The sequence below is a fragment of the Pinus tabuliformis genome, chromosome 4_1, assembly GCF_031772625.1.
Source record: "Pinus tabuliformis cultivar Carrire ecotype Pingquan chromosome 4_1, CPIR1, whole genome shotgun sequence".
Classification (NCBI taxonomy): domain Eukaryota; kingdom Viridiplantae; phylum Streptophyta; class Pinopsida; order Pinales; family Pinaceae; genus Pinus; species Pinus tabuliformis.
The window spans coordinates 719,005,413-719,077,501 of NC_142303.1; positions in this window are offsets into that span (position 1 = coordinate 719,005,413).

The following is a 72,089-nucleotide window of genomic DNA, read 5'->3' on the forward strand; positions in this document are numbered from 1 at the left end:
AGACACAATCTTTTCTCAAAGAGCAAAGAGCACACTGTAAATGCACTTTTCCTAAATCAAACCATACAAACTATCAATATGCAAATGCACAAATGCATGTATTTGTTTTCACTTTCTTAATATTGGTGCCTAAAAAGAAAGTTGATGTACAAATTTGAATTTGCTTTCAAGTGAAAAAACACAAACAAGCTTCTTTTCGAAATCAAAAAGGTAGAGAAGATTACGACACTTTATGATTTTGAAATAAACACTCGTTTCGACACTAGAAAGAGACAAATTCAAACCAAAGCAAAAGTAAAAAGTATAATCAACTGTCAACAGCAAAGGAACTTTCTCCTAAGATCAAAATCGACACTTACGACAGATCTAAATCTAAGGAAGACAGTATGACTATTTCACTTTTCAATGGAAAACTGTAAATGATGTAACAAATACACAAAGAACACCTACAGTATTTTTGTACAACTGAGGCGAAATTAAGGCAAAGAAAAGGGGTTTTCAGATAGGTACACACACTGATAACAGGCTGCAAAAATCAGAGATAAAACTGAACAAAATGAAGCAAAGAACCACAACTGCACTGGGCAAAGGCTGATCAGCGCACCTGTTGCACAGAGAAACTGAATTGCAGCGCAGGTAGCCCTCTCGGGACCTGCGTTGAAATGCAGAACCTCTTCACAGAGCCTGCGCTGAAGCAGAAACGAGAATTTTCTCTGGGTTCTGGGTCACGGTTTGCAGTTTAATCTATGGTTTTTGGCCGGATAAAAGCTATCAGTAAGGTACAATTAGAGGGATGATTTAAAGAAGGACTAAGAGCTATCACAAAGGGCAGTTAGAGCATTTGTGGATCAGCTGTTCAGATCATAAACAGGCCCAGTGAGTGGACTAGAGTGGCAGATCTCTACTTTGCAACAGTGCCTTAGCAACAAACAAGGAAAACTACTTGAGTATTCTTCTTTACGAAATGTAAACGAAGAGGAAGGATAAACTAACCTGTGTCTTGCGCTAGTTTGTTGATCCAATCACTCCTCTCTTCAATAGCTCCCAGCTCACTGCTCCCTTACCGGCCCAGCTTCACCAAATTCCTGCAAGATCACAGAAGAGAGAAACTACACGAAGATATAGATTTACATTCATAAAAAGCTTAGGATCAGATTAAGCTAAACATGCAAATATAACAAAACATCATTGATACACAGCATGTAGGAGAAACTCAAATAATTTTATTGATATGATAAGAAAGTCCAGGAGGAGATACAACCAAGTGAGTCCCGATCTAGCATCTACCTCCCAGCAAAGGAATCCCTTCCTCACCTCTAACAAAGCATAAATCACCCAATGCACTAATCTCAATCTCAAACCAACAACAATTCTCTGCAAAGTACAAAATTCCAGCCTCTGGATCTCTAGGATGAGGGATCCATATATAGATGTAAGCAGAGAGGATGAGTCAGCTTATGTTTTGACTTGTGGCTTCTCTCTGTCAGTTCTTGCTTCCACTTGGAGACTGAGAGCCTCTTACTCATCACTGGTCGAATTCAGTGAGGCAAGTGTCATTGGAGAAGATTCTGGAAGCTTCCATTGTCTCTCCACCTCGTTGAATGACTATGCAACTTGTCATTTCCCGCTCAACGCACCTGGGTAGTGCATTCAAGTGCGTTTCAACGCACCTAGCCAGTGTATTTGGGTGCTTTGCAATGCAGGCAGCTAGTGGAGCTTCTGAATTGATCCTGATTTGACTAGTTTTGAGCAGTTTCTGGTGGAGAACTTCTCGGAGAAGCTGTCATTGGTTGACCTTGTTCCTTTAGGGGCAGGAACAACACTTTTAGGGACTTTGGATCCCTTGGATTATGGACATTTCATGCTTAGAGCTGTAAGGCACAAAAATGTCTATAAAACTTTACATGGAACAACAAGAGAGGAGGGGAGTCTCAAGTAGCCTCAAAGTTAGACAGATTCATAATTTCAGAGGACCTTATGCTCACAGACAAGGAAGTGATAGTGAGAATTCTCCCCTTTGGTGGCTCGGACCATTAGCATGTTCAAATGGAGGTACAAGGTATTGGTACCCCCAAGAATAGACCTTTCAGATTTGAGAATATCTAGCTTACTCGCCCAGATTTCATCAGCAATATAGTAAGACGCTGGAAAGAAGATCTGCATATTCAGGGAACAAGAATGTTTCTACTCCACAAAAGACTAAAATACATCAAGCTTAGACTCAAAGACTGGAACAAGAATGAATTTGGCAATATTTTTGCAGCGAAAAAAGAGGTTGAAGATAAAATGCAGACACTCAATCAAACTCTTATTACAGAGGGCTTTGATAGAGGTAGAGATGAACAAGTCACCAAACTTCATCAAGACTGGGAGAACTTATGTAAACAAGAGGAAATATATTGGAGACAAAAATCTAGAGTTCAATGGCTAAAAGAAGGGGAACGAAACACTAGGATTTTCCACAAATCCACCATGGCGAACAGATCCCATAATAGGATCTCTTCAATCAAGGATGAGGGAGGTCATCTTCGCAATTCCCATGAAGAGATAGAAACTGTGTTAGTCCAACACTTTCAAGGTATAGCGAAGGAGACCACTGCAGACAGAGATCATTTTATCAGGTACTTAACAAGGCATATACCTAGACTAGTATCAAGAGAGGATAATTTCAATCTCAACAGGCTAGTGACTAAAGAGGAGGTCAGTGAGGCTGTTAAGGAGGTGCAGAATGGAAAAGTGCTAGGCCCTGATGGCTTCAATGTGGATTTATTTAAAGCCTGTTGGAGCATTTTTAAACAAGATATTATGAATGTAGTGGAGGATTCCAGGTTGAATAAAACCATTTTGAAGGCGCTCATTACTTCTTTCATCTCCTTGATCCCCAAATAGGATAATGCTTAGACTCCTTCTAGGTTCAGACCCATAGCTTTGTGCAATGTGGTGTATAGAATTATATCCAAAGTGGTTGCCAATAGACTTAAACCCCTTCTTCCTACTCTAGTTTCTGTGGAGCAATCAGGTTATGTGGAGGGTAGACAAATTCTCAACAACATCATTCAAGTGCATGAAGTGGTGCATTCATTGTTAAGCAATAGGAAGGCGGGAATGATTATGCAATTGGACCTTGCCAAAGCTTATGATAAGTTGAATTGGACCTATATTAGGAAGGTCCTTCTAGCCTTTGGCTTTGATCATAATTGGGTAAGATGGGTTATGGCACTAGTCACTTCTTCTAGCTTTTCAATTTTGGTCAATGGTTCTCCTTCCAAGACCTTTACTCCTTCAAGAGGTCTTAGACAGGGAGATCTGCTCTCTCCCTTTCTCTTTATCCTCATGATGGAAGGACTTGGGCGGTCTATCAAGCATGCGAAAGAAGGGGGTAACATCAAGGGTATCCAACTTTTTGAAACTGGAAAGGCTTTGTCCCATCAACAATTTGTTGATGACACTATGTTGCAGGGAGTCCCCATGGTAAAAGAAGCTCTTGCTTATAAACAAATCCTGCATGACTTTGCCATGGCCACAGGTATGGAGGTAAATCTGTCCAAATCTAATATTTTTTTCTTTAATACTAATATCGCTATTCAGAGAAATATCTCCAGAATTTTGGGCTTTCAAAGGGAGGTCCTTCCTTCCAAGTACTTGGGAGTTCCTCTAACTGATAAACCTTTGCACAAAAGCATCTGGGAGCCGATAATTAATAAGATGCAGGATAAAATCAGAAAATGGACTATTAGATCTTTAAACTTGGTGGGTCAGTTGGTGCTTACAAAAGCTGTTTTGCAATCAATCCCCATTTTCATGCTTTCAGCACTTCCAGCTCCAAAGGGAGTTTTACATCAATTTAGAACCATTCAAAGAGACTTTCTTTGGGGGAAGGGGGAGGAGAGAAAGAAATGGGCCTTGGTAGCCTGGGATAAGATATGAAAACCGAAAACCCATGGGGGTCTTGGATTGGATGATCCAGATGTACTCAACAAGGTTTTAGGGGCAAAATTATGGTGGCGTTGGGTGAAAGATCCAAAGGCTCAGTGGGCTAGTGTTTGGAAAGAAAAATATGCTAGCACTTGGCAAGATAATGATCACATAAGGATGACGGGAATCATAAAAGGATCCCACATTTGGAATAAGGCCTGGGAGAATAGAGGCTTAGTGCAGAAAAATAGTTTATGGGAAATCAGAGAAGGAGACCTTGCTCTGTTTTGGGAGAATAAATGGCAGCAAGAACCTACACTGTTAAGAGAGGAATTTCTGGTCCTTAAGCAAGAAACGGATACCAAAGAGCTTTTTAGGGTAAATGTTTTTGAGAACAAACCAGTATAGAAGACAAATGGAGAACCTGGAAGAATATAGAATTTGGGGATGACAACCCCTTGAAAGCAAAAGAAGATGCACTACTGACAATTTTGGACCAAAGGAAGATTCTTGTTTCAGAGGGGCATGACCAACTTAGATGGGGCAACAATAAAGAAGGTACCTTCAATATTAAGGAAGCCAAGAAGATATTCCTTGAGCTAGATTCCAATGTACCATACAGGGTTTGGCAGAACCTTTGGAGGCATCAAGGCTGGATGAAAATTAAACTCTTCATGTGGTTGGTACATCATAAGAAAATTATGACTTCGGAAAATATTAGGAAGAGGGGTGTTCTGGGACCTTCTAGATGCCAGCTCTGTGAAGCCCAAGAGGAGACAATGGAGCACCTTTTCAATGACTGCATCTTTACCTCTAGGTTGTGGGACACTTTTGCCACAATTTTCCAATAGGCAGACAGGGACAAAGAAAGCATTATCAACACCCTAAATAACTCGAGACGAAACTTCTTTGAGCATGAGTTTTTTTTTTCGCTTGGCTTGGGTTTTAATTCCAAGCTTCATAATTTGGAATGTTTGGAAAGAAAGGAACAATAGAATCTTCAAAAATGTACACAGTACCACCCATCACATTTTTGAGAAGATCTTAAGATAGCTCAAGGAGACGGTTGGCACTATTGTGAGAAACTCCCCAAAAAATCCACCTACAGAAAATGAGATGCAGATACTTCGTCAACTGGGTATGCAAGGGCTTATACCACAGGGAATGAATAGGAAGGTAGTGAATTCAACAAATAAGCTAGATTATTGGCATCCTCTCCCTTAGGGTTTTCTGAAATTCAACATTGATGGGGCCTCAAAAGGCAACCCAGGTCTTGCTGGTTTTGGAGGAGTGTTACAAGATGATAATGGCTGTATTCTCTCTATTTTCCACTGCCATCTGGGAAGAGCTACAAACAATATGGCTGAATTAATGGCTCTTGAACAGTGTTTAGATTTCCCGAAGCAGGATAATCTCCATAATATCATTATTGAAGCCGATTCTAAGTTGATCATTAACTTGGTTAAAAGAATATGTTGTGGAACAGATCGAGAAAAAGTCTCAAGTCATTGGAGGCTAATCCAGGTCTTTCAAATGATCCAATTTCACCTCCTCGACTTACGCACAGTGAGTTTCACTCATGTGTGAAAGAAGGCCAACAAATTGGCAGACATTCTGGTCAATCAAGGAGTGGTATGCACAAAAAACAGGGTCAAGCTGATTTGGTGAGAGATGTCTCAGAATAGATTAAGGGAGCAGTGTTTTAGTCAGGTGGAAGAGGACAATAAGGTATTCTGAAAAAGGGCCACAGAGACGGGATCTGGTTGACTTTTTTGCAGAGTTATGACACAAGTAAGGTTGCTTTTGGGAATGCAGGTCTATGACTGGCAACAATGAACCAGAAGTTTCAGGGGGATGGCTGGAAGAAGGGATCTTAATCTTTCTTTGGCCTAGGCATCGGAATCCAGTCTTTCGCGACAGCCGCAAAACCCCGCTTTATTTCTTGCGGTAGCTTTACCGCCCTCGAAGTGGTTTCTGGTGTATCGTACCCCCTTTAGGCAAGAAGCGGTTTTTCTCATTTGGAAGCGATTCCACTCACCACGCAACACATGGTTCAGAGTGGGGAGGAAATATCACCTTCATCACACAGTAATCATCGGTGAGTTAAGGCCATGTGATATGATTCGTAATCTTTGGATCAATCACGGTCAATCTACGACCAGGATTAATCGTGCTTGTTGGTGGGTTCGAATCAGAGGTTAAAGCTCGAGCTGACCTATCTGGAATCGTGCGCATATGACAGATTTCGGGAGGAGAAAATGAACGATGGTTATGTTAAAAATGGACCCGATAGAATTATCAATTATGATCTACTGAGTCCATCGGGTCCGATTTTCTTGTTAAACGGTGCGCTTGTTGGCCACCCGAAATGTCTCTCATCCGCTGGATCTTTAGCTCAGGATCTAATGGCTAGTTGTGGGTTAAGCCTTTTGTACACTATTTTTTTTTTTTTCAATTGAATAGAAGGATCCGCTTTTGCCTTAGCAAAAAAAAGATAGATCCAGTTAAGATAAATCTAGACTTGTTTAATTATTAATTTTATTTTTTTCGTTTAATTTTTTTAAATTTAATTAATTCAAAATGTTTTAATTAATAATTTTATTTTTATTTTTAATATGTAATATTACCGAGTCAAAATGTAAAATGGATCTTAACTTATTGTTGCTACTTATAAGCTATATATTTGAATGTAATATTTATATTATGATTTTCTTTTATCTAAAACATTGTTGGCAATTTTATTAATAAAATCAAATTACTATTAACAAATTGAATTTTATTATTTTTATTATTTTTAACTTCTTACCAACATCTCCCCAATATTGGACTCTATATTACTTTTTAAGTGAATCCTTTACTTATTATAAATTGGACATATTAATATAAATTCAACATATTGTAAAAAAAATTATAATATCTTTTGGTAAAAATCACATGACAAGATGAGGAACCAGATCGCATTGAGAAAAATAGATGTAGAGAGTTGATAACTAGCTTAGGGGTAACAACTAGTTTGACTAAGGGTACGAATTAAAAAAGGTTTTGACCAAAAAGGTTAAGGGAATAGAATTTTAAAATAATTTTGATAAAAAAATAATATAGAAAGTTATAATTTTGAAAAAATAATATTATATAAAAGGTTATAATATGTTAATAAAATAATTAATTAAAGTTTTTTATAACCCCTTATAAATATATTAATGAATATAATATTCTAAAAAAATATTAATGGCTTAATCCTAATCATATAATTATTAAATAATTTTAGGAGGCATAAATTAGATACTATTAATGAATATTATTATAAGTGTGAAACTAAAAAAATTGTCAAACTTTCTTACATTACACCTACACATCACTCCTATATTGGTATGTACAATTAAATATATTTATATCTTTTTTAAATGGTTAACCTAATACGGTAGAGATGTAATGTAATGTTTAATATTTTGACTAAATGGAATTGTATAAAATAAAATTTGAAAAGATAAATAAATAAAATATTTAATTGAAGGATAAAATGTTGATTAAAAAAAATCTATAAAATTGAAATAATAATAAAAAAAAAGGCCAATGGTATTGACCCATGGTATTCATGTGGAATGTAGTCCATTTAAAGGGGTAAATTAAACCAACATAGATCTATTGGATCTACCAACCACCAAGGGGGATATTTGCATATAAAGAAATTTGATCCTTCTCTGTGATTCAGATCTACTAAGCACCAAGTGGGCTATTTGCATATCAAGAGATTTGATCCCTCTCCGAGCTTAGTAGATCCTGAGTTAAGATGAATTTTAACTAGTTTATAATACAGGATATTTGCATATCAAGTGATTCAGATCTACTAAACACCAAGTGGGCTATTTGCATATCAAGAGATTTGATCCCTCTCCGCGCTTAGTAGATCCTGAGTTAAGATGAATTTTAACTAGTTTATAATACGGGGATATTTGCATATCAAGTGATTCAGATCTACTAAGCACCAAGTGGGTTATTTGCATATCAAGAGATTTGATCCCTCTCCACGCTTATTAGATCCTGAGTTAAGATGAATTTTAACTAGTTTATAATACGTGGATATTTGCATATCAAGCGATTTGATCCTTCTCCGTGATTGAGATCTACTAAGCACCAAGGGGGCTATTTGCATATCAAGAGATTTGATCCCTCTCCCAGCTTAGTAGATCCGGGGTTAAGATGAATTTTAACTAGTTTGTAATACATCAGATGGATCTAAACTGATTTATAATGCATCTCACATTTTGAAAGCTAACTTATTACTTTATTATTACAATTATAATAACAATAATAATTATTATAAATAACTTTACTATTATGATTAGCATAAAAAAAGAAGAAGTTAACATAATGTTTTGTTTAACATTTTTACTCAGTGAAATAAGTTTAATTATAGCTTTATTATAATAATTATAGTTATTATTGTTATTATAAATAATTTTATTAGTATGATTATTATAGAAAAAAGTTAATATATAAGTTAATGTAATGTTTTGTTTAACATATTTACTTAGTGAAATCATTTTATTTATAATTATAAGTGTCTGAGATCAAATCTCTTGAGATGCAAACATTTTTTAGAGTGAAAAGAGATTTAATTGTCAAATATTTTGACTAGGCCAAAATAAAACAAAATAAAATTAAAATAAAGAACACAAAATTCCTTAGCCCAATATGGAAGAGATGTTCTGATGTCATGTTTAACATTTTGACTTGGTTAAAATAAGATAAAAATAAAATAATTATATGTATATGTATATTTATATTTATAATTAATAATAAATCATCTTAGATCCATCTTAACTCCACATCTAGTAAGTGTTGGGAGAGATCAAATCTCTTGAGATGAAAATCTTTTTTAAATTGAAAAGAGATATGATCCCTACTTGGTAGATCCAGAATTAAGATGGATTTAGACTGGGTATTAAAAAAAATATATATATATATATATATATATATAACAAAATTCTTAATATGAAGATTCAACTCACTCTCTTATGGAGATTCTTAACCTGTAAATACACTGTTACAATATTATGGGGCAATACCAACCATAACTCATATTCATATGACATAGATTCATATGATTTTGTTTTTAATAAAGGATATAAAAGATATAGCTACTAAATTTCAATTTTTTATTTACTTATACTATTAAGAATATCTTTTAAACCCTATCTTTCATGTAATAATTATTAATAATTAAATTAAATTTTTAAAAACCTTATTTCAAAATAGACACATTATCAATATAGTCAACATAAATTTAAAAGAAATCCAAACTTTTTTCACATAAATTAAAGGTAAGTTCCTTTCCTCTTTTTTTTTATAGTTGTTTCACTTTGTCACATAAAAATGATTAGTTTAGTTGAGCTATATAATTTCAAGTAGGAATGTGAATTTTTGTTATTTAAAATATATTTTTAAATGCATAAATAGATTTAACTCTTTGAAAAATCTAAAAAAACTTATACAAAATTTTAATTAAAATTAACCAAAAAAATATCGTAAAAAATATCATTTCATCTTAGTACACCAAAATGATTAGTATGCAAGATGTGCTTAGGATTAGTGTGCAAGATAGCCCAAAGGATGCTATCTCCACCTCGAAAAAAAATGAATTAGTTACTCTAAGAAATGAATTAGTTTTTCTCCAACGTTTTTAGAGCACTTCCCTTGTTAGGGTAAATTATCCAAATAGCGAGTTAATTAAGTTACGAAATGGATTAATGCTACGTTGTTATGCACTGTGTGATTTAGTCGGAGAGTTTCTCCGTAGACTAAATTTCTTACCACTGAAAATTCTACGCTCCGATGGTGGAAATTCAATGACGAGGATATCTATGGAAGCTTCGGTCACGAATCATTCACGTGTATAAACATCGACTTGATGTTGAGGCTTGCCGGCGGTCGTCCTTAGGCATAGCTGCCCCGCCATCATCTTGTAGCAGGTGAAAACTCATAATGATTTGGCACCGTGAAGAGCAGTTGCGAAACTGTTTCTAAACTTTTTCATCCACAGTAGAAACAAACAATATGATTTTCTTTTTCAGACTAACCAGAGGTATGCCAAAAAGCCATGGGTGAGATACTTGCTGATTTAGGTCTTTTGGCAGCAAGTTTTCACATATGTGGGCAATGAGGCCGGATAGTTTAACTCTTCATTTCAGTTTTCCTAATGCAGAGTTCATTTTGCATTGCAGGTGGCTTTTGTTTTTGAAAATGTGCAGAATATTGCAAAAACTTGTGGGAGCTATAGCAGGTACAAAGGTTGGCAGTAATAAGCATCAAGACCGGGTGATCTGCATATCTCATAAGAAGTTCAAGTGAGGTGGCATTATCAAGAAGCAGTTGTACAGCTTAGTTGTACAGCTTAGCATATTGTATATATTGTGGTTAAGCACTTGACTATAGACTTTTATGTCCGGGTGTATATTATTGGATTTATAGTTTTTTTTTGGCGATACAACTAGCACAAAACATTTAATGTTTTTAATTGAGTATTGAATTATGTTTTTTTTCTGCATGACCCAATGTTATGTAATTTAATAAGATACCATTTAAATATATTAAATTGTTGTTATGATGGTAAATTTTAATGGTTAGAGTTATATAATTTAAACATGATAAGTTTTGAGAGTTAGTTCAATTGGTGGAGTTTTTTTTGTTAAAATGTCTTTATTATTGATTAGATTGCTTAAAGTGTGACCTATCATAAATTTCACCTTTACATGAAAGTTCCACATTAGTTGTTACTATGTAGTCTTGTTGTTGTTTTTATTATTTACATGTTGAGATTTGCTTGGAAATTATATGGTAACATTGTGGGTGGACTTTTTTAAACCTTAGCAAAGCCCCACATGGAGCGAGCCTTAAAGCACACTAAAAAAGTGATGCAAAACTGAATAGTAAAGAATTTATTAATCACGTCCACGATGCCAATGCTATAAACACTGAGAGGGGGGTGAATCTGTTATCACTCAGATTTTCCTTAGAAGTTATCAAAAGAAGGAAAAGATCCAAGGTAACTACAAACCAATCTTTTAAGTATAGATCCTAGCCAATCTACACTTAGAGAGGGCTCTCCCTTTATGATTTAGCTTTGTTTTGATTAAGATTTCAAGCTAGTTATTAATGCTCAAGGGATTTGTTGTGATTTGGTGGTGGAATTAAGAAAACAGATGGGCAGAGCAAGTATTTAGGCCATTGGGCTATGGAGTCAATCAAGAAAGGCTTAATTGGATTTGACTTATCGCTGAGGTAAGAGTTCACAGGGTAGCCTAACACAACAAGAACAAATATGAAAGTTTCAATGAATGGAAAGTCCCAACCACGGCCAAGGGCAATGAAAAATCCTTAATAGGGATTGGGATGAAGAAATGAAGGATGGCCAGTAGCAAAGGGCAATGAAGAATCCTGTACTATGGGCCAAAAGGGGGATAAACTACGGAAGTAAGGGGGCAATTAAGAATCCCCAGACCAAGGCAGTTCAGCAGAAAACATAAAATAAGCAAGCAGTTAACACAGAGAGCACTTAAGCTAATTCTGATGATATCATTCATGGTTTGCTTTTAAGATTTGATAAGAAACATATATGAATAATTCATGAAATAAAGAGAAGACAAGATTTAAACATGAGAAAATGATACTTATTTGTTCCAATCATGCACAAGAATCGAGTGAAATGTCCTCAACTTTATTTCATAATCCAACAAACCAGTCCAATATTGAGTACAATAGCTCCTTAGCTTACAACAAAATGTCTCCAGAAATGCTTTTCAATCCACCCTAATGATTTCAATTTCCGAAGTATTTATACAAAAATTACACAAAAATATCTCATAACCATATGAGATTTATTATAGGAAATACAAAATATCTTTTACATAAAGATAGACACAGATGGAAAACAGATTGTTGCTGTCCCTTTATTTATGAACGAGCTGGATGTTGGAACTCGGATTTGCCTCTTGCAGTTTCTTTTGTAATTGTGTGCTGGATCTTTTTCTTACATTCATGTGAGGATACTCTTTACCTATGTTCTGATACTCTTTACTTGTGTTATGATACTCTTTACCTGTGTTACCAGACCTTACCATAGTAAATATTTTATACTTTACAGATTTCCTACAGTAACTTATAATATCTATATCATATCAGTCCACCATTCATCATTTGGTATTTTTAGTCTGATCAATTTCCTGTACACTTCGTCAGCTTCAATATACTTTGCAAAGTTGGGCTGGACCATGAACAGATATTTTACTTCATGTTCAATATAAAAAAGATTTTCTAAACCATCATACAACACCTTTCCTGTAGGTAGTGCTTTTGATGTAGAAGAGTTGGCTTGACTTCTGGCTTGTTTGTGCAGTTTCTCAACGTAATCATCATGAGTCATTAACTTGTCATTTATGACCAGAGGGATTGGAAGGCCTTTGTCTCTTAGAATTCCATATTTTAACATAAAATCATCTATGTTCTCCTAAATGCTTTGACATATTTTTTCCAAATTAAGAATCAAGTTCTTTTTAGTAAGAAGTTTCTTAATTTCCAAGATGGTGGCAGTTCTATCCTCAATTTCCAATTGCTCCAATTGGTGCTTGTTTTGCTATTTAAAAAGTTAATCAATTGGGTTGCCTCTTCATGTTTCTCTTTCAATTCTTCTCTGGTTTTCTGTATGTCCTCCACAACTATTTTAACTAGCTCAGTCTGTTAAAAAATGATTTGGATAGAAGGCCAAATATCATTGATGGAATCAATGATATTGGTCCATAAGATATCTTTAATATCCCTTAAAGGTATTTCTAATGTTAAGTCATTTTCCAGGACTTTGATTTTTTCTTCCATCCTTCTGTTTTTCTTTTCTTCCTCTTTGTTCTGAATCTGTGCAATCTCATAATTGGTTTCTAAGCTTGAAATTTGTTCTTTAAGTCTCTTCAACTCAGTTGCTTGGATGCTCATTTGTTCCATGGCTTTGATCATTTCATCTGTCTTTTCTGATGCTGACTCCTTGTTGGCTGGTGTACCTGTAGTCGAAGTGGTCACTGTTATTGGCAGCGCTGTGATTGGTGGTAGTGCTGGTGCCAAGGCAGTTGCCAGAGTGGAAGGCACAATTGTAGAAACAATGGGAATAATAGTCTGAGAAGTGGTCGACTCACTTTTCTTGGACTATATTACTTTTTCCAATTCGTCCTTAGTTTCCTTTAGTTGGTCATTTAGCCTTAGGACCAGGTCCATAAGTTCTTCCTCCTTTTTTCTTTCTATAACTTCTGTAGTTTGGGGATGATAGAGTGGAGGGATCTTAAGTTGCTTTTTCAAGGCAACAATATCATCATTCTTCTTTTTAATTAACTGTTCAGCTACCTTCACATCTTTGAGATAATGTCCCAATTCTATTATCAGATCTTCTAAAGCTTTTATTCTCATGTCCTTAGCTTCAGAGGAAGCTTTCTCTAATTGCAGCTATGCAGAGGTGTTATGCAAAGAATTTTGTAGTTGATGGGCTGCAATGGCTTTGCTAGTTAAAGTAGAATAAACCATCTCACTGGTCTGCTTATGCAGTTCTATTTGGTCAATCAGATGGATGTCCTTAGCCAAAACTTCAAAATGAGTTTTCAAATAATCAGCCATTGACTTAGGCTGATATACAGTTCGTTTAAGAAAACTCATTTGCATTTTCCCTTATTTCATGTCAAAAGCTGACATAAGTCTAGTTTGGTTGGTTGGGGCCAGTTTGAGGTAATGGGCATAAGTTTGTGCTTTCAATTTCTCATTCCTCGCTTCTATTTATTTATACTTACTTTTTATATCTAGGCTCTGTTTAGAGGAAGCCTTGAAGGATGGCGCTTCTATGCTCTTCTTTCCAATACTTACATATGTGAAGTAGGTGGGGCCCACCTGTTGGGATAGTTTGCTTGCTCTCTGTCCTTTCTGCCATTGTGTTGGTTGTGGTCTCCTCAATGAACTCTTCTTATGTATAGGGATTCAACCTTTGCCTCTTAGCAAAGGTTTGATCAGTAGACCTGCTGGAAGGAGTGTCCTCTTCCCGGTCTCTTTTAGGATTCCTTTCTTCATTGAGAGGAGTTTGTAAAACTGGAGGGTTGCTCATGACTTGCTAAGGTTGAGCTAACTCCTTTGAAATTTCAGGCTGCTCTGACACTTCTTGTTGTCTTGAATGTCTTGCTTGGTCTGATGTATCTTGATGCTCTGATGGTTGACAGTTGGGTTCTTGTGACTTTTTTGGTGATGAAGTCTCTCTTGGCACCTTTACAAAGGAATTTTCATCAATTTTTCTTTCTGAATCTGCCCATACATTGTCAACTTCAACCTATGTGCTATCCCGGTCTATTAAAGTTACTTCCACACATTCAGATTGATTTTCATATTGCTCAATCTCTAGTATCCTATGATGGATGTAGGGCGATAGATTATGCTTTTTCCTTCTGTCATAGATGAAGCTATGAGGGTCATACGGCCAGATGAAGCTCTTTCTCAATCTCAATCTCTAAAGGATTTCCTCTGCCTCTTGCCTTGCTTTTATGTTGTTGCAAATAAATGGGCCTAAGTGATCCTTTATCCTTAGCTGAGCTTTCTTCTTAGTCTTTAGAAAGTGGATTTCATCAGAATTTATCATTTGCCTGTAGTACTATAGGGCAAATAATCACATGGGGAGATATTTGGATAGTTTATAGGGAGGCATCTCACACCCATAAATTCTGATCTCGGTATGGTTCTAGTACAAGTACCAATCCCCAACCTTGTACTGCTTGGATAACTGAAGAACTCTTTTAATATTTGCACTAATCTTGGGAGGAGGATTTCCCAATAACATAGTAGTTACTAGATGTACAAATAAGTCAATGAAATTTGTGTAAGGATGAGGAGAAGAGCTAGAATAGTGAAAAATTGAGGTCCAAAAGATAACAGACCTAGGATTCCCTTTGGTATCAAGCTTTTGCACAGGGAAAGGGAATTTATTAGTTTGGTAGTAGAGAAAAAGATGATATAAGACTAAAGAATATTTAAATACTCTCTCTTGCTCTAATCTCATGAATTGGTCATGCATCTTATCTGCAATGAATGTAGCATAGTCAAATTTGGCTGCAGGAGGTTGACCAGGGGTAAAAATAGACATGTAGGCTAAGGTCATCTCATCTACATACTCACTAGTAGTAAAACCCAAAATGCAAGCAATCATGGTGATGATATCCTTGCCCAGATTAGTAAAAAAAACTTGACATGTAAGGAGGGGGTTCCTTTGGCCTCTATTTTTCTTCCATGAAAGTCCGACAAATTTGGGTAATTTTGGAACTAGACAGCTTTGAAGATTTTTCAAGTAAATTAGAAATGGAAAGGGGAGTGAGGTCCTGACCAGGCTGCAACTGTAACATCTCATTTATGGATTCGGCTGTAATGGTGAATAGGATTTTTTGGTCTGGGGACATTACAACTCTCATATTAGGGTCGTAGTTTGCATGGCATTGGTGGACAATATCTGGAAAAATATGGATAGTGGGGAATTGATACTTAGGTAGGTTTGATTCCCAAAGACCTATTTTATCAACATGGTTCAGATAATTGTCTTGGTACTTACAGTATAACTTCAAGGGGGTTTCATCAAAAGTAAGGTCCTTTATTTGAAAATCTCTGTCGGCCAAGGGAAGGTGGTCCAAATCCCTGTGGGGAGTAGTAAGTGGCATGACATTTAGGGTGATGGGAACTTCCATCCTTGGTTCTTGTGTATTCAAGGATGTCAGGAGGGAAATTCAGGGATCTTATGGAGAACTAGGATGTTTTAGAGAGTATTCAGAGTATTGGACCTTTTAACTTTTGCTAAAAACACTCAATTTCTAAAGCAATTCAGTCCTGGTTTGATATAAACATAGGGTTTTCTAGTAGAAGTGGGTAAATACCTGGTTATGGTGTTACGGGAAATGTAATGGGATTGGTGTGTAGTCTGGATGGGGCGTACTGGTCTGCAACGACGACTGGAAGTTCAATGGCTTCTTTGAGTTGGTGGTTTGAACGCAAGGTGACAACATGAACATTCTTATGTGTGCATGGAGAACAGGAGGTTCTATTGTTTTTGTAAAACAAAAATAATGAGTATTTTTGTTTTTATTCACAAAGTCAAAATGTTTGGCGGGTATGGTGAAAGGGACAGATGGCACCAGTCCATGGATGGGACATTTTGTCGTTTAGCGATAGTGGTAAGCGGAAGCAGTAATGGTTTTCATCGCACAGTTTTTAAGTGCTAGCGGTATTTGGAGAGGTCCGCCCGATGCCATTCACCAGGTGACATGTAGTGGCGGGAAAATAGTGAAACCGCTTGTATCGGGCGGGCAAAGTTCAACATCAGAGGCCGCCCAATATGAGCGTTGACCGTCAGATTTGAAAGGGTTAGATCGTACGGTGATCGGGGCGTGGATTTGACCAAGAGTTAATGGAGGGGCCTGATGGGAACTCGAATTTAGGGGAATTAATAACATTAGGGGTGATGTGATTGGGAGAGGATAGATTATTAATTAACCACAGTTTTGTTAATTAATCTCTATCATTTGGCTGAAGTCTTAGGGTATTAATTAATAGAAAATCGATTGATTAATCCCTTATTTTAAATTATTTATTCTTAAGGCTTATGTTTCAAACCTCAGGGGCGGGATTATTAACATATGGGGGGTTTTAATAATAAAATATACGGGAAAGGGATGATTTTTGGGATTTAATACATAAGTAAAATCAGCTGTTAATATGAGATGAAAATAAAAGTGCGTTAAGTATAATGTGTCTAATATTAATTTGTTTTTCATATTAAAACATTATAACTTAGGTTAAGGGGATTTTGTGGGGTAATTACTTTTCTTTAGCAAATAGTGAATTTTCTTAGGGAAAAGGCTTTTTTAGAGGAAGTGAATAAATGATGAAGGGGTGAATGTTGATGAGGGGTTTTTAGCACCTTTGACCTTATAAGTTATTGGGCTGAGGGTCTGGTCCCTCCAAAAGTCAGAGAAATGCTCTGAGCCCCTTTAACTTAAGGTTTTTGGAACTTGTACTTGTACTTGAGGGGTAAAATGAATGAGGAAATTAATCATGTAACCTTGTAAATGTGTCTTTTTCATCCATGCTTTGCCAAAGTAATGTAATGATGAAAGAAAATGATTTTAGCTTTTAACTTAACCATTCATCATACATAATTTTGCAACCAATCATCTACTTACCCACCTACACATCCTACCGTATTTTCTTCTTTTATTAGGGTGCATTTAAACTGGCAAACCCTTATCAAACATTTCTTTTCTTTTACAATGGAAATCTATCTAAGTCTATCCTTATTACAACCAAGGGCTCAGATTAAACTATTGAACTCCTTTTTTATTTACTCTACCTATTTACTCATCTGCCAAGATTAAATAGTTTGGTCAGATTTTATTCTCTATCTCTAAGCATGAAATGGAATTACCAAGATTAAACTCTTTGGTTACCATGGATTGTGGCATCAATAACAAGTTGCACACAATCATTTTTGTACAAAAAATAAAATACTAGTGGCATTTGGACTTGCACACTTTCATGGTCTTTTTCTTCTTTCTTGGGGTTCATTTTTTCATCTTTTTTGACCTTTTTTATTCTTTTTGTCCTTTGATTTTTCTTTTAGGACATACCCTCTTTACGTTTTTTAATTTTTTTGAATTTTCGAATATGGAAAAAATTTGCAGAAAGCAAAGGTATGTACATATTACAGAGATAAACTAAGTCAATCATAAATTATGACACTTATTGGTATAGGAACATAACAATGGCTCCACTTGGGGATGGCTTTCCCTGGTGGAAAGTCAAGAACTGTAGATCAGTGGCCTTATGAAAGACTATGATTTTATTCTACAATTTCCTTTTTACTTTGCTGCTTTATTGATATTTATGACAGTGACACTTTTGAAGCTTAGGGCCTTCTCTTCGGGCTTCAACTCCAAAACTTTCCCATCCAATCCACTCTAAACATTTTGAAGGATATAGTATGTACAACTGAAACTGATAAATTAGTAACTTGGATCAATATAGTGTTTCAACATTTGATCATTTACTGGTCCTCCTTCTTCCTCTACACCATTCAATTCTTTAAGAAAGTAAGCATTACTACCCTGAAAGCATATATAATGTATGGACCTTTCCACAGGAAGTCAAACTTTCCATGTTTCCCTTTATCTTCCCTTCTGAAGTCCCATTTTAAAACTTTATCACCAAGATAGAAGTCTTCTGCCTTGGTTCTTTTATCAAAAACTTTCTTAAGTTTCTCCTGAAGTCCTTGGGCTCTGATGTATACTTCCTCCCTGGTTTGCTGTAGGTGAATAATTTGATTGATTCTTCTCTGAATATCATTTTCTTCAATTTGAGATTCCTGGAGAAATTTCATAACTGGAACTTCTAATGATGAGGGGAAAACTGCCTCCATCCCATTGATTAACTGATAGGGACTGGTACCAATAGATTTTTTAGTTGTAACCCTATCTTCCCATAAATCATTGATTAGTTTCTTGTTCCATGTTTTCTTATTATCTTCCAACAATTTTTTAATAATGTTAATTAAGCTTTTGTTGGAGGATTCGGCCACTCCATTTCCTTAGGGATAGTAGGCTATAGAGTGGCCTAAGGTTATATGGTATTTATGACAGAAATCAATCATTCTTTTTTATTTAAATGATGTAGCATTCTCTGTGATAATTTTGTCTAGACAGCCAAATGTAGACGAAATATTGGCCTCTAGAAAACCTATGATTACAGTATCAGTGGCTTGTCTGGAGGGAATGGCTTCTATCCACTTGGCAAAGTAATCTGTGGCAGTCAGTATCCATTTATGCTGAGCCGAAGAGGGGGGATGAATTTCACCAATGAAATCTAGACCCCAGTGTTGAAAAGGTTTTTCAGTAGAGATGGGTTTCAAAGGTAAAGGCAGGAGCTTTCTTTTTTCCTTCAAAGATCTGACACTTATGGTAGGATGTTACAATTTTTCTTACATCAGAAAACAAGGATGGCCTATAGAATCTAGCTCTCAGGATTTTATCAGCTATTGTCTTCCAGTAGAGGTGCCCTCCACAATCCCCTGCATGAAATTCTTGGAGTACTTTGTCAGATTCTTCCTTTAATAAACAGTTTAACAAAACGCCTTCATGATTTTTTCAAAATAAAGTATTATCCATTATGCAGAATTTTAAGGATTTCATTTTCAAGGACCTACTTTTAGTTCTAAATAACCCCGGAGGAGCTTGTAAATTTTGTAGAACATATATTATGTCAGCATACTAGGGTGAGTCTAAAAAGGCTTGGCTGATCTGTGGAGTCACCATCTCCTCTTCGTTGTCCAGTTCTGCTATAAAATTTATGCCTAGAGCTCGACAATTGGTTTCAGCCAGGTTAGAGATAAATCTCCTCAAAAATTTTGTTTTCCCTAAAAATGCTTGAAGTTCTTTAATGTTTCTAGGGTGACGTATTTGCAAAATAGCTTCAATCCTGGTTGGGTCAATCCTAATACCATCTTTAGAGATGATGTGACCTAACAATTTTCCTTCCTCCAAACCAAATAAAGATTTCTTTGGATTCATAGAAATGCCATATTTCCTGCATTTAATAAAGACCTCCCTAAGATGATCCAAGTGTTGTTGATCTGATTTGGAAAATACTGTGATATCATCAAGGTATATAACTAAGAAATCATGGATTTACTTACCAAAGGCAATATCCATTGCTCTTTGAAAGGTGGCCCCTGCAGTATTAGTCAATCCTTTACTCATGCAACTTGCAATGGTCAATTTCACTATACTACATTGCTCATGAATAAATATGCATTCAAAGGCTCATGAGGCAGTCAACCAAATCAGTGTTCCAAGTTATTAATACTACTATAAGTACTCGACTAACGTGTAATAATGGCTCAATCCAAGATTCCTCAAGTCATCCCCATGACCTTCTTGCATTTCTCTCAAACTTTGCCCAAGGTGAGCTACCAACATATGTCTTATAGTTGATCAGATCAAAGTCGTAGATCCATGTGAGGTTACTGTTTTCCCATAATATATTGTTGTCATGTAACATCACTGTTCAAATATGTTGTCACGAAAACATTGGCATGTCAAGTCACATCAATATCATTAATACTTTCATTGTTAAAGTCTTCAAGGCTATTGCATATCGTGTAATAGATCATTTCAAGTTTATATGCTTCTCAGTGTATAAAAATGAAACCTTTTGACTAGTTCTACTTAGTGTACTATTATTGGCCTTTAAGATAGTCTCATTGTTGTAGTAACACAAATCAAGTCTAGGTCATGAAATGTAATTTCAAGATCACTGTCATAGAAAATTCCTCACTGAAATGAGCATACTACAACATACTCAACAAGGAAAGAATAATTATCATGTCAATACTACACACTCCCAAATGTAACAAGTCATTGTTTCATTATTAGATTAAAATAGGACAATCACCAAGATGATGTCACATCAAAATTCACAGCAACTTATCTAAGACTCAAGATATAACCAAGAGTGCTCAGGATTAAAGGCTTCAGGGGTTCACTTCACCTAGTCTTTTCAAGCCTTTTTAAACCTTACAACCTATTAAATTAATTTTGATCACTATAATATATTTAGAGTCACTAAAATATTGGATTATGAGGTTGGACTAACTTGTTGGGGTTGTAGACATATATATAAGAGTGTGTAACTAGTTCAGATTAACACAAGAGGACCATGCTACTAGATACACAAAGCTTCAAGAGGAGGTTCAGTTTGGTGCAAAGATTAGGGCTACAAGACCACACTATGTGTGTTTTAGATCTATTCCCTAGAGGGATGAGAGATTCAATAGATGAAACGTGCCCTAGCCATAGGTATAAGATGCTAGCGAATCCATGTTTGAGTTTTGAGTGAATGATCACAAATACAAACTTTATAAAATAGGAAATAGGACTCTTGTTGGTTGAAAAATAATTCCAAAAAAAAGTGGGTTGTCTTGATGCCAAAATCAAGGTGAAAACACAAAATTTCCAAAACCCAAGCCTCATAAAAGGGTGCCCTAATGATGGACGAAAGTACACAAAAAAATATCACAAGAAAATATCCAAATGAGACCCCAAGAAACAAGATGAAAATTATTAAAGCAACCCTTGATACATAGTTAACTAACCAAGTCTGTTAGCTGAAATAGAGACACTTCTCAACGAAATATGAAAGCCTTCAATGAATTGTCCCCTTCTTTCAATTAAAACCTCATATGAATCCCTTGATTTTATGTCGAACGAACCACCAAAGGAAAAATAAAAATAAAATATTCAACCCCTAATTCTATGTCAAGTTGCTTTGGAAAAAATTCATAGCAAATCTCAAAGATATGTCACGTATAGTTAATGACGTGAGATATAAGGTCTCCTTTTTATAAAGTTGTCTTATGTTTGAGGAGGGCTTCTAAAGGTGAAATGGTTCCTCTTTTGTAGGATGATTTCAAATCAATTAAATATTTAAATTCTAATTTATTGGCACCCAAGCATTAGCCCTTATAAATAAGGGATTTAATCTTTTAATTAATGAGGGACATCTTTTGTGGATGTTAAATGGTTTGATTCCATTCCTAAAGATTATTTTTTCATGAAACATACTCAATAACCCTTATGCTAGATATTTGATGACCATCAAGCAATACAAGAGTTCCATGTCACCACCCCTTAGGGTTTTAGGCCAAAACTAGGGTCATCAACTTCAAACTTGAATATATCTTAAACTAGGAGGCCTCTTAGAATGTACCACATAGTACCAGAAAAATCTTGACGAGGAGAATCCATTCATGAGGACATCGAAGAAAAAATTAATGATTTTCCATTTCAAAAACCTCTAACAACTTTGGGGCATGTCCATTGACCAGGGAACCCAAACCTAGAACTTATGGTTTTCAATCATCCAACTATGGAGCTTCCAACTTGATGTGATCTAGACAAATATAAGAGTGATAATTAGAAATTTGACATTAATGACAAGTTTTAGTCAAATTCAAACCTCAGGGTTGAGATCAATGACAACACTATCCGATAACCAAGTAGACTATGGGACCCATATGTTACCAGTAAAGAAAAGCTTGCACATCCCATAAAATGTGACACCTAAATCTACTTTTCCTTTTGCATCTTGGATCTTCTAATTTGTAACTCTTATTATCTTATCTTCTTCAAACAAATTACTCAAGTTGTTCGCTTTTAGCATCTCAATATAATTGATCCAAATATCCTTGTAAGCTAAACATTCCATGATGTAATTTCATTCTTTCCCTACCACTCCTTGACTGCAATAACTACACCATTTGTATACCCACTCTTCTTTAGGTATTATCCATCTTCTGATTTCACTTCTAAGTTGATGTGAACTAGTTCTTACCTGAGTGATTACCATTTTTTATTTTCACTTTATTTCCATTCCTATGTAGATCTTTTTTGTATGGTCATATGTATGATTGAAATGTTTGATATAGTATTCCTTTTTCCTCCCACGCGACCCTTTCCACAGGATTTCTTTGAAGTTTTATTAGACATACTTTTGTATTTCCTCTTTGTTATTTGGACATTCACTTATGCTAATACCCCACGTATTCATCCCTTTGATGTTTTGATTCATCCTCGTGCTCTTCCTTCTATATAATTTCTCTCCAAATATCAATGTTGGCTAGCAATGAGCCTCCATGTTATCTAATACAACCAAAACATAGTTGATGCTTCAATGGGAAAGCCACGACTTCTACCAAGACAATCTCAAATGGAGTAGTTGATTTAATTGTAAGGCTATTTGTGATTAAATGTTTTTGTAGTCTCTCTCTATATATCCACTTTGTTGTTGAAGTGTTGCTATCCCATACTTTACATCCATATAGTACCACTAGAACCATTATAAGCCAAAAAAGGGTCTTCTTAGTCTTCGAGTCCCATCGCTCAGATCTTCTACATCTATTTTCCAATGAGTATAGATATCCCCAGACCCCTTATATTTTTTTTTCTCAACATGTTTCCCAACTGTTTTTTTTATGGAAATCAAGGCCAAGGTACTTATATGCAATGACAAGTTGCAAGGGGTTTCCTTTAAACACAAATTCCATAGGAACCTTCTTTCTCTTCTAGGTGAAAATCATGAGCTTGGTTTTTCTAGTGTTCATTTACCTCATGACAAAATAGATCTAGAGCTTTTAAGTTTTCCTTCAAATATTATGTTATTTTTTCCATTAAAATAGGATCATCGGCATAAACAAGACACTTTATAACATAATTGGTCAAGTAAACCCCCTCCTCTAATTTGTCAATGTATATCCCAAATAAAGTAGGGGATAATGGGCATCCTTGCTTGACCCCAATATCACTTCCAAAACATTTAAAAAATCCCTATTTGGTTTGAATTTTGGCCCAAAATTGGTCATACAACCTATGGACAACAACCCTATATTGTTTTGGAATTTCCAATTCTTCCATTCTACTCCACAATTTACTTCTAGGAACTACATCAAACACTTTCTTGAAGTCAACAAATTAGAAAAATGCCTCCCCTCCCTATTTTTCTAGAAATTTTCGATCAATTGTCTAAGTGTAATGCAATGGTCGATGGTAGAATGCTTTGGCCTAAATCCTGATTTCCCTTTCTCCCTTTTTCCCTCCTTTTTATCCCAAACACTAATCTACTTTCCTATCATGCTCCCAAAAAGTTTACCAAAAAGAGGATTGATCATTATAGTGCAGTAATTTGAAGGATTGTTGACATCGCCACTTTTGCGTAGGGGGTAAACAACACTAGTCATCCAATTTGTCATAGACCCAGTATGAATGACCTCATTGAATATTCTTTTAATGTGAGGCGTGAACATATCCAAGCCCTATTTTAAGTATTCTTCCTATATACCATATATTTCTCGATATTTACCCATCAAAAACTTCTTTATTCCATATTTAATGTCTTTTGAAGGAAAAAAATTAGTCCTTGCATCAATTATTGAACGGTTGTATTTATTTATCCCTCTCTCATATAAATAATTTTCATACTCTAACCATTCAATATATATGATATTTTTCTCTTTATTTGACATGTCTTTTTATTGGGATTCTTCCCGAAAGCCTTTTGGATTGTGCCTCCAGGTGAAATCAACTCCTTGTTTCTTGTTTATATATAAACTTCTTTTTTTAGTCTAACTAGCTTTGCATATTACCTATTACTACCCCATATTTTAGCCATTTTCTTTGCTTCCTTACAATCCTCATCATACCATGGGTTTGGTGGAAAGCTATTTTTGTTTCTTCTTTTAGACCTGGACCTTTTTCAAGAATTGAGATACTTGAGGATAATAGAGGTTAGCGTGATGTTTTCTATAGTTTTCTCATTTGAATTGACGATCTCGTTGGTTCCCACTTCGTGCAACTTCTTTTCAAGGGTTGTTCAAAAGGTTTCTTGGTTTTCATGTGTCCAAACGATTGTACCTTTAGTACTCTCTTTCATTTCATTTTTTTGCATCTCCTCTTGGTGTTGATTATCTTTTTGTATGTTGAAATTTTCATCTATTGGATTTTGATCTAATTTCATTTCTATGGGACAATCCTTTAGCTCTATGTCTATGAAACTTGTCATAAGTTTCTTTGAGCTTATAGCATAATCCAACACAGTTTGACCATTGTAGGTGTGACACATAATGTTCCCCAAGCTTGACCAAGCTCTTAAATCATTGGATATAATCAGATCATACAAGTTCCACACTCCCAAAAATTCTACTCCATATTGTGTGATAACTCTTTTTTCATCTTGAGATACTCTTTCCCACTTTTGGATCTCTTCCTATTCGATAGCCATAAAGGCTTGTCTCCTATTCCCTCTTCATTACTAAGGCACAAACACTGACTATTTATAGTTCTAGCATTAATGTCTCCAATTAAGATGATTTTCCTTTGTGGTTCTATTTTGATATATCCTTTTTCAAGGTTGCATACGGTTTCTCTTTGTTTAATTTATTCTTCTTATAAAATTTTGAACCATGGGGAGCCAAGTAGCATGTTGCAACATAAACTAGGAACTCCTTAACCTTGATTTTTATCCACATGTATTTCTTCTCTGGGTCTTCCTCTTCCACTTGTATGATTTTTCCCAAGATTCTCTTACTAACCCCTCCATAGCACTTTCCACTTTCAGTTATCTCATTAAATACTAGCATCTTCATGTAGCCCTCAAAATTTGAAACCTTGCATCCCTCATTTTTGTGTGTCTCAAGGAGGACAATTGTATTCATTCCCTCATCTATGGGTCGTAAACCAGGCCCTTGCCTCTAAGGATAACCCCTGCAATTCCATCTTACTATTGAGAGGTGTGTTTGGGGGGCTCTCTTTCCTATTTACTATGTGTTGGTTTTTTTTAAACTGATCTTTCCCTCTATACATCCAAGCCTCACTACCTGCATTCCTTTCTACTACCACTTTTCCCATTCCTTTATTCTCTTTTATAATTGTAATGGGGTTGAATTCATGTATGTAGAGTTGTGTTCCCTTGAGAAATATTTTGTTCCTTATAATTTTGTTCTTTTCCTCTTTGTTTTTCGATGTTACCCTTACATTCCTATTGCTGCCATCTTGTAACATTATCAATTCTACTTACTTGATGGATGTGCCCTACCCACTCCAACTTGTTCGCTAAAAGTCTTTGATTAAATTTTATATGCTTGACTTCTCCATAGTCCTTCAATCCTTTTATTATTATTATTATGTTTTCTACTCAATTATTGTGATGTTTTTCTTCCCCTAAATATACCTTAATCTACTTCTCTATGAGTTCTCTTTGACTTTTTGTTGACCCTTTCCTTACTTTTACGCATGATTTTGTCTCTTCCAATTGTTGTTACATTAGTTTGGCTTCCCTAATCTCTATGTTTTCTATTGTTGATTAGAACTCTTGTAGAGGGAATTTTTTCCTTTAATCTACTTTAGCTCCCACTTCACAATTGATATTTCTTGCCAACCCATTGTCATATTGTCTAGCAATTTGACTATTTATTCTTTAAATAACTTGTTTCCTTGAGTGAGTTTATCATTGGTATCCATGATCTCTTTCCATTTGTGATATTTCCTTTGTTCCAATGCTTCTAAACTTTCGAGTCTCCTCTTTTCATCCACATATAGGTTTGAAGACCACATTCAAAGAGTTGAGTTAGAGTTGTATTGATTAAGCTTGCCTTCACCTTCCACTTTCCACCTCCCCCTCTATTTCTCCCTCTTGCTTCTTTATTCCCTTGTGCAATTAAATTGTTGTTTCAGCAAACATATCCTTTACACTTGATTTTCCAGGCTTTCAGCTTGATTTTAAAAGTTTTCATCATTTTCTTGTAATATCACTGTAGTAGCTCTAAGATAAGTAAACAAATGATTATTGCCACTATTGCAGCCTCTAATGCTCCACTAGAACACAAAAAAATACAAATGAAATTGGCAGAAAGCAGGCAAGAGAGAAACCAGGAAAACCCTCCAAACTTAAAGTAGAATGGCTGAGAGTTGACTTGTCTTAGAGCTCACAATTTTCTCTCAAATCTCTAAATGCCTGGTGCACTACAAATGAGATGGGTTGCAATCGAATCTTGACTATGAAGCTTGAGCATAAACCTTCATTTTAAATGCCCTTTGTTTCCAATCTAGGACCTCCCTAGCCTTCAAATTTAATCCAAACTACTACGATACTATGATTGGCGTATGAATGAAGATCGAAAATTATATAGAAAAACCCTTGGACATGTTAGAAATCATGAATGTTTATGTATAATATGTTTTCTGTCTTATATTTTTTCATATGCCTCTATCCTTATCTTCATGAGGGTGGGGATAAATTAATTGTTTTCAAACATTGATGTTATCCAAATTTATTTATTTTTTTGGGTTATATTTAATAAAATTTAGAAGGAATTTGTTAGACTTTGAACTATAAATTTTATAAGGTTTGAGTGTTTTATAGATTTTTAAAAATATTAAATTGATTTAAATCTTCAGAAGCACATTTTTCCCACTAAAATTATTTATACATTCAAAAATGTAGTTAAAAAAGATCACAACCTAATAAAAAACTATTTTTTATTTTTACTCACAACATGAAATAGGAAATAAGTAGACCACGTGTTTAAATCATCATAAAATTCAATACTTAAATAGGTAGGCTATTGATTAAATACTAAACTTGAACTATTGATGAACCATATGCTATCATTGTTTTTGTATCCGTGCACAATCACAGAATCAAGGGGGACCTCTCCATTATTAAATATTAGTGATGGCAAACCTATATAACATCAACTTCCATGCAAGGGATTCTGAATGCTGGCTCATCTCGTTCTTCATAACTGTTATCACAACCTCGATCATTACTCTTCATTCATAGGTTATGCTGAATTTGTTTACTCTGAACGAATTAGAAACCATAGCTATGCTGAAGGCAGTCATTTTGAAAGTAATCTGAATGAAATATATATTTAATACTTTTGTTCAACGTACCTAAAGAATTGGATTTAAGGGCTTCTATTGTTGTGGTTGAAACATAAACATTATCATTGTGGCAGTATAATTTGGTTCGATTCTTCTATAGTGCACTAGTGATATATCAAGTAACGACTGCACAACATACATATCTTGGAGATGCAACCAATGATATTTAAGAAACATTATTATGGTAGCTAAGTTTTTTAATTTACTCTTAAATTTAAGAGTCATTATGAGTCATTATAGATTTCAAGAATATTTAGGAATCCGAGAATAAAAAGGTAAATTATTTGATATGTATATAATAAAAAGACAATTAAATTTAAATACTTTCCAAATAATGTCACGACTAAGCTAGACATTATCCAAATTGGTTTATGAGACTCTGAGAATAAAAATGTAAATTATTTGATATGTATATAATAAAAAGACAATTAAATTTAAATACTTTCCAAATAATGTCACGACCAAGCTAGACATTATCTAAATCGGTGTATGAGACTCCCTTGTCTGCTAAGTTTACGAAGGTAGATATACTCTATCCCCTGTGGTTTTGAACCTATGACCTCTTAGGAGGAAACACATTCTCTTAACCATTAGGCCCACTCAAGCTATATACATGGTTAATCGGGTAAATGTGTGCATTAGGAAGGCATTCTTCGTGTTGCAATAGTTCTTTTGGTTTTATTTATGAAGCCTTCGGCTATATCAACAACATTAATATTTTTAATGTGGTTGTACTTGTATATATGGGTAGTCGACCTTTGAATATTATTGCTTTGTTTTCAATTAATTGACTACGTATTTCAAAATTTTCTTAGTTATGGTTATTCTCCTAGTGTGATTATTACAATTGTGTTTGATTGTAGTGAAGGTTTATGGATGGAGGTTTCCAATGTCTAGAGAGGTGACAATGCAATCCCAAGTATTCTTATTTATACTGTTGATTCTGTGTATCAAATGGATATGGATTAAAGTATCTGAAATTGACATAAATTCATGATTCAACCTTATGTCTTATATCATACCTAATTGCTTGTGGTTTCATTCCATAGTAAATTCAATGAGAACATTAATCCAACTGCATTTACCATTGCATCATGAATTAGAGATGCATATTAGGTTGGAGGATTGTTTTGGTTGCTTTTTATAGTGTTACAGTTTTTTAGTTCATGCTAATATTCTAATATTTTTTAAGCTGAACATGTTAACCGAAGAATGACTCAAAGAGTTTTAAATCTATAATCATGGTTTTGGCACCCATGGTTTTCTTATCCTATGTTACATTTCTCATAATATTGCATGTAATGAAACTTATAAATAGGCTTGGCATTCTATATTGCAAGGTTCCATAAGAAAGTGGTTGTTAGGGCTCATTTTGTTGTTAGCTTGGCTAGATTTGACAAAAGGGTAATAAAAAATATTCAAAGCTAGTTTTTCTTTGTAAGACTTTTCCAAGAAAAATTATGTGTTGCTATATTATAATCTAAGAAAGAAAATTTATGCGTTGCTATGTTATAATCTAAGTCACCGAAGAGGAGAATATGGGACACGTGGCATGATGAGCCCCTATAACATGGTATGGATGCCACATTATATATTATATATGAAAAATATTAAAAAAATAGTGAATTACACATCAAATATGAAATATATAAAATATTTACATGATAATAATGCAAATTTGGTCACACAGCTAATGCATATAACTAAAATAGCATTGAGTGCAAATGCAACCCATCCATCTTTGAACAAAAAATACAACAACAAAGATGCCCTAAATGGTCTATATAGTCCCAAAAAAATCATGCTACAACAAATAACTAGTACTATATATCATCAAAATCATTGCCTATATTAGGATACTCATCATCAATATGACCCTCTAAGCATTAAAATAAGATAGGGAAATCTTAACATGTCAAATCGAGTTTTTGTTTGAGAAATGGGTGCATTTTTACTAGGGTCATGATAGAGGAGTTCAACCATCAATGCCACCAACATCAAGGTACATAGAGGGCTTGATCCTGTTAATTAAATGCTAGTTCCATACCCTCATACATGAAAAAATCGAATGGAAACATAGTAATCCCCCCAATCATAAAATCTTGAAAATTGTTAAGTTTGTTGGAGTTTGAGTGGGATCTAAAATTCTACTTTCTCCATATGAAATCCAATGAGGTTGAAACCACTCTCAAACATCGTGAGTCAATTAATGGTAATGTTAAAAATTTGATTTAAAAGGAAGAAAATGAAATATAAAGGATAATGTCACTTTTACTTAAAAATTAATAAACATTACCATTAATAGCATTAGTAGCGCTTGGATAAATCCACTTCCAAACGCTTGGATTCCCTTTTAACATTCTTTAATTTCCCTTAGATCCACTCCAAAACCTTTGAGAGCTCCAAAACTATGACTGAGTTGCATGAGAATGGGGCATTGAATCAATTTCAGGATGATTTTTTTACAAGACACATGTCCAAATTTCAGGACACTAGTAGGGCTCATGTCCAACATCAGTGAAACTCATGTCCTACAAATTGGAAACAAGTTAAATTCATTTTCGGCATATTTCACCCACATGAGGGATTCAAGACAACTCGTTTTGGACATATGTCAACGCGTTGTCACCCATATGTCATGTCAACTCATTTTGGAGTAGGGGGTATGTGTCTGGTGACTTAGGTTATAATTAATTATATTTATCTATTGCATGTTTATTCCTAATAGTGGTATCAGAATGCAAGGTTTTATCTTTCTCCTTAGTAATGTTGTTGGACATGATGAACTGAAATGCAAATCCAACAAGATTCATTATTGAAGATACTAGGGGTGTCTAGATCTAATGTAGATGGTTAAAAAATATGGTCTCTCATATTCAATTGATCCATAAACTACTGTGGAGATTCCACTAGATAGTTCATTACACCAAATATGATAAAATTATACTTAAAAATCCTAAATCTACATTATTGAGGGTGTATTTCTCTTTAAATTTATGAATTTGTAAATTAGTGTTTATTGTGTATGCATGCAAATTATAATTATGCAGAAAATATAGAATAAAAAAATAAAAACTCACAAACCATACTTGACACAAGATATAACCTACGAATCCCTTTCAGAAGTAAACCCAGCTGGAAGGTGACGTCACTCTGCTCTCTTTCTCTAAACATATAATGGTTATGATTGTAAAGAAGTAAGGCTTGTGGCCCATGAGATACTACAATGCACAAATCCTCTTTATATTCTCTCTTTTTATCCCTTTTGGATATTCTTCTCATATATGGAACAAAATGCACTTGGAAAGAAGGGAACCCCTTTTCCTCGTAGTGGCCTAGTTATAACATAGCTTGATAGCTACTAGTAGTTAGAATTGATTGCTTCAACTCTTAACTAGAGTTAAAATATGGAATATTCTAGAATCTTCATTATTATGATCTCAGGGCCAACCCCTTTTCAATGAGTAATGGAGGTTGAGATGGCATCCTCTTGAACTGTGGTGGTCAATTTCGATAGGTCAACTTATGGAAACTACCTCTAGAGTAAGGTTTGAGACAAAAAATGTGTTCATTTAGGGCCTCAAAATGGCTCCTAAGGTTTTTGACCCAAAATTTTCCAAATTGGGACCACCTTTAAAAATGGTCTCGTGAGTTGATTCTTGCACTTTTCCACTTTGAAATCATCGATATGGATGAATTTTTTTTTAATGATCCAATCCAGATCACACCTCCCCATTTTGGAGGGTTTTGGTCCCAAAAATCTTCTACTGAATGAGGTGTGGAAATTTTTCCTCCACCTTTTCTCGGGTGTACCATTTACCTTTGTCTAGAAGTTGTCCTTTCACCCAATTTTCCAAAGGTCATTCCACCCCTTTAATCCAGTTTTTAACTTGTTTTACAAAACTATATCCTCTATCAAATCTCCTTCAGCATCTGGTGCCAAATCCTCTACAAAAGGCAGGACCTATTCCTCTTCCTAATCTAGCATGGAAGGCTCATAGAGTTTTAGATTATCCACATTCAACACTAAATAAATGTGCATGTATGAGGGTAGATTGAGTCTGTAGGTGTTATCTCCCCCATTTTGTAGTATCTCAAAGGGACTATACCATAGAGCCTTGAATTTCTTACCAAGACTATGTAGCCTCTCTTTATGCAAATTTGATCATATTATGCCTCCTAGATTGAACAATTTTTTTGTTATGTTTTGATCATGTATTTTTCTTGTGACTTTTTTAGTGTCTCCTATACTTGTATATGGATTTGTTGAATCTTCTCAAAATATTTTTTAGCCTTCAAGGCATACCCTATAAGTTCCTCCCCGACTCCTCCTTGTTACCATATGCAATATCCAAGGTGAAGGTGGAAAATATCCAAAACAAGTTTCAAATGGGGACTTACCAATAGAAGCATGGACTTCTATTATAAGAGTGTTGTGGATATACCAAATTTTCATCCTCGGTCTTCAAATTCTTTTAATTGTAACCCCTCAAAATCTACACCAAATTCCTATTGAATACTTTTGTTTTCCCATTTGTCTATGGATGGAATGTTGTATACCTCTTTAACATCATGTCCATCTTCTCCCACATTTTAGTATAAAATTCATCTATAAATATTGTCTCCATAAATGATGCTCCTCAGTATCCTAAAGTACATCCAAATTTGTTCAAAGAACAAGTTTTCTATTTCTTTCTGAGTGATGGTGTTTTTACAAGGCATCAAAACACACATATTGATAAATATATCAACTACCATGAATAGGTGGTTATGTCCATTCTTGTTTGTTGGTAAACATCCCATAAAATCCATGGAAATTATTTCCCTAGGATGAGTGTGTATAGGTAAGGGATGATAGAGACCATGTTTGCTATTACTATGCATGTTGGTACAACAAAGCATGCATTCTATTATGAACCTAGCTACATATTCTTTCATCTTGGCTGACACATATACCTCGACAATTTGGCCATTATCTTCCCTACACCAAAATGTCTTGCAACCTAGGAGGCGCGAGCCTCTTTAATCAACTGTAATCACTCACCTTCAAGAACACGTAACTTATCTAGTTTGTAGAGTAACCCATCACGGAGATGGTAGTCAATGGTGTTTTCACCATCATGAACATGAATTTGGCTTTGCAAATGATAAAACACCTCCTTGAAGTCCTCTTCCTCTGAATATACTTCTTTATATATGTCACGGGTGAATGGATCTATGTGCATCAAATTTCCCAAAGTTTAGATCTTTGATGTGGGTAGTATTGAAAGCATGTCTACCAACTTGTTTGTGCTTCCCTTCTTATACTTGATCACTAAATGAAACTACTGTAGAAACCCCATCTACTTGTAATTATTGGTCTATTGTAGCTTACTTCAAGCTTACATGTATTGTAGTGGTTGTGATATATGTGGATTATTTTCTCCTTTTCCATCAAAAGTGTTTCTACTTCTTCATGACTTGCACCAGGGCATAAAATTCCTTGTTGTAGGTAGGGTAGTTAATAATTTCACCATGAAATATTTTGGAATGGTAACATACATGCCTTCCTCCCTGCATCAAGATTTCTCCCATAACATACCCACTCACATCAATCTCCACTTTAAAGGTTTATTGCAAGTTCAGTAATGCCAACACTAGTGCTTGATCGTTCTTCTTATTTAGCTCTTCAATGGACCTCTACTAGTCCTTTATCCATTGGAAACTATTTCCACTCGCTATTATGGTGTGGAGTGGTGGTGTTACCACTAAAAATGAGGCTATGAATTTCTTTAGGTACTATGCTACCCCAAGAAAGTTCTAAGCTTAGAAACATTATCAAGCACTGACCATTTCATGATGGCCTCCATTTTGGTAGGATCTATCTTCAACTCTCATCCACTTATCACATACCTTAGTTACACCAAAGACTATTGTGCAAACTCACACTTCTTGATATTTCTAGCAGTCGATGCTCCTTTAATGTCTCCAACACATGTGTCAAATATGAGATGTGCTCCTCCCAAGTCGAATTATGTACCAGTATATTATCGAAATAGGCAATACCAAAAAAATATATAAAATGGCATAATATATCATTCATTAACCTCATAAATGTAGCTAGTGCATTGCATAGGCTAAATATCATAACTAACCACTCATACAAACCTTACATGGTTTTGAAGGAAGTCTTCTAGGTATCTTCTTCTCTGACTGAAACTTGGTGATATTCCTATAGGATCTACCTTTGATCTTATCATCTCCAAGAGCTTTATCATTATTAGGACTGAAATGAAAGAAAAAATTAACAATTATAGTAAGAATACTACAAATTTACCCTAGAAAAATTTAACACTTATATCATTGAAATCAATATCTCATAAAATAGCTTTAAAAATTTCTTTGGAGGGGGCCAAAACTAGGAAAAACATCCAAGAATATATCTTTGATTACCATTTGGCCAAATATATCCAAGTTCCCTCCCAAGTAAGACCAACACCTGATCACATTTGACACCTTACAATACAATATTCCAAACCTTTTAAAGACTTCATTACATGTAATCCACTAGCTCAATACCATGGGTTACTAATACCATGTGCCCTTAAACCAAGACTCTAGACAAAGCTCATTTCACTCTATCACTGAGTCAATTTTACCTAATTGAACAACATCAAGAAGGTGAGGGGTAAGTTTTGTTTCTCTCATATTTAAAAGATCAACTAAAGGGGGGTGCTTTTGAGTCTCTTTTTTATTGGGAACAATAGGTATAACCCATAGATTTTATCATTGTTGCGATGCATATGATCACCATTTCTTCTTCTTCCACAATTTCTTAACCCACACAAAATAATCCATGCATGTATTCATTACCACCATATCTTTCCTCACCTGTGAATTTTTGGTTGTCATGGTAGGTGGGAATTATTTGCTTTACTCTTTTGGGATTTTGTATTTTCCACTATCAACCTTTTCCCTTCTTAGTGTTACAGATTTGGTTTTTAATGCCTTTGATTTTATAAAGTATTGTAGTTCTATATATTAGTCATCCAATTGTAAAATTTACATAAACATTTGGTGAATAAAATTTATGTTTTAATTGTTAAATGTTGCGTTGATATATATTAATTGTTAAATTATATTTAAATGTCTCGGGGAATAAATCTTTCTTTCATTAATACTTGGATTAACTCCAATTCAACTTATTTAAAAAAAAAATCAATATACTATTTTATTTTATGATATATAAATGCTTGAATAAAAGAGTAATATTTATAATCTTAATCTTTTTCCAAATTAAAATTCACAATTAATAGGATTTTAATTTGAAAGTTCTTCTAAAAAATTGTGAACTAACTAAATGCATGAAATATTTCACCTTATGATGTGTTAGTGGATTATTATTAGTCCCCGACTCATGCCACACCTTGCTGGGGGCTATAACGTTCACCTCCCAGTCAAGATGTGTTGATTGTGCATTATTTGGTTGTGTTTTTGTAATTTTAGTCAAAGTTTCTGGAAAATGCTTAATATTTATTTTTGCTTAAATTCAAAAATAATTTCCTAATTTTTCAGTAAATATTATTTCAAATTTCTAATTGGCTAAGGAAGGTCTAATGTGACATAATTCCCCTGGTGGAGGGTGTTTTATTTTTGGTATTTGTCAGTTCTTGACAATTCATTTTAAAATTAAATAAAAGTAATTTTGTGAGTGATCATTATGTTGGTGAGTGCTCTGACACTGACACTATTGTGTTAGTGCTCTGCTCAATGATGTGAGAAGTGATGTGGTTGCAAGTTATTTTCATTGGCTTGGGGGGGGGGGGGAGAGGTTGCTGAACAAATCTCCAATTAATAGTATTATTATGTTTCCTTGTGTGAAGCTTTTACTGTGCGGAGGATGGTGTATGCGTGGGAGAATGTGGGTCCTTTGCATAGACATGCATACTCAGACCCTAACAATATTTTTTTAATGCTATGTTTTGCTTTAAAATTAAAGTGAAATTAGTTTTTTCAATGGCCATTCCTTTGGTGAGTGCTCTAACACTGACACTGTTATGTTAGTGTTGTGCTCATTGATGTGATTGCAGTTTCTTTACATAGGCCCAGGGGGAAAGGGTTTACTGTGTGGAGGACAAAGTATGTGCGGAAGAACGGGGGCCATTTTCTAACCATGTTGAAACAAGTTACAAGTGAGTCAATTGAGTAGTAATTTGTTTGAAGAAAAGTTTGGTCTATGTGTGCAAAACTAGACAATGTATGAAACACTTCCATGTTTCCTTGTGCAAAGCTTTCACTATGTGGAGGAGTGTCAGAATACAGAGCTGAGATATGCAGACGATGGGGTATATATGAGAGAGCGAGAGTGAAGAGATGAGTCTATTCCATAGGGATAGAATTAATTTTAAATTGTTTTCGATTTTAAACTTTTACAAATGTAGCTGTGTAGAAAAACAATTGCATAAAGCTGGGCATATGTGCAGAATAAAGGATGTGTGGAAGGATATTTTAATTTTAATGCATTTGAACTCATTTGGAGATAGTACACGTACAATCTAACCCGTCATATTTATTTATTATCATTATTTCTGTGTAATTAGGCATGTTAACTCCAATTAATATCATTATTGTGTTTCTTTGTGGGGATATTTTACTGTGCGAAGGACACAGTAATGAAAAAATGTTGAATTAATATTATTATGTTTCCATGTGCGGAGATTTTATTGTGTGGAGAATGCAATATGTGCAGGATAACAGAGTATGTGTGGAGGAACAGGGATATTTGCATAAGCGGGGGTGCTCTGACACTGACGCTGTGGCTAAAAGAAGAGCTTTTACTATGTGGAGGATTGAGTGATTTCGGATATTAGATGTCAATTATGGCTTAGATGACCTATCGCTTTTGATGCATTATACGTTCTTACTCTAATTGCTGGGCTACAAATTCTCTTGATGTAACAATTATCATAATCGTTGGAGTATAAAACTACTCGTATTATGTAATTTTAAATAAATAGTGTTTTCAATCTATGTGAGGAAGAAGTGTTGTGTGATAAAAATAATATGTGAACCATGTTATGAGTGATTCAATTAAGTAGCAATTTGTGCCATGAAAAAATTGGTTGATGTATGCAAAAATAGACAATGTATGAAATGCTCTTGCATGTTTCCTTGTGTGAAGCTTTCACTATGTGGAGAATGAGGCTTGGAATACGGAGCTAAGATATGTGGAGGACAGGGTATGTGTGGGAGAACAGAAGTGCATAAATGAGATTATTCTGTAGAGACAAAATTAGTTTCAAACTGTTTTCCATTAAAAACTTTTACAGATGTAGTTGTGCAGAACTTTTTCATCTGGAAAATAATGTTACATATATTATTCATCCAGAAAGGAGCATTACGATAAAATTATAAATATTTATAAAGAATAGACCCCTCCACTAATCAGATTCCATTGTCAAACTTGAAAAACATTGAGCATAAGTTATTGTATCCAACATCTTTGTGTACATTTGTCGTACAATTTTGGGCCTTCCTTGAATCATTTGATGAGAAATATTCACCTTTACGAGGCATTGTTCATGACTCACCATGAATGTGTCTAAAGAATGTGCTTTAGATAATACCTTAGAATCTTTCACAGAGTAGAAATATCAGAAAGGATATGATTGTTCAATGAGCTTAGGGTCCACTATGCTTCAGTTTAATGCAAAAATTTTCTACCATTCAATCAGCCAATCTAGTACTATGCCACTTAAATTGGTAAATATAGGTCCCAATTTTAAGACAATATAATATGTTTTAGTAGGGTTGTCTATACATAAAAATTCCCACCAGAGTTTCCTATATTTAGAAAATCATAATCAATTTAATAAAAATTTAATTGTGGGATTTTGTGTGGCCATAATTATAGGGTTATGGGCCTTTGCAGATTGTAATATTTATGTTTGAGGCCTCTTAATTGGTTTGATTCTTTCCCAAATAGATGGATATCATGAAAAATGTTTTTTTTCTTAACAAGCCCTTTGATTTGTCCTTTCATAGATCATTTCTAGTATCCTAGTACTAGATGTTGGTCTTGATCTGAATTCTAGGACCAGATGTATATGTGCACTTGATGGTTGTAAGTTTGTGTCTAGTACTTAATGCTTCTAGGCTTCCAAGTGGGTACCTAATTTTTTTAGTATTATCTCCATCCAATATGGTCTGGGGTATCTCATATATCTTCATGATTATTATTCCATTCAGTTATTATTACCATGCATTCATTTGGTTCATTTGACAATTTTTTACCACTCTCACTTGATGATTTATCACCACACTCGCTTGATAACTTATTGGCACCCTCACTTGTTCTTCTTTGATCTCACTTATCTGATATTTTCTAATCATGCTCACTTGATCAACTAAACTTGTCCTGACAATGAACCACACTAGTTGGTTCGAAACGCATCGACAAATGTATGTCTACATGTGATTTACGCCGAAGTTATTCTTTCATCAATTCAACTATTTTCTTACCAGTCACTTGACTTTAAATGTTCTATGCAAAGGAAATATGGAGTAGAATTTTATACCTCCTAAATATGTTCAATCTCAAAATCATAGTTAGAGAACAAAGCTTTCCATCTAGAAAAAATTACTCACTTTCATTTTTGAGATATTTCTTCAAAACTATATTCACTTTCAATGCATCAGTTCTGAGAATAAATTTCTTATTCATAAGATAGATTTCAAACTTTTAAATTGCATATGCTACAACTTCTATTTTTTTTTATCAATTGCTACATAGTTTTGTTCATCTTCTATCCAAGTAATTGAAGAAAATTGTATGATTTCTTCTTTACTTCCTTTTTTAAACGGTCTCAATTGCTTAAGAACCGCACCCTATCCTATATCCTTGCATTGGTTTCTAAACTTTTGGAAGATCATTATTAGAAACATATAGAATAGGTAAGGTTCTGTTGTAGCGGCTACAACCAGCCTCCAAAATTTTGCCTTAGCTTGGTTTTGGAGCCTCCCTTCCAACCTTCATAGCAGCGTGCCTTGTTTCATCAAGTACACAAATTTAATTGTTTTTCTTGCACAAAGGCAGCTTGCGGATCACAACTCGATGCATTCCCCTCATAGGCTGATCACCCAGACTTGGTCCAGCTACAGGGTGAGCAGCTCCCCCAAGAAATTGTGCAATTTTGGAGGGCAACCAGCCTTCCATCTAGAAATTGCTTAATCCTGACTTGCAGCCTGCTGGGCTCCAAAATTGCGTAATTCTGGCAGTCAACACTCACAGTGAAAATTGTGCAATTTTCCCCAGCAGGGCTACTCAGTCTAGAATTTGTGCAAATATGGGTAGCAGTCAGCTGCTTTGCCCATAAATTACACAAATCTCTTGGGCAACCAGGCCATATCCTAGCTAGAAATTCACATTTTCTCCCAGCAACCGAACAACCTCTTGCATGTGCAGCTGAGTTGACCGGTTCCCTCCGAGACCGAGCAAAACAGACTTGCATGCATGGACTGCTTCTCCTAGGGCAGCATGCAAGGGTTGCCCTTGTTTCAGGGATCTGTTTTTGGCAGTTGGAGATTACATGCAAGGATTATCTCAGAAACCTCCCACCAAGTGTTGCTTTCCCTAGATTTGTGGCATGCGTGTCACAACCTCGATGTATCAAAACTCATCAACTAGACACCGCAGAGCTCATTCCTCACATCAACCTTGCAGCTCTGACATACCACAACACATCTAGGAGCTGTCAGCACATTTAGCTCAATTATTTTGGGGCAAGCCCACTTTCCATAACTTTTGTTTCATTTCTGTCCCTTTTTGTGTTTTCTCTTGTATAAGTATTGTTTGCTTGTTTTCTTTGAACTCTTGCTCTCGTTTACATGCATATTAGCTTGTACTAGCACTGTATCAGTTTTCATTGTTATCTCACTACTGTCGCATGCATGAAACTATTTTTCATGAATGGTCGTCGATTCAGCGGTTCGCTTCACCCACATGCATGTTGATCCATTTACTAGATCTTTCATTCATGTTTGCATGCACTATCAATCAGTTCTAATTTCACTAAGTGTTGCCATGAATCCCCTATCATATTTGCTTTCAGTTTCCCATCAGCAAGTCTAGCCAGCCTTGGCCTAGGCTTTGCCTCACCAAGACAACATTGCGCAATCCTGAGAGTGAAGGCTCTGTCTTCCTCTCAGGAAATGTGCAATTCTTCCCAGTGACTATCGTCTAGGACTGTTTTGTACATTTCTGAAGGATAGTGACTGCTAGCCCAGAAAATTGCGCAATTCAGTCACTGAGCCTGCAACCATTGCCAGCTGAGATTGCACATTGCACAACTCTAGCAGTCAATAGCCAGACTAGACTGTGCATTGCACAATTCTAGTAGTCAGCCAACCTCTCAGTAGCCCAGACTATGCATTTCACAGCCTTGGTAGTCAGTCTCCCGACCTCTTGGCTGAAATTGCACAACCTTCATGATCAATCACACAGGTATGTTGAAAGTCAGCTTTCAAGTTCATTTTGGTTTTCAACTGAAAAATTGCTTGCCATGAGTGTTTCCATGTCCCCAGCTATTGTAGGTGTTCATTTGCCTCTCGGCAATGCAGGTACAATGGTTTCCAAGAGGGCAGAGTTGAAGACACCGTTCAGAGCACACTTAGAGATGCAGTCGATCAAATGTCTATGAGCTTTGCTACTCACGAAGATATCAAGTTGTTCGTAGACAAGAACATCAAGATATCACAGTGAGCAGCATCATGAATAACAGCTGAAGGCAACATACCGAATGCAATGAATGCAGCGAAAGCAATGAATTAAAGAGGAAGGTTGTTGATAACACAAAGGCGGAACAAAGTTGCAAGATCAAGTAGATCCATTGATGATGAAAGCAACTTTGGAGACTTAGGCTATGAGGTGACGGTGTGACATGAAGATTGCACGAAGACAGAGAATGGAACAAAGAAGTAGTTGCATGTGCTAAAGCAACAACTCAAGAAAGAACATGAAGCTGCAAAGACAAATGAATGAGTTGCAGTAGGAACGAGAACAACAATGGGTGCAACATGCACTCACGGATGAAACTGCACCCGTACAAGTTAAAGATCCATCCCGATAGATGGCACGAAACATACATGGTGAGAAATTTTTTTGATTGCATGCAAGGGATTTAGCAACATGCATGTCAATGTGCACACACATGCAATCCAACCAATTCAACACACTCACCAAAGCGAAGACAAGAAGCAAGTCCAACTGGAGCTTAACATGTACTTCGACAAGTTGATGTGCATGACCACGAACACAAACTTGAAGATTAGCACAGACACTATGCATCAGTGTGTTTTCAGTTCAACCATAGCCAAGAAGACCATGCACATGTTAGTAGACGAGTTAGATGAAGGAGCCGAACCAATGCACCGGTTGCAACGGAGGCAAGAGTTCGCTTCAGCAAGATGTCACCATGAGGTGCATGCACACCATCATGGATGACCAAGCTTGGCATCAGCTCACCACCTTCACCATCACAAGCATGCCAAAGAGTTGGTCTCATCACAATGGACCAAGTGTCAGTGATGTCTTGCATGGCTTTCTCAAGCCATGTTGTCTCACATGAGTACATGTGCATTGTAATGTAATGTCATCTCAAGTGTAAGTCAAGTGCCAACAGTTGGATATAACAATCATAGAGTATATGAAGTGTCATGAGGGTAGATGAACTGTCACAAAGGGGAATGTCAAGGGTCACCCTACCCTTTGCTATAAATAGTCCCTCATAACTCATTGAAAGGGCTTTTTGGTCAGCCAAGCTTTTGATAAGACTATCTTGGAGAGAGCTTGGACAGTGTTGTAATGTGCCTTGGCTTCTCCACTATAAGGAGCTAGTACATCTCTTTGGAGGAGCTAGCAGATGTGGTTGTAATGTTCCATTGTTGGGGCTAGTGGGTTTACATCAATGTATTGTATGATAGGAACTTACACTTCTTTATATAATAAGATCTAGCACGTTTTCATGCATATGTTGTTATTGTAGTTGGATTGTTCTGGTTGCTGTAGCAATGTATGTTGTTTAACTTACGTAGTTGTGTATGAACTGTTTTGTATGCAATTATATGAATCTTGTTGTAGATATGTTGTCGGTTTAACCATCACTTTGGATTACCATCTAACTCAATTTCCAGCGTGTGATGTCTCTCTGCTCATGTGTTCCCTTCCTAGCTGAGTATTGTTACAAGTTTCCAAGGGGCGTACTCACTCAACCCACTTGTGTTAGAACCTCTCATGCACCTTCCTTGACTCACTATAGTGGTCACACCCTTACTACTAAAAAATTTATCTTACTTGCCTCTATACGAAATCATGGTCAAGGCATTACCATACGACCCATTGTTGGGACTCCTACACCAAACGGTTTGAGGTCTTATTGGGACTTCTTACCAGGGAGATCCCATTGAGATGTTGGCAGGTCTAGTACCGTCAACATTTCTAGCGCTAGAAGGAGGTCCAGACGACAAGTTGTGTCCTCTCATCCGTTTTTGAACCTTTGCATAACTTTTATGGATTCTTTCACTCTTCTCCCTCTGTGACGTTTTCCGAATTGTGAAGATGTATCCTTCACTAGGGAGTTTTTTGATCTCTTGTCCACTTACACATATGATGATGAAGGCGAAGTGGCATGGCCTGAGTACTTACATGATTTTCTTTCCATGCTACATGAGGAAGATGGGTATTCTGATGAATAGGCCAGCTTGCTGCTTGCACACACACTTTGTGAATCTCCACATCGATGGCTACTCAACCTACCGGCTGACAGCATGCACTCACTTGAGCACTTATGTGATCTCATTGAAGACACTTTTTATCATTTTGATCCAGACTATCTTGACCAAAAACTGTTACAACAACAGAAGGTTCCACATGAATCAGTTATTGATTTTTGGCAGCACTTTCGTGACTTGCACTTTCATGCTCTGAGGAGCCAGATGAAACTTTCCTATCTTTGGGACTAGTTCGAGTATTTCCTTAAGAAATCTGTCGTTCCCAAGAAGAATATTGAGATCAAGCCTCGCTCAAAATTCTTCATTGATGGAGCTACACAATCTCATGTGGATGTGGGCACTGTCTTGACTGACTGTTCACCTTCCCCTCATTCAACAACGCCACCACTGCAGAGTGATGTTGAGGATCATGCTCATACACTTGTTCAGCTTTCACATCCTCCCAACATCACTTTACTCAACTTTCGCGCAGATTTGGTTGTGAGTCCTTTGAGTTCTCATATGCATTTTGTTCTACGACCTCTGTCTTTGCACTCCGATGTTCCTCCAAATGATATTGTCTTGTGTTCATCCATTCCAAACTCTTCGCTTTTTGTGAACGAGGAACAAACCATTGACGGAGTTGGTGTTGCAAAACCAACATGTGCTGTCATTCATGAAGAGTATGAGTGGGAACTTGAGCATAGACATTCAGAGAAGGAGGACTCCCTTCTATCCGAGCCCCCTCCGTTCTTTCTTAACATCTTTGGTGAACCTGCCATCTATGATTTCGCCTGTGTGTCTTCATCCAAGGATGCACCCATTATTGTTCACTCGCAAGACTCACCGGATGTTGGTCCATCATTCGACAACGGAGAGGATAAGCTATTCATTGAAAATCCACTTGATCTTTCATCCATATTTTCTGGAAACACAGAGGATGAGTTTGTCCGCTTTTCATCTACCACTCTATTTGATTCATATGATCATGAGGACGCTGAAAAAATCATTGATTTTTCTGATCATGGTGGTCATGATCCATTTGTTTTCGTATTTGATCATGATCATGACTCTACCATAGTTGATCTTTCAAAGCCACAGGTTTATGATGATCTATCTGATGAAAAAGTTGAAACAACCAAGACTATCGATGCACTTCAACCCAAGCTGATGGTTATGCCAGGCCCTCGCTCTCTTGGGGTTAGTCTCACTTCCAATTAGGAAATTTTTCAATCACGCAAGGCTCCTCATCACTCATCTGTATGCATTGAAGATCCATCTCACACATAGATCATGCTTCCTCCACTCGAACTGCACGATCCCATTGCTCATGCTTTCGAGGAATCTTACATTGAAAGCACTCGTGCATGATGCAAGTTATCTTTGTTTCTTTCATTTGCTTGCATGTCACAGTCAAGAGTGTGCTTATGTTTTAAAGTTGCACGCAGTATCACACAACACTATGATAAGTCCACGAACTGCTTGCCATGCACTTTCACTCATTTATGTCCTGTGGGCACTTTAAAACACGAAGTGTGGTTTTCTTCATTGTTATATCTTTCTTCTTTTCTGGTTTTCACAACTGGGTTGCTTGCGACAAACATGGGTCAACCAATGCGCTGGTGGCTGCATTGGAAATATCACTTCATGTTATCAGGTCCATGCACCGTTAGTGTAGGAGTAGGTGTAGTGTTTGCTTTCAGTTATTTGCTTGCATGCTTGTTTTCTTACATGTTTTGTTTGTTTGTTTGTTTGCCTGCTTGTTTGCTTACTCTCTTTGCTTTCACTTTCGCTTTTGCTCTTGCTTTGATTTGTTATTTATTTGTTAGTTCGCTTGTTTCGTTTGTAGGTTAGTTTCACATGAAACCATGTATGACTCTCGAATCGAGTTGGGTGAAGTACAAGAGGGCTTGTACAAACATCACTACTTGGTTATCTATCATCTTGCCTCTATATGAGAAACTTGTTGCTTTTAGTCCATGATACGTCAAAGGAAAATACGTATTGTTCAAAGTGAACCTTGGTGAAAACACAGTGCTTGCGCGCTAACTAGTGTCACCTTCTCTAGAAGGTTGTTTTTGGGTTAACCCTTGTCAGCATAGTCAAGTAGAGTAAGGTGAGGGGGAAAACCTTAACAGGTGCGTCAGAGGTATAATAAACTAATTCTCTGCTAGAACAACCTCTTCTGCTCTCAATAAGTCGGGATCCCTCTTCTACCTCTGAAATGAATAAGTGTTATGCACAATTGAAAAAAAATCAAAATGAAAAAATGAAAAGGTAAAAAAAAATAATCAAAATGAAAAATGAATAAGGCGAAAGAAGAGAAAGGCTTCCTACGTAGGGAGGTGATGCAAGTAACTCTGCCAGGGTACTGACTAGGCTCGCTGGTAGCGGAGCCATGCTTGTGTTCCTATGTGACTCCGCCGGGGTACTGTCCAGGCCTGTTGGCAGCGGAGAAACACCAGAGATGAAACTAAGACTCTGACGACTATACTGCTTATACACCAATATACCCCTCAACCCCAATCAAAACAACTGTGTTTCCTTGGATTGGAATGTGTGTCAATAGACCAAGAGCTTGGCAGATGCTACATCTTACAATCAAGCTAGTGTGAAACCAAGAAGAGCTGCGAACTGAAAAATACTTACGGAGGTATTAGACTTGCATTTCACGAACAAGGTCCATTCAGAGAGCTGGGGTTCTTCTAGTGTATCACCAAGTGTTGTAGTGGCTACAATCACCCTCCAAAATTTTTCCTTAGCTTTGTCTTGGAGCCTCCCTTCCAACCTTCACAGCAGCATGCCTTGCTTCGTTAAGTATACAAGTTTCAGTGTTTTTCTTGCACAAAGGCAACCTATCGATCACAGCTCGATGCATTCCCCTCACAGGCTAATCACTCAGACTTGGTCCAGCTGCAGACTAAGCATCTCCCCTAAGAAATTGTGCAATTTTGGAGGGAAACCAACCTTCCCTCCAAAAATTGCGCAATCATGACTGGCAGCCTGTTGGGCTCCAGAATTGCGCAATTCTGGCAGTCAACACTCACAGTGAAAATTGCATAATTTTCCCTAGCAGGGCTGCTCAACATAGAATTTGCGCAAATATGGGCAATAGTCAGCTGCTTTCCCATAAATTGCACAAATCTCCTGGGCAGCCAGCCCAGCTCCCAGCTAGAAATGCACATTTTCTCCCAGTAGCTGAACAACCTCTTGCATGTGCAGCTGAGTTGGTCGGTTCCCTCCGAGACCGAGTGAAACAGACTTTCATGCATGGGCTCCTTCTCCCAAGGTAGCATGCAAAGGAATCCCTTGTTTCAAGGATCTATTTTTGACAGTTGGAGGTTACATGAAAGGATTATTTCAGAAACCTCCTACTAAGTGTTGCTTTCCCTAGATTTGTGGCATGTGCGTCACAACCTCGATGTTATCAAAAGTCATTAACCAGACACTGTAGAGCTCATTCCGTGCATCAACATTGCATATCTAACATCCCACATCACATCTAGGAGCTGTCGGCACATTCAGCTCAGTTGTTTTGGGGTAAGTCCACTTTCCATGACTTGTGTTGCATTTCTATTTATTTTTGTGTTTTCACATCTATAAGTATTGTTTGCTTGTTTTCTTTGAACACTTGTTGTCATTTACATGTATATTAGCTTGTCGTAGCATTGTCTTAGTTTTCGTTGCTATCTCACTATTGTCGCATGCATGAAACTGTTTTTCACAAACGGTCATTGATTCGGTGACTCGCTTCACCCACATGCATGTTGATTTGTTTACTAAATCTTTCATTCATGTTTGCATGCACTGTCAATGACTTTTACTTTCACTAAGTGTCGCCATGTATCCATTGTCATATTTGCTTTCAGTTGCTCGTCAGCGAGTATGGGCAGCCTTGGCCTTGACTCTACCTCACCAAGAGCCTCACCAAGATGGCATTGCGCAATCCTGAGAGGAAAGGCTCTATCTTCCTCTCTTGAAATGCACATTTATGCCCAGTGACTATCCTCCAGGACTGTTTTGCACATTTTTGAAGGACAATGACTGTTGGCCCCGAACATTGTGCAATGCAGTCATTGAGCCTGCAGCCATTGCCAGCTGAGATTGTGCATTGCACAATTCCAGTAGTCAACATCCAAACTAGACTGTGCATTGCGCAGATCCAACAGTCATCCAATCTCCCAGTAGCCCAGATTGTGCCTTTCGCAGTCTTGGCAGTCAGTCTCCCGACCTCCTGGTTGAAATTGCACAACCTTCATGATCAGCGACACAGGTATGTTGAAACTTAGTTCTCAAGTTCATTTTGGCTTTCCACTGACATATTGCTTTCCATGAGTGTTTCCATGTCCCCAGCTATTGCAGGTGTTCACCTGCCTCTCAGCAGTGCAGGTACAATGGTTTCCAAGAGGGTATAGTCAAAGACACCATTCAGAGCACACCTGGAGATGCAGTCGATCAAATTTCTATGAGCTTGCCTACTCATGAAGATATCAAGTTGTTCATAGGAAAGAACATCAAGGTATCATAGCGAGCAACATCATGAATAGCAATTGAAGGCAACATACCAAACACAACGAACACAATGAATGTGTTGAAAATTGGCAACAAGAAATTGCTAAAAATAGAAGTGCTAAAAATAGCAGTTTGGGCATCAGTGCTGGATTGGGAAACAGGGAATGAAAAATGGAACTGCTAAAAATAGAAGTTCTATTTTTAGCAGTGCAGTGTGGATTCCTATTTTTAGGCAGTCCCTGGTCTAAAATAGGAAGTAAAATTTGAATTTGGTCTTACCAGCAGTTTGAATATTAATTAATTAATTCAATTTGAGTTAATTAGTTAAGGAAAATCAAACTTGAAGTGTTTGCGAGAACATACATTAATTTCTCCACTGATTGAGGAATTAAGGATGAGTTCTATATTGAGAGGATCAGTTGACTTAGTTTAACTTAGTCAAGTCCAGTTAGATTAATTTAACAAGTTGTTAAATTAATGAGATTCAGTTTGTTGATGCTTGCATGCATGTGACAGCTGGTATTTTTAGATAACTGAGTATTCACTCATGGATAACTGATGCATGTCAGTTCAGACAGAGACCCAGTTGAGATCAGATGAGGGACAATGTACTATCAGTTGCTAGGATATTCCTAGTGAATATTCCTTGCATGAGGAAGGAATATTATTCCTTCTAGTACTGCGTAGTTGGACCTGAGGTGACAGCAGGTATGATTTGGGCCAATTCACACATGTTATGTAATTGGACCCCAATCAAAACTGCGCAAGGAAATGGGGGCCTGGAGGACTTGCGGAGCCTATATATACATGCCTAGATAGTCCATGAGCTACATCATCAGAGTACAGAGAGAGCAAGATAGCTTTTGAGCTAATTCTTTTTGTATGTTGTTAAGGATTTCCACTTAATTGATAATACAGAGATGGGGTTTTAGGCTGGTGCTTTTCCCGGATAAATTCTTCTGTGTTATGTGTGATTGATTCGTTCTTATCAGTTATATGTGTTCATGCTTGATGTTGCTCATGTTCAATTAAGCTTCTGCAAAGTCTATGGTAGATGTCGATCTAGTATTATGCTTTAGTACATTGCATATATCAGTTTGATTTGCAGGGGAAATTTCTACATGATATCAGTGAGCTAGCTGATTTGTAGAGAAAATTCTACATGGTATCAGAGCACAACTGATCAAGGAAGAACAGTATAGAAGAAGGGAGAAGTTGAAGTTTGTGGTTTCTGAATATTGAATTAAGTTCTTATCACAACTATTTCGCCGATGGCGTTCTATGGTTTGAGACTCGAATATGCCCTTGATGGAAGTTCGCATTATATAGCCTGGAAGGATCGCATGGAGGCAATATTCGAAGATAATGGCCTTAAGGACTTCATTGATCAAGAAGTCCTGAAGCCGACTGATGCTACTCAATTGGCAGACTGGAGGAAGTGTGTGACTAGAGCTAGGAAAATCATCCTGGATGGAGTTCGAGATCACATTTTCTCAAGCCTCCATAAGAAGGAGACTCTGTTTTCGATATGGAAAACATTGAAAGATCTTTATCAGAATAGCAGTGATCAGAGGAAGCTGTCACTGAAGGACAAACTTCGAAAGATCAAGTGTGAAAAGGACGACATGATCTATATGTATCTGAACAAGCTCACCTCATGCAGGGATGGGCTTGAAAGTGTAGGGATCGTGACCTCTGATGATGACATGGTGAGTCTTGCACTCCTCGGTCTTCCTAAGAGCTGGCATAGCTACCAAGACTCGGTTAATGGAAGAGAGAAACTACCAGATTGGGAACGAATTTGGTCGGATTTGATGCAGGAGGAGATAAGAAGGAGCACCAGAGACGATTCTTCATTGATGGAGGATGAAGAAGACTGTGCCTTAGCCGTAAGGCAAAGAAGGGGAAGGGGAAGGTTTCTCTTTCCAAGTCCAGTTCTTCCCATGGTGGGAAGAAGGTTGACAAATCAAAAGTATGATGCTTTCGTTGTCATGAGGTGGGCCATTTTGTTACAAATTGTCCACTGAGGAAATCCAAGAAAGGATCTGGGGAAGGATCTCAATATGAGGCACTTGCTTCATAGTTCGAGTTGGATTTCACACTCTTCGCATGCATGGTTTCATCCATGGTGGGCAGTGGTTGGTTTCTTGAGAGTGGAGCTTCTTTCCACATGACCGACAATAAGAGTTTGTTCACTACTTTGGAGGAGAAAGATCTCCAGATACTCATAGCAATGGGTAATGATGAAAAGTATAGTTTCTCAGGTGTAGGCACGGTTATTTTTCAAAGGGAGCATGGAGCTCACCTTACCTTGATTGATGTCAAGTATGTACCAGGACTGAAGAGAAACTTGGTGTCGATCACGATGCTGGAAGATAGAGGCTATGATGTAGTCTTCAGTAAGGGAAAGGTTTTCCTTAGACACATCATCACTAGACAGGTGAAGTAGATTGGTTCATGGGTCAAGAACCTGTATGCTCTTGAGATTCAAGATGCATGCAAAGCCTTGAGTAGCAAGGCAACTGATGGAGACTTGGTGGTTGAGAGGGAGAGTATATTATCTCTCAACATGCAGCGCCAGAAGAAGTCTCAGACGATTGTGGAGGAGCCACGATTCGTGCAGCAACTCTCGAAGGTTGTGGAGCAGCCACAACAGGGGAAGCTGAGTGGAGATCGAGTAGAGACATCTGCTCATGCAGAGACCTCCAATAGGGGGAAACTTCGAGCCAGGTGGGCTGAGGGATCACGTGCAGCCATACCTCCAGGTAGGAGGTTGGGTGATGTGGAGTGATCTTTCCAAGGAGGAGGGGCAAGATCCTTGAGGTACCCAACCTCTTTAATTCGACTTTGCTATAGGAGCCCCAATGTGGAGTAGCAGGAACTGACTGATTGGGTAGAGACAGATGCGAATGGAGTGGCAGAGAGAGCTATAGTGCAGGGAATCCCAGGACAGCGCAGAGCATGCAGGTTGCAGCAATGCAAGAGGCACAAGTGTGTTGCACAGTGCAGGGTAGCACAGAGAAGGGTGCAACGATGCGAGATGCATGGAGATGTTGCAATAGCATAGAGGTCAGAGAGGAAGCACGTGTCAGCAGTAGGTAGAGATTCAACATCAGAGTATGTTTCTAGCCCAATAGAGAGGTCAGTTGGGAGTTTTTTTGTTCCGAGAGTTGCTTGAGCAACCACACTTGGTAGATGTGTTGCATGCAAAACATTCCAGAGGTACATGATCGGGTTTGAGAGGAAGCCTTTCTTGTTGAGAGGGAGTGTTGAAAATTGGCAACAAGAAATTGCTAAAAATAGAAGTGATAAAAATAGCAGTTTGGGCATCAGTGCTGGATTGGGCAACAGGGAATGAAAAATGGAAGTGCTAAAAATAGAAGTTCTATTTTTAGCAGTGCAGTGTGGATTCCTATTTTTAGGCAGTCCCTGGTCTAAAATAGGAAGTAAAATTCGAATTTGGTCTTACCAGCAGTTTGAATATTAATTAATTAATTCAATTTGAGTTAATTAGTTAAGGAAAATAAAACTTGAAGTCTTTGTGAGAACATGCAATAATTTCTCCATTGATTGGGGAATGTGCCCTTGATTTTCTCCACTGGTTGAGGAATTAAGGATGAGTTCTATATTGAGAGGATCAGTTGAATTAGTTTAACTTAGTCAAGTCCAATTAGATTAATTTAACAAGTTGTTAAATTAATGAGATTCATTTTGTTGATGCTTGCATGCATGTGACAGCTAGTATTTTCAGATAACTGAGTATTCACTCATGGATAACTGATGCATGTTAGTTCAGATAGAGACCTAGTTGAGATCAGATGAGGGATAGTGTACTATCAGTTGCTAGGATATTCCTTGCATGAGGAAGGAATATTATTCCTTCTAGTACTGCGTAATTGGACCTGAGGTGACAGCAGGTATGATTTGGGCCAATTCACACATGTTATGTAATTGGACCCCAATCAAAACTGTGCAAGGAAATAGGGGCCTGGAGGACTTGTGGAGCCTATATATATAGGCCTAGATAGTCCATGAGCTACATCATTAGAGTACAGAGAGAGCAGGATAGATTTTGAGCTGATTATTTTTTTATGTTGTTGAGGATTTCTACTTGATTGATAATACAGAGATGGGGTTTTAGGCTGTTACTTTTCCTGGATAAATTCTTCTGTGTTATGTGTGATTGATTCCTTCTTATCATTTATAAGTGTTCATGCTTGATGTTGCTCATGTTCGATTAAGCTTCCGCAAAGTCTATGGTAGATGTAGATCTAGTATTATGCTTTAGTACATTGCATATATCAGATTGATCTGCAGGTGAAATTTCTACATTATATTAGTGAGCTAGCTAATTTGTTTAGAAAATTATACAGAATGCAGTGAATGCAACGAACGTAGCAAATGTAGCAAATGCAGCGAACACAACGAATGCAACTAACACAACGAATGCAACGAACACAGTGAATGAAAGAGGAAGGTTGTTGAAAACACAGAGGTGGAACAAAGTTGCAAGATCAAGTAGATCCACTGATTATGAAAGCAACTTTGAAGACTCAAGCTATGAGGTGACGGCGCAACATGAAGATTGCATGAGGACAGAGAATGGAACAAAGAAGGAGTTGCACGTGCTGAAGCAGCAACTCAAGGAATAACATGAAGCTGCACAAACAGACGAATGAGTTGCAGTAGGAATAGGAACAATAGTGGGCGCAACATGCACTCATGGATGAAACTATGCTTATGAAAGTTAAAGATCCATCCCAGTAGCTGGCACGGAGCAGACATGGTGAGAAGTTTTGTTTATTGCATGCAAGGGATTCAGCAGAATGCATGTCATTGTGCATTCGTATGCAATCCAACCCATTCAACACAGTCACCAAGGTGAAGACAAGAAGCAAGTCCAACTGGAGTTGAAAATGTACTTCGGCAAGTTGATGTACATGACCACCAACACACACTTGAAGATCAACATGGACACTATGCATCAGTGTGTTGCCAGTTCATCCACACCCAAGAAGTCCATGTGCATGTTAGCAGATAAGTTGGATGAAGGAGCCGAACCAATGCACTGGTTGGAACAGAGGCAAGATTTCGCTTCAGCAAGATGTCACCATCACGGACAACCAAGCATGGCATCAGCTCACCATCTTCACCATCATAAGCATGCCAAAGATTTGGTCTCATCACAACGGACCAAGTGTTAGTGATGCCTTGCATGGGTTGCTCAAGCCATGTTGTCTCACATGAGTACATGTGTATTGTAATGTAACGTCATGTCAAGTGTAATTCAAGTGTCAATAGTTGGATATAACAGTCATACAGTAGATGAAGAGTCATGAGGGTAAATGAACTGTCACAAAGGGGAATGTCAAGGGTCACCCAACCCTTTGCTATAAATAATCCCTCATAACTCATTGAAAGGGCTTTTTGGTCAGCCAAGTTTCTGATAAGACTATCTTGGAGAGAGCTTGGACAGTATTGTAATGCGCCTTGGCTTCTCCACTGCATGAAGCTAGTACATCTATTTGGAGGAGCTGGCAGATGTGGCTGTAATGTTCCACTATTGGGGATAGCGGGTTTACATGGATGTATTGCATGACATGAACTTACACTTCTTTATATGATAAGAGCTAGCACGTTTTCATGTATATATTGTTATTGTAGTTGGATTGTTATGGTTGCTGTAGAAATGTACGTTGTTTAACTTACATAGTTGTGTATGAAATATTTTTTATGCAATTATATGAATCTTGTTGCAGGTGTGTTGTTGGTTTAACCATCATTTTAGATTGCCAAGATGACTCACTTTCTAGCTTTTGATTTCTCTCAGCTCGTGTGTTCCCTTCCCAGCTGAGTACTATTATAGGTTGCCAAGGGGTGCACTCATCTCAACCCACCTATGTTAGAACCTCTCATGCACCTTCCTTGAATCACTGCGGCGGTCACACCCTTGCTACTGGCAGAGTTATCTTACTTTCCTTTATGTGAAATCGCGGTCAAGTCATTACCATATGATCCACTACTGGGACACCTACACCAAACAGTTTGAGGTATAATTGGAACTCCTTACTGGGGAGATCCCCTTGACATGTTGGCAGGTCCATCACTGTCAATAGGTTCTTACTTTTTCTTTGTTTTTCTTGACTTCCTTAGTGTGTTCTTCTTTCTAGGGAGATGGTTATTTCTTCAATATTTCATTTAAGATCTTTCTATCTTTACCACAATCCTTATAAAATTGGATTACAAAGTTAATGTTTCCTAGTAACCTTTGCAATTGAGTTTTATTCACAATCTTGTTTGTAAACGTATTGGAAAATTTGACATCATGTTGTTGAAGAGTAATTTGACCATATAAGATGGTATGAACAAGAAACTTGATATTTTTCTTGAATAAGTCCATATTCTTCTTGCTAATTACCAATCCACTTTCTTTGATTATTTGCAAAAAAATCTTGAGATTCTTCAAGTGTTCTTCAATAGATTTTGAAAAGACTAGTATATCGTCTATATATACTATTAATTAGTCAAAACAAGGCTTCAATAATTGATTCATGATCTTCTGAAATTTGGAAGGTGCATTTTTCAGGCCGAATGGAATGATATTCCGTTCATAATTTCCAGTTGGGATGATGAATGCAGTTTTGAATTGATATTCTTCTTTGATAACCACTTGCCAGAATCCTAATTTGAGATCAAAATTTGAAAAAATATTAGCACCAACAATTATATTAATCAAAATAGACTTATTTGGTATGGGATAAGTATCATTAGCCAAACATTTATTTAGGGGTTTATAATTGATAACTAATCTGGGAATCCCTATAATTTGTTTTGAATGTTTATTTACATAGAACCCATAGTAGTTCCTGGGACTAATGGACTCTCTGATCAAACCCTTTTTTAGAAAACCCTTTATTTCTTCTTCACATAATTTATGATATTCAACATTCATAGGGATTGCTCAGTTATTGCAAGGTTTAACTTCATAATATGTTTTATAAGGGAGCTCAAAAAAATATTTCTTTTTGTTCCGAGAGGCAATAGGATTCTCCGAAAATACATCTTCTTCGAATAAAGACTTGGGTTTTGTTATTTCTCGTTGGAATTCATTATCTTTGAGCTTCTATTTAACCTTGATGTTGCTTCTCAAATTTTATATAAATCCTTTATCTTCTTCTTTTTCCTTTGAATGGAATTTGCAACATGAACAATTGTGGAAAATTAAGGAGTAGATATAAAAGGAAGAACTATTCTTATCAATGTTATCATATTCGCCCCACTGATAATTTTGGGGATAATGATAAAATATGAAAATTTTCCATCTTTTCTTCTTGTCGATCAATGGGGTTCGAAAACTACTAGAAATGGAGTTTCAAGTATACAAGCTACTAGAATCTCAGATAGAAAGAATCTCATGTCTAAACAATAAATTTCAAAACACACAGTGACTTTCAAAATTGAATGCTCTAACTCCATCTTGTAGTTTCCCAATCTAACTATGGATTGATTTGTTTTCTGCCATTAAATAGAAGGAATAAAATCTTTGTGCAAAATATTAAGATTAGATCCTAAATCGATAAGATCTTTAAGATTGAATACATGACCTTCAATTTTTAAGTCAATTAGAACATGACATTTTTGGTGATAGAATGCCATAATTTTGTATCTTTGAGTCCTTCTTTGTCTTGTGCTTGGAAAATGCTAACATTGGGATTTTTAGTTTCTTCTTCTTCTTCTTCTACATCTTCTAGTGGAGGTTGTTGTAATTCTAACACTCTCATTTGATCCCTGAGTTCTTTTATTTCTTTTCATGCCCACAAATGAATCTAGTAGATATCTTCAATGTCTCCTTCATTTTTCAATTTTTTTTATTCTTTGTTTTAGCTTAGAGATCTCCTCTAAACAATTTATTTATTTTCCAGTATCACTTATAGTGAGTGGTTGTAACCCTTGATTTTTGTTGTGCTTGAGGAAGGACTTCATATTATTTTCAAATGAAGCATCTACAAACAATGGTTTTCTTTCTGAAGATCCAAATCTTTGTCCCACACTTTTGTGGGAATTTACCGTTGTTTTCAGGAATGAATCTAACAATGTGAACTACTTTTCTCCTTCTGATAATGCTTTTCTTGATGGTAACATGTGAGCATATTTGTCATTTGTAGAATGAGCCATACAAACATTTTTCTTCACTAGAAGAATTTCAATTTCATTCTCACTTTCATATTGACTTGATCCTTCAGTATTACTAGTTTTAGTACTACACTCACATTCATTTGGATTTGTTCAATTACAATGATTTGAAATAAGAAAAACTTCTTGTTCTGGTTCATACAAATAGTTTGAGTCATTTTCAAATTCAGGAGTATCAAAACTTGAAGAACAACAATTTTCATTCATTACATGAACTTCTTCTCTTTTTACATGGAAAGGAGAATGTGGTCACTGATTTGTGATATGGTCAACTACACCACATATATTATACCTAGTTTTTATGAATTTTTTTTTGCTTTCTAACATGTTCTTAACTTTCTTGTGAGACTACTCTATTTATTTTTTATCCTTCTCCTCATGGGAATTTATTTCCAAGATAACCTTTCTTGCCACAGATCCAACAAGTAACTGAATACCATGCTTACTGTTTGGTTGTTTGTAAATGTATATTGTTGGGAGAATAACAATGACTCTTCCACACTCTTCTATGTTTCCCCCTTTTTTCAGGATACTTCTTAGAGAAATAAGGTTTGTTTGCAAAATTTCTTTTCAAGATCCTTTTAAAGATTCTTTTAGCCTTGTTCTTTCTCCTTATGGGATCATATATCATCAACCCATATTTATCACAGACAACTTTACTATCTGTAAGTCTAGACATATTTTGAATAGAGTTGTTCACCTTCATATTTGTACACAGAATAACTAGTGAATTAGTAATAATATAGTAAATTTCATCCCAAATATATAATTCATATGGAAATTTGGATGCCTCTTGTGCTTTGATATATTCTACGTATTTACTTGGAATGTCTGCCAAATATACTTGTTTCCATAGTAAATTTTTATTATCTTTCACTTCAAATATTCTTTGTGTCCATTCTCGATGAAAATCATCATAGTGTGACATATTTTTGCATTTCATATTCATTAGGATATGGTCATGCTTATCTGCAATCCTAGTTTTTGTGCACACCAGTGTTCTAGAATCAAGGTGGTGCAATCTACTATCCTATTTCTCCAAGGTAGACCATTTTCATGATGAATAATATTTCCATTATCATCCTTCATCACTTCTTGCTCCATTTTCTTGATTAAGGTTGGAGAGGATTCACTTTCCCACCATATGGACAATTGATCCAAATTTAAATAGGAATGCAAAAAATTATAGATATAACCATAATTAAAAAGATGCAACAGAATTAACCCTTCATTTCATTAATATCAAATACTGAAATATGTTTCCAAACATAATGGAAATAAGACTAGCTCGGGCGATGATAGCTTATCTCTGAGAAGAGATGTGGTGGCTACATGCCTCTGAAATGTCTTAAAATGAGGCTCAGAGGCTTATTTATTATTGAGAAATAATGGAAAGCCCTAAACATCCAAAAACCTAACCCTAGGAGATGAAGCGCTGAAACTATGGGCCCCGTTTGGATAAATTGGTACATGAACTTCCTGGGATCGTAACTTTGGCATATGATCTTCGTTTGATGTGCACAATAACTTGTTAGAAATATCTATCCAAGGAATACAACTTTTGAGTGGCCAAGATCATTCCATAATTTATGTTGTCCCTGGTTTTCCCAAAAAAACATCGTTTAGGCCCTCAAAACGACATTGGAAGTTCAGGACCCGAAAAACTGCCAAAATAGTAAACAATGCTACAATTATGGAAACTGAAAAACTAAAAGAGACACTGGTGGGGGTCCCAGAGGAATAGGTGGGTGTCCACCAACATCCACCTGAATCAACAATGTTCATGTAAAACATTTTATTATAGATTTACATGCCTCTATTTTGTCTTTCCCTTCATGCACATGATTTTGTAAGAGACATACACTCTATCTAGAACTTCTCTTATTTGGCCAATAGACAAACCATCAATGTTGTATTCTGGACACCAATCATTAGCAAAGTTATGACTATGGTAATTTTCCTTTCCCATAGAGGTCAGGAGCATGTGTTCTGGCCATGTTTAAAAGAAATGGCTCTGTGGATGGGATAACATGAGAAGAATAGGTTTTCGTCACCAATGCATGCTCTCTTTTTCTTCTCTGTGGAGAGATTTTGGACTTTATTTTAGTGCCTATGAAGAGTATTCTTTTTCAAATTTCTCTTTAGGGAAAAGCATGGAAAAAATTTCTATGCTTTTTTGGGGCACAATAGTAATATGGGAGACTAGATGATTGAATAGGTAGGAAATGGGAATATTTCTTTCTTTTTCCTTGGCATGAACATTTTGCTGAATGGCCTTAGTTTTTGTATCCATTCCTACCAAATTTTTCCCATGGCTTCAAATTCCATACCTAAATCTTCCATCATTTCTTTATTATTCCATTCTATCTTTTAATCCATTTATGAAGTGATTTTCTTAATTTATTTTTCCTCTTCCTTGATTTATGAAACAAAATGGTTTAAATATTTATATGAACAAACTATAGAATTCATTATGTTTGTAATGCATATATATTTATTTTTCACGCATAATCATTTGTTACAAAGACATGAACTACCATTCCTTTGAGAGAAATATTTGTCCAATTTGTCTGCTCAATAATAGTTTGTAGTCTTCCCTAAGTGCCTCTTATTACTTTTTATTCTTTTGGAACTAAGGGAATGGCTCTGGATTTATAGTTTCCATCTTCTAGGAAAATACCTTTTAATGTAGGAAATGTGGAACTAGTTTCAATCTTTTTACCATATAGACTTTTCCATTGGTGTCTAGGATTGAAAACTTCTATTTCAAGTTTCTTATCTTCCTTTGCTTACATCATTTGAACATTTTGAGCTTCGTTTTTCTTTATCCATTCATAAAATTAAATCCAAAAATATTTCTCTTGCATATAATTCAACCATTGTTCTAACAAAACTCGTTTTCCATTATTTGAGACTGCAACATTGAATTCTACTGCTTAAAAATGAGTGAATAAATCCTATTTGATCATTCTTTTCATACATTATTTATTTTCTTTCCATTTATAACATCCCCTCATTAATGTAATAATTTTTTATATCTCTGTAATAGAAGGCTTGTCTATGTCCTTAGAAAGAAATTTCTCAAATCAACATTTTGGTATAATAGAATCTATGTGTTTTGTATATCCAAGACCACATCAAGGAGTTCTAGGAGGTATGAGGTAACTATACATTTCTTGGAGACAGGGATCTTCTTATTCAAACCCAGGAATATGATGCATCATTAGAACGTGGTCTTAATGGGGGAAACTGATGTCAGTCCATTTTGTATGAGGGAAAGGCTCATGAGATGTTGTGTATAGAGGTGGTTGATTTCTTCAGGGATTATGGTTTTGGTGTTCAAAGAAAAGAGTATTAGCAACTATGATTTTTCTCAATATAATAAAATTTGGTGGGAATTTTATTTCAAGGCAACCCTACAAAAAAATATTACACTCTCCTAAAGTTTAGACTTGTCTTTACCAATTTAAGTGGCATAGTACTAGACTGTCTGATTGAATGGTGGAAAATTTTTGGGTTAAATCGAAGCAAAATGGACCCTAGTATCATTGAAATATCATATCCTTTCCAATATTTCCACATTGTGAAAGGTTTTAAACTCTTATCTGAAGCACATGCTCTAGACACATTCATGGCGAGTCATGAAAAATAGCTCATAAATATGAAGATTTATCATCAAGTGATTCAAGGAAGGCCCATAATTGTACAAAAAATGTACATAAATATGTGTGATACAATGACTTATTCTTAGCGTTTTCCAAGATAGAAAACAGAATATGACTAGTGGAGGGGTTTGTCCTTCACAATATCTTTATAATTTTACTATAATGCTCTTTTGTGGACAAATAATATATGTAACACTCTTTTCTAGACAAAAACTTTGGGACTCGGAGCCATTCTTCGACTTCTAGTGAAAATTGATCCACATCCCAAAGAATCTAAGAAAAAGAGGGATTAGATAGGTGTTAGTTTGGAAGATTCCTATGATCTCCAAAAATCTATTACAAATAAGGAGATAAGAAAGTGTGGAGGGTATTCAGAGCCATTGAGTTTATTCAAAGTTTTCGACAATTGGATTAGAAATCGCATAAGCCTCTCTTTGAGCTTGAGCCATTATGGTTTTATGGAAAGTGAGAATCCTATGTATGCATATGAAAATTTGCATGAAAACCTAAAGTGGTCACTTTCATAATATTCTATTTTCTGAAACCTGTTCAAGTATGGAGTTGATAACTTATAAGATTTAAATATATCAAGAGAAGCCTTTGGAAAAAATTGCATTAAATATTTTTCTCAATCTTTGAGTTTATGAGTTATGTGCTTTACTCTATTTGAAGTTCACTTGAGGTTTATTCAAGGTTCTCATAGGATTATGGAGTGTTGTTAGCTCTCTTGTTAGCTCATAAAGGAAAGAGGTCATATAAAGAGTGTTTTTGAGAAGATGTATTGACTATGTGTGATAGTTCGTGTGGGATTTTATGTAATGGTTCATGTATAATAGAGTGGAGTTAAGCTTCATTCCTCACCAAAGAAATCCACTGAAGAATGAAAAATAAATCACGTTCACAAATGGTATAAGAGCCAACACTACTTTCTTTGGGTACATATTCATCTTGTTTTAATCTGTAAAGCTAAGATTGCATTATAATAGAAAGTGTTAGGGTCCAACCCTAATCCCCTTATTTATGTAATAGAGTCGAGTCATAGTTATAGTTAGTTAAAGAGTCAATAAAGCCCGTATTAATAATTGTAAGTGGATGATCCGCATTTAAAGAAAGGGACCACAGTTAATTGCAAACGGGTCATGGTATTAGATAGATGGTATTGAGAGAACCATGGTACTGACTGTTGAAAAGTGTGCAACAAGAAATGCTTGTTGAGAATGCAACAAGATGATGGAGCTTAGTGGAAAGGAGTCGCCTTCACTAAGTGGGTCCGCAGGCTATTTTTGGCGCAAGTCTATTTTTAGACTATGTCTATTTTTAGACATATGGATCATGTCTATGGATTGCAAGTTGTTGTTTATGGATGATTGGTCAAGTTGGGAAAAATAGATGGACTTCTATTTTTTATCACAGTGTGAGTGATCAAAGTGTGAGTGATCAAAGTCTATTTTTAGACTGGCTGTCAAAAATAGAAAAGTCAAATATTATTGTCTCATAATAATATTTGGACTATAAACTTAATTTTATTCTCTTGGAGCACTTCAGGATGAGCTACGGATGTGGTACATGCAGATCCCAGAGGGAAATACGTGGTTACCTATGGGATGACTAATATTTGCATGCAGGACTTCAGTTAGAACTCAAGTGAGTTGAGTTTAGTGGACTGGAGGTGCAGTTGATGGAGTTGTGTTTAGTTTAGCTTTGTTAAACTGGTTGTATTTAGTCTAACTGATCAATAGACTAAAGATGAGTTGGGTGAATTAGTTATTAATTAATTCACAAGTTATTAACTCATAATACAACTATAGAATACATCAGTTAACTCAGTTGCATGTCAGTGCATGTTCAGTTCAGCAGGGACAGGTGTTAGAGGATCAGATTGCTATCAGTTGTGACTATAGCTGTGCATGATGATTTGCACAATCAAAGGGTATTGATTATGCCAATGATGGGGCCAATATGAAGAATTATAGCTTGTGCTCACGTCCAATAGAGTGTGAGTGATTATTTGCAGGTCAAATACGAGTTTGGTAAGCCATTCTCATCAGTTCTTGAGTAGGTATTGAGCTGGAGAGGCAGGCAAGCAGTGGAATAGATTTGGAGATCAGATCTGAGCTGTATTGTGTGTAACAGGTGGAGCTGGTACTGGATTGCTTGTGATAAGCATTGTACTTTGTATTGTTACATGATTCAATCAATATAATATACAGATAGTGTGGGGTTTTTAGCGAGATGCTTTCCCCGGGATACATACTGTGTTAATGAGTTTGATTGATGCTTCTATGTGTGCCTGTGAATGTTTCTGCTTCTGTAAATTGATGATCAACGTAGAGGAGATTATGTATTATACATGTTCCGCTTATAATTGTATGATCAGGATAATCTCTGTGAATATGTGTTAAATTATTCAAAATTTCTACACTGACCCATGGTATTGCATGTATGAATCCTATATAAAGGATAGAGAGTCCCATTGAGGAGCGTCGTGTCTTATTTTGCAATCGAGCTTTGCTCTATTGGAGGTTGTCCCCTCGAAGAGGCAAGTGAACATTGCTTTCATCACTGAATAATCATAAAATATTTGTTGTTTTTCTCATTTTGTTCTGTGTTCTGGGTTGTATTTCTTCGTATATTTGATATTTTGTCATCTTCTTGTAGGTCAAGAGCATAACAAGTGGTATCAGAATGCTTTTCAGGGCTGTTGGTATCTCCATTTTTAGCAAAAAAAATTTTAGGCTAGAGATGTGTTCCGGCGTCTTTAAACCACAGGATCTGTCGTTGAGCACATAAACCTGTGTATTTGGGGAGGCATGCACGAAGGAAATACAAGAGGTGGTCATGCTTGTTGGACTCCCTTGTAACCCCTATGGGCACCCCTTTGAGTAGTAGCGCATTAGACAGAACCGCACATGGATTGTCATCCACGTACCCTCTGGGTATATCGGAAACCCCCTAGGCTCACCTGAAACCTCACCTTAGATAAACCGTCAGCTATCTTGCTACTACAGTACACCAATAACAACACTTGGGGAGATTACTCACGCATACGATAGGGTAGTCGGGTAGTATAGCTAAGATTACGGTTGATCCTCTTTAATTAGTGCCCTGAAAGATTGGGCCGAGTACTATTGCTGGACCCTTATGTATATTGTGATCTGTAGTACCTGACACTCCTTGAGACCATAGTTCCCTTGTCTCTCTGAAGATCGCCCATTATCTTCTTTGCCATATCAGATCTAGCAGTTGGGGTTTTGTCGCCGCCGCAACAAGCAGATCCACCAGTTGAGGGTCTGCCGCCACAGTACCATTCAGATCTAGTAGCTAGGGTGTTATCATCGCCACAGTCCAACTCACATTCAGCAGTAAGGGTTTTGCAGACAGATCTGACCATTTGTGCAGGGAGGCTTATGGATCCTATACCTTGGGGTGATTCTCACAGGACATTGGGAAGGATTAAGTTTTCTACAAATTGGGCACTGTAGTGTTGATAAGCGGGGAGTAAAACTCCTTTTGGAGTAAAAAAGAAAAAAAACTTTGAGGCCTTCCCAGGATGGTTATAAGAGACTTAGCCCATAAGAATGAGTACGACGATTTGATTAAGGTGGTACCATTCAATTGTCAACTTCAATTTTCGTGTGGTCCCAAATTTTTTCAAAGTCATGACAAGTGACCAGGATCTGTGTATGGTAGAAACTAGAGCACAAGCCATGGCCAACGTGAAGATCGAGAGCCTTGAAAAATAGTTGGCTTCTTTCAAGCTCCTAGCAAACCAGATGCAGCAATTCATGGACACATTCACAAGGGGAAAGTCAGCGTTGCAATCAGAGGCACATGGTTTTAATGAAGACCTTGAAGGTGAATCTAACCATCATCTTCACTTCCATGGAAATTACCAACATTCCCACCCTCGACCACCCACACTGGACATGTACAAATTTGATGGATCTAATCTGATAGTATGGGTAGCACAAATGGACCAATATTTCACTTTGGATCATATCATAGATGATGAAACTAAACTTGTGTGAGAGGCCTTTACATGGGCCAAGAGAGATGGCAATGGTGGTAGTGGCATCGAAAATGCTATCCTGGGAACATTACTTGGCAGGTGTTTGAAAAATCCATTTGTGACCACTTTGATCACGAATCTAATTTTTTAGGTCGTCTTACTAAGCTCCGATAGATAGGCACAGTAAAATACTACATTGCAGCCTTTGAGACATTGGCCATCCACATAGAAGGTTTGGGAGATGCATTCTACTTGGAATGTTTTATAAGTGGTCTCAAAGAAGCCATCCAAGCCCATGTCCGAATGCACCACCCGCCCCCCTAGATGGATGCTTGCAACAAGGCCATCAAAGTGGAATGCACTTTAGCTACCCAGTCGCCTCATCCAAATTTCATAGCCAAGGGATGCTCCACCAGGCTCAAGGCACTACCCAAATGCTTAAGGTTCAAAAGGTGTCCCCTAAAAAAATGGTTGAACGAAGAAAACAAGGATTGTGTTACTATTGTGATGACAAATACTCCCTTGGGCATAAATGCAAGGAACCCAAATTATTTCAAATTGATGTTACTGATCATAGATCATCTGAGGAAGCCCCACCCCTTGAGGGACCAGAGGAGGAAGTTTAGGACACCCAGAAAGACAATGAGCTCCCAGCTATGCCAAAAGAACCAGTTATCTCGCTACATGCTTTAGTAGGAATTTTTGTGCCCCAAGCTCTCAAATAAGAGGTTTTATTAAACATCGCCCTGTAGTAGTATTGATTGATAGTGGCAGCACTCATAACTTTATCCATCAAAGAGTTGCTGAAGCTGTTCATTGTTTTGTCAAGGCAGTCTCTAATTTCCAGGTCCAGATTTTGGATTGGGGGACAATGAAATGTGAAGGCCGCTGTGAAAATATCAAACTTTAGATGGGAGATTACCACCTAAAGACTCACATGTTTTCCATCAACATGGGTGGTTGTGACATTGTCTTGGGTACTGAATGGCTTCGCACACTAGGCCCAATCACAATGGATTTCAAGGAGTTATATATGAGTTTTAGGCATAATGACCACATGCATACCCACCGTGGACTCCAGGCAGGTGCTCCTTCTATCATCAGCTCGCATTGAATGGAAAAGTTGTTGAAAAAGGGCCATCATGGAGTTATCGCCCAATTTAATGCCATCCAGGCCATCGAGCCCACTACTCTTGATATTCATCCTGAGATGCAACAGATCTTAAACCGCCACTAGTAGGTCTTTGACAAACCTAAAGAGATTCCACCCTCTAGAGGGGAACATGATCATAACATCACTTTGGTCACAGGGGCACAACTACCGAATGTGCGTCTATATAGATATCCTTTCACCTAAAAGAATGAAATTGAAAAATCATCAAGGAACTCCTGGAAGTCGGTGTCATTCGTCCTAGCATCAGTCCTTATTCATCATCAGTGGTCATGGTGCTCAAGAAATATGGGGAATGGCGCATGTGTCTAGACTTCAGGGCCCTCAACAAGCTCACGGTCAAAGATAAATTCCCTATCCCAGTTGTTGATGATTTGCTTGATGAACTAAATGGTGCTCAATTATTTACTAAGCTAGATCTTCGTTCGGGCTATCACTGAATACACATGAAATAAGTAGACATTCCCAAGACTGCTTCTCGAACTCATGAAGGCCATTATGAATTCTTGGTCATGCCATTTGGTCTCTGTAATGCTCCATCCACTTTTCAGAGCCTCATGAATCACCTGCTCAAACCATATTTCAGAAAATTTGTCCTTGTTTTCTTTGATGACATTCTCATCTGTAGCCTCACCTCGAAAAAACATCTTCAGCATGTAGACCTACTCTTGCAACTGCTCCAGAAGCATAAATTATTTGTTAAATTGTCCAAGTGCTCTTTTGGCATGGAAGAAGTCATATTTGGGCCACATTGTGGGTCGCGAAGGTGTCAGGGTGGATCCCAAAAAGATCCAGGCAATGCAAGATTGGCCCCAACCAAAGACCTTGAAGAGTTTAAGGGGATTCTTAGGTCTCACAGGCTACTATTGAAATTTTTTCCGCAATTATGGTCGCATTTCTAGACCCCTCACTAACCTTCTCAAGAAAAATCCATTCCTCTAGACTGATGAAGCACAACAAGCATTTATGTCTCTCAAACAGGCCATGTGTTCCACTCCCGTATTGGAACTACCCGACTTCACCAAATATTTTGTGATTGAATGTGATGATTCAAGCACGGGTATTGGGGATATTTTAATGTAGGAAGGTCATCCCTTGGCTTTCAGCAGCCAACAACTAACTGGGAAACATCTGGGACAGTCTACCTATGAGAAGGAGAAGATGAACATATTACATGCAGTAGATACCTGGCAACCATACCTATTGGGGTGACATTTCCAAATCTGCACAGACCATCAAAGCCTCAATTTTTTTTTGGAGCAACATCTATCCTTGCCCTAGCAAAATAAATGGCTGGCCAAAATGTTGGGATATGATTATGAGATAATTTAGAAGAAAGGGTGCAAAAATGTAGTAGCGGATTCTTTATCATGCCAATTTGAGGATGATAGCACCCTGCTATCAATCTCTCTTCCCATTCCAGATTGGATTGAAGAAGCCTGCAAGGAATGGTTTTCACATCCCTCTCTCTCCAAAATCATTAATAACTTGAGTAGATCATAATTCCAGAATGGGCTACTCTTGGAAGGATGAGATTATTTGTTAGGTCCCTATACTACTAGTGTAACCCCTTATTGTTATTAGTACAACCCCCTTATTATATTGTTGTGCCCATGTAGTCCCCATATTGTTATTATTGTGCCCCATAGAATCCCACTATTGTTATTATTGTGCCCTTACATTATTATTGTTATGTCGACTCTGATTATATTATGACCCCTTAGACTCCTATATATAGAAAGGAGGTCTTGCCATTTGTATCATCCAAGAATTGTCCACTTGTGTAATGTAAATGAGGTTTCCCCCTCGAAGAGGCTGATTTATAAGGTGTTGATCCATCTTTTCTGTATTTTTAAGAGCTGGTTTCATAACATTTGGTATCAGAGCTTTGGATTCTAGGGTTTCACTGCTCCAAACAGGGCATCGTGGAATTTTTACTATAACTTTTTTTCTGCAACGTTTTAGAAGCTAAAAAAAACCCATTTTTGAGGAGATCTCTTTGAACCTCAGGTCCAAATTTTAGATCTTGTCTCACTATATTTTCCGCAATATGATCTGAGGAAGTTAGGGTCTTTGCAAGCTCTAGAATTTTATCTAAAACGGGTTATCGTGGAAGTTTTGATATAGCTTGTTTGCTACGAAGTTTCAGAAGCTAAAAAAAAACCATTTTAGAAGAAAGCAGTCTGAACCGCGGGTCCGAATTTCAGATCTTGTATCACTATATTTTAGGACATATGGTCTGAGGAAGTTAGGGTTTTTGCAGACTCCCGAATTACATCTTAAACAAGTGACCTTGGGAAAATCGTCATAACTTTATCTCTGAGCATTAGATTGCAATTTCGTAAGAAGTTACAGAAAGAGGATGGACTGTAATTTCTGTTTTATATTTTTTTAGATCCAAAGGTCAAAACAGTGACACATGGAACTTCATACAAGTTCTCTCTTCTGAAAAGGTATATAATCAGGCCATCTTGGGAGATTGTGCATAACTCTTTCTTGGAGAATCCAATTTCGATCACACTGGTGGCATTGGAAAGAGTGCAGGTCACGATTTCAGAATTGGAAAATCCGCAATTACATAGTTACAGTCGTTTCAAGATCGAGCTCCTAAAATCAAGAAAAGGCAATATGAGGAAGTTTGATGGCAAGGATCCGATAAATTGGATACTACAGATGGAGAAATATTTTGATCTACATGAGGTGCAACTGTTACAAAAGGTAGGTATTGCATCTTCATATTTAGAACTGGACCAATTTTTATGGTATAAAGGGTTGTGTTCTCGTAAAGCACTTGTCACTTGGTCAATTTTGACGGAAGAAATGATAACGCATTATGAGGATATAAAGAGTAACACCTTTAGCCAATTGGTAAATATCAAACAAAAGGGTTCAATGGCAGAGCACATTGAGGATTTCAAAAAATTGAATATAAGGGTAAATGATATTCCAAAGAAGAAAAGGATTGATGTCTTCATAGGGACTTTAAAGGATAACATTCAACATGAAGTTCATCTTTGGGAACCCGATTCATTGGAGAAGGCATTCAGGTTGGCAAGAAAAATTGAAAACGGAATTATGGAAACAAGGAATCCTACCACTCACAACTATAAATATGCAAGTGTTTTTTCTTCTAGCCTTCCACAGCCTACAAGGTTTACATGACAAAAATTGGAAGAAAAAAGAGAAGAAGGACTTTGTTATATTTGTGATAGTAAATACATTAAAGGTCATAAGTGTGCCAAGAAGAAATTATTTTACATAGATTGTGAAGAGGAGGAAGAAAATGATCAAGAAACATCAAAAGAAGAGGATATACACCAGGAACCAACCCTATAGAAAGAAGAAATGAATATAAACATATATTGTAAAGCATTGGAAATAATTACCGCTCCTCAATCTCTCAAGATAGAAGGACATATCAAGAAGAAAAAGGTTCAAGAAGTGAAAGATCACATCGAGAAAGAAGAAATGAATTCGACCATATCTTGTAATGCATTGGTCGGAATTACCACTCCTCAAACTATCAAGATAGAAGGACACATCAAGAAGAAAAAGGTAATAGTGTTGTTTGATTCAGGCAATATGCATAATTTTATTCATTGTAAGATAGCCAAGGATTTGAATTGCTTTCTATATCTAGCACCAGAGTGTCAAGTGATGGTTGCAAGTGGAGGAACCGTAAATTTCTTTGGAAAGTGCCATAATAATAAGTTATCCATGGGATAATATGTATTGAATATCCCAATGCTTTCCATTCCAATGGGTGGTGTTGATGTTGTACTAGGAGTCCAATGGCTACAATCCCTGGGTACAATAGCTTTTAATTTTCAAGAACTTTTCATGAAATTTTCTTTGGAAGGAAAGGAAGTTGAATTAAGGGGTATCACAGGGAAATTGGGAAAGATAATCAGCTCTAACGGAATGACAAAGCTTCTAAAGAAATAAAAATGAGGCGTAATTGCACAATTATGTTCGCTAGAGGTTCCCACATCGAAATCATCTATTTCTCCAGATCTCCAAAAAGTCTTGGACAATCATTCCAAGGTATTGGAGACTCCCAAAGGCCTCCCACCTATTTGTGATCATGATCATTCTATTCATTTCATTCCAGGAAGTGTTCCTCCAAACATCAGGCCTTACAAATATCCCTATGCCCAAAAGAGTGAAATTGAACTTATGGTTACATAAATGCTAGACGCTGGTATAATTCAACCTAATCAAAGTTATTTCTCTGCTCCAGTAGTATTGATGCACAAGAAGGATGGGTCATGGTGCATGTGTCCGGATTATAGGGAGCTCAACAAGCTCACTATTAAAGATAAATTTCCCATTCCTATCATTGATGAATTATTGGATCAATTGCATGGATCAATTTACTTGACCAAGTTGGATCTTCATTCAGGACATCATCAAATCAGAATTAAGACTAAAGACATTATGGAAACAACATTTAGAACTCATGAGGGTCATTATGAATTTTTGGTCATGCCTTTTGGCCTTACAAATGCACCTTCTACATTTCAAGGTTTGATGAATTCCATTTTCAAACCCTTCCTTAGAAAATTTGTGCTACTATTTTTTGATTATATACTAATCTACAGCAAGTCTTGGAAGGATCATGTTCAATTTGTTGACACGGTGCTCAAACTATTGGAGGAGAAACAATTATATGCAAAAAGCTCCAAATGTTTCTTTGGATTACAAGAGGTGGAATATCTGGGTCATATTGTATCTCATGAAGGTGTTAAGGTAAACCCTAGAAAAACTAAAGCCATTAAGGAATGGAAAACCCCCACATCCATAAAGTATCTGCAAGGATTTCTTAGGTTGACAGGGTATTATTGCAAGTTTGTTAAGAATTATGGGAGAATAGCAACACCTCTAACAATATTATTGAAGAAAGATGCATTTTCATGGACTCCAGAAGCAACAAAAGCCTTTGAACATCTTAAAGAGGCAATGTGCCAAGCACTAGTCTTAGCTATGCCGAACTTCACAAAAAACTTTATTGTGGAATGTGATGCTTCAGGAAATGGAATTGGTGCTATTTTAATGCAAGATGAAAGACCCATTGCTTTCGAAAGTCATCCAATCAAAGGAAAGTATTTACATAAAGCTATTTATGAGAAGGAAATGTTGGCAACACTACATGCACTTAAGAAATGGCGACCCTACCTAATGGGAAGACACTTCCAGGTAAAAAAGGATCATGATAGTCTTAAATACTTTTTAGAACAAAGATTATCCTCTGAAGAGCAATAAAAATAGGTCACGAAGATGTTGGGTTATAATTTTGAAATCATCTACAAAAAAGGGAAGGAAAATGTTGTGGTATATGCACTCTCAATAAAGGATGAGGATGTGGAAGCATTGTTTTGTGCTATTTCTATTATCCAACCAAATTGGATAAACGAAGCAAGGGATTAATGGAAGAAGGACGAAGAAGTGTGGCCACTCATTCAAAAGTTGCAAAAGATCCAAGTTCAAACAATATTGCCAGAACTTGACAAGGAAGGAAAAATCATATTGGGGCCTGGAGCAGTCACAGAAACAAGAACCCGACAGCTACGAAATCGATCAATTTTAGAGTATCTCATCAAGTGGAAGAACTTACCTGCTGAAGATTCCAATGGTAGGACAAGAATTTTATACAGAAGCATCAAGAACTACTCAAGTGTTGAGGACAACACTTTTTGAAGGAGAGGGGCATGTTAGGTCCCTATACTACTAGTGTAACCCCTTATTGTTATTATTACAACCCCCTTATTATATTGTTGTTCCCATGTAGTCCCCATATTGTTATTATTGTGCCCCATAGAAGCCCACTATTGTTATTATTGTGCCCTTACATTATTATTGTTATCTCGACTCTGATTATATTATGACCCCTTAGACTCCTATATATAGAAAGGAGGTCTTGTCATTTGTATCATCCAAGAATTGTTCTTTTGTGTAATGTAAAGGAGGTTTCCCCCTCGAAGAGGCCAATTTATAAGGCATTCATCTATGTTTTCTATATTTTTGTGAGCTAGTTTCATAAAATTCTTCACTACAAGGATAGAGTAGTGATATCACTGACATCCACCTTAAAAATGTGCATTTTGGCAGAGTTGCACTCATCTCCCACTACAAGCCATGCAGGCTTTCAGAAGACTTATGCTCACACTTGTCGTTTCTTCTTTTGGACAAGCATGAAAACTGAAATTCTTACTTTTGTAGTTGAATGTGATGTGTGTCAATGCCACAAAGGAGAAACACTCAAGTCCTGAGGTACCTTACAACCATTGCCCATCCCTGCCTCAATCTGGACGGATGCTTGTATAGATTTCATTACTGGTCTTCTGAAGTCAGGCAACAAGTTAGTCATCATGGTGGTTGTGGACAAACTTTCTAAATATACTCATTTTGCGCCCTACCCCACCCATTTACCCCCACTTTGGTGGCTCAAGCTTTCATGGACCAGATCTTCAAACTACATGGCATGCCCACTTCCAATGTGTCTAATCGTGACCTGACCTTCACCAGTAACTTTTGGCAAGAAATTTTCAAGCTACAAGGCACCCAAATCGAACTAAGTACTTCCTATCATCCCCAAATTGATGGTCAAATGGAAGCAATCAATAAATGTTTGGAGACCTACCTAAGGTGCTTCACTTCAGAAAAGCAACATCAATGGGTACAATGGTTACCTCTAGTTGAATGGTGGTATAATACTAACCATCATGCCACCACCAAGATGACTCCATATGAATCAGTGTATGGTCAACTCCCACCTTCACCTACTTATATCCCTGGATGCTCTAAGGTGCAAGAAGTGGATCAACTCCTACAGAACTGTGAAACCATGTTATCCCATCTCAAAGATAATCTCCGTCAAGCTTAGAATTGCATGAAGCAACAGGCAGACCAACATCGTTTAGAGCTCACATTTCAAGAAGGGTATCAGATATTCTTGAGGCTACAACAATACAAGAAAACATCACTCAAAGACAAGGGCTATCAGAAATTAGCTCCAAAATTCTACGGACCTTATCAAATACTTTAGTGCATTGGAGAAGTAGCCTATAAGCTAGCCTTGCCACCAACTGCAAAAATCCATCTCTTCTTCCATGTATCATGCCTCAAGAAAGTGGTGGTACAATTGCAGAATTCAAACCAGTCTACTTGAATTGGATGAAGAAGGTTCACTATGGCTCCAACCTGAATAGGTCCTTGACACGTGAGAATGACATCTTCGTAGCCGCACGATAAAGGAAGTCCTCATCAAGTGGAAAGACACCTCTCTAGAAGATGCGACATGGGAACTAGCCACTATTCTTCAGCAGTGCCCGCAGCTTCAGCCTTGAGGACAAGGTTGTTTTTATGGGGGAGGGCATGTTAGGGTCCAACCCTAACCCCCTTATCAATGTAATAGGGTTGAGTCATAGTTATAATTAGTTAAAGAGTCAAGAAATCCCGTATTAATAATTGTAAGTGGTTGACCCGCATTTAAAGAAAGGGACCACGGTTAGTTGCAAATGGGCCATGGTATTAGGTAGATGGTATTAAGAGAACCATGGTAGTGACCCATGGTATTGCATGTATGAATCCTATATAAAGGATAGAGACTCCCCATTCACGAGCATCATGTCTTATTTTGTAATCGAGCTCTGCTCTGTTGGAGGTTGCCCCCTCGAAGAGGCAAGTGAACATTGCTTTCATCATTGAATAATCATAAACTATTTTATGTTTTTCTCATTTTGCTTGTGTTATGGGTTGTATTTCTTCATATATTTTGTATTCTGGCATCTTCTCGTAGGTCAAGAGCATAATAGAAAGAGTATGTCATGAACTAGGAATCATTCAACCTATGAACAATGTTAGCTTCAACTTTCCCATTTTCATTTTGGTTGATAAAAGTTCCTACAGTCAATCTCTGTATATATAGTGGATCCTAGTTGTAGATATGTTTCATTCATAGATATTATGAATGTTGAATAATATTCTAGTTCAAGCTTAGATAAAATGTTTTCATCATGTTCAAATAGAACTATAAATGAAGTCAAAATTGAATTAATAGAATCTTAGCCTAAAGCATCATGGAATCTACCTCAAGTATCTCCTAGTCAAGTTTATGTAGATCTTAGTATGTTCCATCTTAAAGCCATAATTCATGTTATTGTAAAAGAATCTATTTTACAAGTTCAACACAATTGTGATGTCACTCATACCATTTCATTATTAGATCCTAAACAGATCTAGTCAGAGGCTAGAAAAAATGGAACAAATATTCACATATTGGTTCATTCGGGTTGGAATCTCTGATCCTAAGCATAGAGGAATAAATTATTATG